At 42.7% G+C, this 53,619-nt stretch overlaps 1 protein-coding gene across 1 annotated transcript; it reads right to left on the bottom strand.

The window, feature by feature from the left end:
• Positions 1-7,593: 7,593 nt before the first annotated feature.
• Positions 7,594-37,278, bottom strand: ppm1e (protein phosphatase, Mg2+/Mn2+ dependent, 1E). The gene is made up of 4 exons (XM_034165577.1): positions 37,273-37,278; positions 31,009-31,152; positions 9,439-9,532; positions 7,594-8,743 (listed from the first exon to the last, which is right to left on the bottom strand). Exons 1-4 carry the CDS (start codon positions 37,276-37,278, stop codon positions 7,812-7,814), a joined length of 1,176 nt encoding a protein of 391 aa, XP_034021468.1. The 3' UTR covers positions 7,594-7,811.
• Between the last annotated feature and the right edge of the window lie 16,341 nt (positions 37,279-53,619).

Genomic DNA, 53,619 nt, shown 5'->3' with positions numbered 1-53,619 from the left:
CATCAACACCCAAATGATCAGCTCCGCCACACACCCTTCATCAACACACAAATGATCAGCTCCGCCACACACCCTTCGTCAACACACAAATGATCAGCTCCGCCACACACCCTTCATCAACACCCAAATGATCAGCTCCGCCACACACCCTTCATCAACACACAAATGATCAGCTCCGCCACACACCCTTCATCAACACCCAAATGATCAGCTCCCCCACACACCCTTCGTCAACACCCAAATGATCAGCTCCCCCACACACCCTTCATCAACACCTAAATGATCAACTCTGCCACACACCCTTCATCAACACCTAAATGATCAGCTCTGCCACACACCCTTCATCAACACCTAAATGATCAGCTCCCCCACACACCCTTCATCAACACCCAAATGATCAGCTCTGCCACACACCCTAAGTCAACACACAAATGATCAGCTCCGCCACACACCCTAAGTCAACACACAAATGATCAGCTCCCCCACACACCCTTCATCAACACCCAAATGATCAGCTCCGCCACACACCCTTCATCAACACCTAAATGATCAGCTCCGCCACACACCCTTCATCAACACCCAAATGATCAGCTCTGCCACACACCCTTCATCAACACCCAAATGATCAGCTCTGCCACACACCCTAAGTCAACACACAAATGATCAGCTCCCCCACACACCCTTCATCAACACCCAAATGATCAGCTCTGCCACACACCCTTCATCAACACCTAAATGATCAGCTCCGCCACACACCCTTCATCAACACCCAAATGATCAGCTCTGCCACACACCCTTCATCAACACCCAAATGATCAGCTCTGCCACACACCCTTCATCAACACCCAAATGATCAGCTCTGCCACACACCCTTCATCAACACCTAAATGATCAGCTCCGCCACACACCCTTCAACACCCAAATGATCAGCTTTACCACATGTGTGATTTTGGTCCATTCTTCCACAGAAACAGTCTTCAGATCTTGAAGGTTCCTGGACCTTTTCTATGAACTCTGACCTTTAGTTCTTTCCATAGATTTCCTGTTGGATTCCAGTCAGCTGAGAGTTTCCTCGTCGGTGTGTTTGAGATCATGGTCCTGCTGAAATGTCCACCTTCGTTTCATCTTCATCATCCTAGTAGATTTTCATCAAGAATGTCTCAAGACAGTTTTCCATCTTTCATTCTGATTCTTCAGCTATATGACATTTGTCAGTGCTGGATGCTGAAAAACAGCCCGACACCGTGATGTTCCACCTCCAAACGTCTCTGCTGCTCTGGTGTTTCTGGGCTGATTTACGGTGTGTAATATGACATCCAAAGAGTTCATTTCTGGTCTCAGCTGTCCAGACTATATTCTGCACGTTTGTCTAAATGTTGTGCAGCAAACGTTAAAGGAGCTCAACATGCTTTTTCTTCATCGGTGGAGTCTTGTGTGGTGAGCGTGCACACAGGCCGTGGAGGTTGAGGGCATTACTTATTGCTCTCCACAAGTAGTTCTTGGCTGTTGGACAACTCTTCTGATAATTATTTTCACTTCTGTGTCAGTAATCTTGTGATGAGCATGTGGTCATGGCCAGTTTGTGGTGAAATGATTTTCTTTCCACTTTCAGATTATGGCCCAACAGTTGGAACATTCAGAAGTTTAGAAATCCTTCTGTAACCAGTGCCATTGGTATATTTTGCAACAAGGTTGTTTGATTTTACCCATCATGAGATGTTTCTTGTGTGACACCTTGGTAATGAGATAGCTTTTATAGGCCACCAGTTGGGACTGAACCAGTTGATATTAATTTGCACTGACAAGGGGCAGGACAGCTTTCTAATTACAGATATATTTCAGCTGGTGTCTTGGCTTTCCATTTTTTTTCTTCCATTTTTTCCATTTTTCTGCATCTCCCCGTCTTCAGGTGTTCGATAGTTTTTTTTCCTGTGTCATTTAATATTATTACACATAATTTTTGTACTTATTTGTTTTGGCTTCTATGGATGTGTGGATTATTTGGTTTGTTACTGTCGCTTGGTGAAAAATTTATGCCAATAGCACCTTAAAAATATATTTACTGTCCATGCGTAACAATTTACTTTCCATCCGTGTATTTATTTTTAATTATGCTCTAATCCCAAATTTTTCAAGATTAAGTGAAATGGTTGTCTTTTTGTTATGATGATGATGATGATGATGTGCTAAATACTTTCTTTTCTTTTTTTTACCTGCTGTTTATTGGTTCAGATTTCAGGAAGGCTCTTATTGCAGGTGGCCAAATGAAATAGTTCTCTTGTGTACAAGCATTTCATTCTTGTGTTTTTGTGCAAGACTCTTGGAAGTGCACAGAACTGTGGCCTAGCACCACACATTTGTTCAAATTTCCAAATGTTTTGTGTACTTTTTTTTTAATTATGCTCTAATCCCAAATTTTATTGTAATTGTATCCCTAACTCAGAAATACTAGGCAGACTGGTTCAGAGTCTTTTCCCAGTCCTGAAAGAGCTTATAGAAATGGTGGTCAGATACTTACTGCATGTAACAGAATTCGTCCACCTGTCCACCAGCCATAGGAGTCTCCTGGGAAGCTGACCAATAATATTGATGGACTGATTACCTGAGGCCAAAATATGTCCATCAGGTATTGTGAAGACTTTCCTTCTATCCGTCCATCTGTCTGTCTGTCCGTCTGTGCTCAGCACAAGTCCACTCCTGTTACTGCCAGAGTCTTCAAATTCACAAGGAGCATTCTTGGGACACAGACCTTGTTGGACAAGTTCAAAGATGGCTATGCTTAACCTATTTTACGGGGTCAAAAGGTCACATTCTGTTTTCTAATTTTCCGTTCATTGGTCGGAGGGTATTTCAGTATTACGTTATTTTTTTCATTCCTGTTATGGCTTTTGTGCTCGAGTTGTGACCTTTGTGTTTGCTGTCATGTTGACCTCTCTGGGCCACCGCAGAGGCTCTGTTCCACTGACGTTGTGTCTAACTGAGATGCGTCAGTAAAAACACAGATGGACGTGGCTGTGGGAGCTGCCATCCTTTAACTGCAGTCTGTCCATTCAGCCTTTTTACCAGCCTGGTTGTTCTTGTGACTCTGCATGTGTCCAGCACAGATTTAAAAAGGCGTCTGAGTGCAAACAGCAGCCGTTCCAGTCCGCAGGACATTAACATTATAGCCTTATGACATAATAAATGGCTTCCTTAGAAATTAACTGCTTTAAATTCAAGCAGAAATCTGTTTAAAAGAAAGGATACTAAGACCTCCTCAGAGGTCCAGAGTAGGAAACGCTGCCCTCTGCAGGCTGTTCACTGCTGGACTGAGTGGGTGTGCAAAAAATGATTTCATCCACAGAATTGTTACATATGTATCAGATTACTTTTTTTCTCCTCTGTCAGACCAAAGGAATACTGGTCATCAGCGATGATGGAAATCCTGGAACAGAAGACTGACTTCTACAAAAGGAACCAGTGAAACATTCTATGTCCAGAGGTCTTCTACCTGAGCCCAGGACACTGAACTATGGACTGACTTCTATAAAGAGAAACAATAAAACATTCTATATCCTCTGTCTGAGTCATGGACATGGAAATGGAACCGTGGACTGACCTCTACAATCTGGATCAATAAAACAAAGTATTGGTAAAACAGAACCACAGACTGAGAGGTGAGTCTGATCCCAGCAGTCCCAAGCCCGAGCACATGGTCAGCATAACAAATGCACCAACCTGGTGAGAATGTGGAGACGACCCCAACTCCTCTAAGAAGAGCATAAATAAATGTGCCGTGTTACTGTGGGTTTACCAGGTGTTATTACCTATAAGACAGACACAGTACTGCAGAGTGCCAAAGGAAAAGGAGACACAGAAACAGGCGGACACAGGCACCGATAACACAGTGCCACCGTGCCGACCACTAATATTAGTGCTGGGATTGTTACAGGTTAGTGAGTTAGCTCTGGTTATTGGTTAGCAGTAAGGATGGAGGAGCTGAAGCAGCTGAGGGAAAACACACCCTCCTATCATCCAGCTCGGTGCTAAAGGAGCCTCAGTGGAGCTCACAGCTGGAGATGACATCATTATGAAATCAGAAGCCATGTTTGCCTGTAACGTCAGTCACGTCACCGATGATATGAAAGGTACTAAAAGTTCTGGCTGTCACCTCTGCCCACGCATCATTTCTGCATCTCGCTACTTGAACCACTTTAAAACAGACCCGGAGTTGATTTGAACAAGAATCCAACGTTTGACTTTAAAGATGAATTTGACCAAACCCAAAAGCTCTGTGCACATTTACATGTTCTCCTCTTTTTTTTTTTTGTTCAGTGTAGCTCATATGTTTTATGAGTACTAAAAGACAAACAACAGTGGAAACAGCTTCTATACACAGTAATAGTGTCAAACTTTATGAACACAGCTTCATTTACGGCGTGTAAGAGCGCTGTGTCTTAAAGGTTCATTCAGGCTTCATGTCAAACAAATCTTTCTATTTGTCCACTGTGTCTCTGTTTTTTCTGGGGACATGAAGTCTTTGTAGCAGTCTTTGAATTGTTTTAGGGCAAGTAAAATTACTGGACCAGATCAGTCTTCATAAAGGGTCTTGCTGGTTTTGTCCAAGGACTCCAGCCTCCTGCTACAACCCACCAGCTTTACCTTTGTCTCAGTGATGGACTGGTTGGAGAAATGGTTCTTTGGGCCGCCCACTTGGATTTGGCCCCTGTTGCTCAGTATTTATTTCTGCTCCAGCACCTGCTGTAGTTCTATATCTGACCTCACATTTAAATGTAGAAGGTGTGGGGCTCTGCAGAGGTTCTGTGATGGGAAGCCATTTTTAAATGAACACTGCCATCCAGTGGGCAAAAAACCCACAAGAACCTGCAAAATTCTTCTTGAGGCCTCATTTTGTTGTCAGTATCCAATACTTGTTACTGCGTGCTGTCATTTTTATAAATTTTTCAAGATTAAGTGAAATGTTTGTCTTTTTGTTATCCTGAATGTTGATGTCGGGGCTCACTACTGCATCCCTCACGGTTAGAGTCAGGGTTAGAGTTAGAGTCAGGGTTAGGGTCAGAGTTAGGGTTAGGGTTAGCGTTAGAGCTGGAGTTAGGTTTTGGAACAACATGTCTTCCTGTATTGAAACATACAGGATGTGCACGGGCACAGTTAGGGTTAGAGTCAGGGTTAGAGTTAGGGTCAGGGTTAGAGTTAGGGTTAGGGTTAGAGTCAGGGTTAGGGTTAGAGTTAGGGTTAGAGTCAGGGTTAGAGTTAGGGTCAGGGTTAGAGTTAGAGTTAGAGTCAGGGTTAGGGTTAGAGTTAGGGTTAGGGTTAGAGTTAGAGCTGGAGTTAGTCAGGGTTAGGGTTAGAGTCAGCATTAAAGTTAGAGCTGGAGTTAGGGTCAGGATTTGAGTTAGGGACAGGGATAGCGTTAGAGTTAGGGTTAGGGTTAGAATTATGGTTAGGGCTAGGGTTAGGGTTAGGGTTAGGGTTTGAGTTAGGGTCAGGGTTAGAGTTAAGGTAAGAGTCCAGGTTAGAGTTAGTGTTAGAGTTAGGGTTTGAGTCAGTGTTAGAGTTAGGGTCAGGGTTAGAGTTAGGGTCAGAGTTAGAGTTAAGGTAAGAGTCCGGGTTAGAGTTAGTGTTAGAGTTAGGGTTTGAGTCAGTGTTAGAGTTAGGGTCAGGGTTAGAGTTAGGGACAGGGATAGCGTTAGAGTTAGGGTTAGGGTTAGAATTATGGTTAGGGCCAGGGTTTGAGTTAGGGTCAGGGTTAGAGTTAAGGTAAGAGTCCGGGTTAGAGTTAGTGTTAGAGTTAGGGTTTGAGTCAGTGTTAGAGTTAGGGTCAGGGTTAGAGTTAGGGTCAGAGTTAGAGTTAAGGTAAGAGTCCGGGTTAGAGTTAGTGTTATAGTTAGGGTTTGAGTCAGTGTTAGAGTTAGGGTCAGGGTTAGAGTTAGGGTCAGGGTTAGAGTTAAGGTAAGAGTCCGGGTTAGAGTTAGTGTTAGGGTTTGAGTCAGTGTTAGAGTTAGGGTCAGGGTTAGAGTTAGGGTCAGAGTTAGCGTTGGGGTTAGAGTTAGGGTTAGAGTCAGGGTCAGAGTTAGGAATAGGGTTATAGAGGGTTAGGGTCAGGGTTAGGGTGTGGGTCTGGGTTAAAGTCAGGGTGAAGGCCAGGGTTAGAGTCTGGGTTAGGGTCAGAATTAGGCTCAGGGTTAGCCTTCCAGCATGCAGAAACTCATTCTTTCGGTCAGTACAAAAGGTTCCTGAGTGTTGGTGAGGACTGGAACTTCGATCAAGCACTAACGTTTCTGACTCTACTGCTTGTGTCCACTGGTCAAACTCATGTTCTTTTTTTCCCCGTCACTGTTGAAATAAAGCAGGAACTCACTGTGGGCTTCAGGGGAGCGATCCCCCAGTGTGTGGCAGACCCCCATGGTCTCAGACAGACTGTGCAACCACTGTCCAATGAGCAGTGAAGGTCATGCTCAGAAGAAGCCACCAGATGAATGGAAATTAAAGCACAGTTTGTTTTTTTACTTCCTTGTACTATAGCTCAGAATGTGCACTGGTGCTGCTGCACGATAACCCAGCAACCTTTAAAGAAGACATGATGATATGCACAAAACCTCTTAACTCAGCACACCAAAACTGTTACCTGATCTTGATGACTGGGGTCTGCTGCTTTCTTCATGAAGGGGTGCAGAGCAACACTGGCTTCCACGGCCACTGGATGTACATTTGTCCATAGGCCTTGATGTCTGCCTGTGCTGTTCTTCATTCATTTTCTGTACCCACTTATTAAAATTAAGGGTTGCGGTGGACCTGGAGCCTATCCCCATGGTCAGTGATGTGAGAGGCAGGTTTCCACTGGACAGGATGCCGAATCCTTACTGACAAACATATTCCCACTCACATTCCAGTTACAACCAAAGGGAGACTGTGTGTTTGGAGTGGTCGCTCTATTTATGCACTGCCTTTGTGTCTGTGGACTCTTTTGGAGCTTTTAAGGAGAAGCTTGAGACCCACCTGTACAGGAATGCTGTTGTGTTGTTGCTTTTTTAATCTTACTGTGAAGCCCTTTGTGATTGTTTATTGAAAGGTGCTACATGAATAAACTTTACTTACTATCTAACCAACTAACCTGCATGTCTTTGGATGTGGGAGGAAGCCTGATCACTTGGAGGGAATTCACGTGTGAACATGCAAACAAAGGCCCAGGGGGAATCGATTCCAGGACCTTTTTGCTGTGAGGCAACAGTGTTAACCACTAATCCACTGTGCCACACCACTGTACTGTGTCTGGTTCTCAGATTGCATTCCTAATGTTTGCATGGTGACTGAGTCAGGATGACCAGGAGCTCCAGTACTGATACTTTCTGACAGCGTAACACCATAAGGATGATTATTTTATTTGGCTCTGAGTCATGAGCTGAGAGTTCTTTGCAAATGATGCTCATCTGTTTGTGATGCTGCTTTAACAATGGATATCCTTGTGCAACTTTTGAAATTTGTTTTCCATTTAGCCTGAATGCACCTAAATCTGGTTTTCCAGCTGGTTTCACAGTAAATGATCAACATCGAGGGCTTCCTTTTATGCAGATTCCAGCATTAGGGGGCTCCGGGCGTGTTTAAGGGGCTAGCTTACATTTGAAATAATTTATTAGGACACAAAGCACTGCTTTTCCTACAGAGATTCAAAAGCTACATAACAGCAGTGGGGACATAAAATACACAACCTGACAGAATGACGCGACGAAGGCAGAGGTGGGTCAGTGTACCGACTGTTAAGGAGAAGGGTTTCATACACGCAGCTGATGATGTCGCTGTGGGTGATTGCTTCAGATCGTGGCATCATGGAGAAGTTGAGGTACTGCGACTCCCGGCCTCCATTTGTATGGTTGCTGTTTGCAGGGAAGTAAGTGGCCTCTAGGCAAGAGACCTAGCAACTCTCTGGATCTGCCTGGCCACCTCCGACGCCACTGGCGATTACCGTACCCAACCATGCGGTTTTGCCTCTTTGATGGCCCTGTCAGCACAGCTGCCTGGGGCCACAGTGGGTCCATGGAGCTCAGAAGGCTGGACTCTTGAAAAGGGATACAGGACCTGGACTTAAGGGGGCCTTGTTGCTGAAAGAAGGAATAGCCTGTGAAGAGGCTGGAGCTAAAGCTAAAGCAGGGCTGCAATGGGCCTCGCGTCAGGGAAAGATGGCCTTCCGGTGATGGTCCCATGAGGCTGAGGCTAGTTCTGTCTGTGAATGAGTCTGTGCGATCTTCATATCCAAGGTCAGCTGGAGCCGAGCACTGCTGCAAGGGCCACCTGCTACGACCCTTTTCTCCAATGTCCACGGTGCGGCCTCCCTCACTGCCATTGCGCTCTACCCTCAGCGTCTCCTCTTCCTCATTGTCCACCTCTTCCTGTTCCTCGTCGTCCAGCTCTGGTCCCACCTCCTCCTCTCCCTCCACTACACTCTCTTCCTCCTCCTCAGTGCTAGTGGCTGGTGGGGAGCGTGGGTCCCGCAAGAAGACCACTATGACGGTGATATTATCACTAGAGCCTGCATCGCGGGCTGATGCCACTAGTTTGTGGGCTACCATGGAGGTATCTCCAGCATTCTCCTGGAGGTGGTCAGTGACGACTCGTACCGCTTCATCTGGACTTACTGTGTCCCAAAAGCCATCACAGGCTAGGATCAGGTAGTCTTCTGAGCCATCCAGTGGAAAGACATTGTGGTCTGCATCACCACAGATGTAGGGCTTGTGTTCAGAGTCACCTGCCAACACAGGCGGCAAGGTTAGTCCCATCGGGGGGGGGGGGGGGGGGGGGTGCCTGGACAAAAACCATCAACAGCACGTACACTGAAAACTATCAAACACCAAAAACGGCTTCTAAATACACACATACGTCTCTTTTCCACATGAGTACGTAGCTGTGACATACATTTACACACTCATCTTGATGGGACCATCCATCCATGATGTCCATCGTATGTATGAAGCTCCCCCCCACGACTCAGGAATTTGTCTCAAATGTTTTGAAAAATGCATCTTTTCTGTAGATTTCAGAGCGACTGTATGAAATGTGTACCAGGAAGCTACCTTTGGAGCACGACCACATTTTGGGAAGCCAACAACTGAGCTTCCATTAAAAAGAAAATAGTTCAGTAACTTGAACACACTGGGAATATTACTTATGTTTTGCAGCTGAATTTGTCACCTTTTGTTTTTCTTTTGTATGTTCCAAGCAACTGGATGAGGATAAACAGACTAACGCGCGCCTCCTGACTGCAGGGGTCACCATCATCAAACAGTTCTTTGTGATGAACACGAGATGGCAGCTCACATGTATTATTGCTCTTCACAGGGAGCAAACTCTCAGTGCCAATCATGGATGGATGAAGTCCAATAACAAACATTTGATCAAAATTCTTTTTCTGTACCCACAATACTGTCTCGAAGAAAAGTGTACCTATGGCTCTGGATACAGACAGACTGCCGTTAACCCTCCACGTGCCGAACCAGATCACACAGCCTCCCAAAGCCTCAATCCTCAGCTTCTCGTCCTGCAGACACACGGAGCACATTGATTAGTTACCAACAACTGGAAATGTCCAAAACCACAGTTAGTCGTGTGTCTTCAGCAGCTGCATGTTGGCAAAACGTTCCCAGCAGAGTCAGCAGGAAGCAAAATGTCCTCCCCGCTCAAAAAGCTATAACCTACCACCAACTTAAAAGAGCCTATTTTGAAGATGAAGGAATGTGATCGTGGTTAACTTTGACCAGTCCCTGCCCACCCGCCTGTGCAATGTCCCACAGACACGCACGTGTCTGCCACCTACTGGAACAAAGGAGGCTCCTGTCACCTTTTGAATGCTGGCTACATCACATTAGCGTTGAGCTGTCTCTGTCCACACTTCTCCCAGCTGCTCTCAGTGCTCCCCCTCCCCTGTGCACTCACCTCACACTCCAGTTATTACCATGCCCCTCCTCCCACTAACCTGCTTCCACTCCCCTCCCTCCACCACTCCATCATCCTCAATGCCTCCCATCACGATCACTACAGAGGAGGTGAGACGAGCTGCCTGTGTCCAGGAAAGGCTGCGGGTCCTGATGGCCTCAGACCCAGAGTGCTGAAAGGACGTGCTGTCCAGCTGTGTGGGATTTTCCTGCACATCTTCAACCTGAGCCTGAGCCAGATGGTTGTTCCTGAGTGGCAGAAAAGCTCATGTCTGGTCCCTGTGCCCAAGAAGAAGAACCCCAACACACTTAATGACTACAGACCTGTGGCCTAACATCACACATCATGGGGAGTGGAGGATGCCTTCATCTTCATGCTCCACAGAGCTCACTCTCACCTGGAGGAGGCAGGCAGCACTTTGAGAGTCATGATGTTTGACTTCTCCAGTGTGTTCAACATCTTCCGGCCTGACCTGCTAAACGATAAGCTACATGACATGAAGGTGGAGGCTCCACTGGTGGACTGGATTATCAACTACCTCACAGGCCACCCACACTATGTGAAGCTTTGAGACATTACATCCAACAACATCAGGAGCAGCACGGGGACACCACCTGTCTCCTTCCTGTTCACACTCTATACCTCAGACTTCAGGCTCTGGTCACAGTCCTGACACCTGTAGAAGTTTTTGCACAACTCTGTCATTGTGGGCTGCATCGGCATAAACCAGGGGGCTGTGTACAGGAGTGTGGTGGACAGGTTTGTGGAGTGGTGTGGACTCAACCACCTGCAGCTCAACGTATCTAAGACAAAGGAGCTGGTGGTGGACTTCAGGAGATGGAAAACCCGTCCGAACACGGTTACCATCAATGGAATTGAGGTAGACATTGTGGACTACTAGTACCTGGTTGTCCACATGGACAACAAACTGGACTGGACTGTAAACACAGACGCTGTGTATAAGAAAAGTCAGACTGTACTTCCTCAGGAGGCTCAGATCTTTCAACATCTGCAGAAATATGTTGCAGATGTTTTATCACTCAGTGGTGTCCAGCATCATCATCTATGCTGTAGTGTGCTGGGCAGCAGGCTGAAGGCAACTGACACAAACAAACTTAACAAGCTGATCAGAAGATCTGGCTCTGTCCTGTCTCTGCTCCAGACGTAAGACGCACTTATTTTCCCTTTCCTATGTCTAGCATACTGACATAGTATGTTTCTATGTTTTTTACCCTTTAAATTCATTTTATTAGTAATTGGAGTGTGCCACAGCCTCAACTTTACCAAAATTCTGCGATCTTTTAGTGAAGTTTAGGGCTAGTGGCCGGTAATCACCTTAGTATTTCTTGTTTTTCTTGTTGTTTAATGCCGACAAATTACACTGTATTTGTTGTCTTTCTGATGCTTGATTCTGCTTTTTTCTTTTCTCTCTGTTTGAGGTGCAGCTCCATCCAGAGATGGGTGTGGTATTTGTTCCGGAAACCATTCTGTGCACCAGCAAGATTTCCTGCATGTTCGTTTTCTGAGTTGTTCGGCAATTTATGTCTGTGTCATGGCCCAAGCAGAAGGTCACCCCTTTGAGTCTGGTCTGCTTGAGGTTTCTTCCTCAGAGGGAGTTTTTCCTTACCACTGTTGCTCTGGGGGTTGGTAAGGTTAGACCTTACTTGTGTGAAGCGCCTTGAGGCAACCTTGTTGTGATTTGGTGCTATATAAATGAAATTAAATTGAAATTGGGGGTGGAGCTTGAGTCTGTGATGGAGGTGTCAGAGAGGAAGATGCTGAGGAAACTGCTCAGCATCTGGGACAACACCTCTCACCCACTGCATGCCACACTGATGTCCTGTTAGAGTACCTTCTGCCACAGACTGAGATCACAGAGGTGCACCACAGAACGCCACAGGAGGTCTTTCCTACATATGACAATCAGACTGTATAACTCCTTCCCTTCTGCAGGATGAATACATAATGAACAGAGTTATTCAGTTACTCATATGTGCAATATTGTCATCTTGTGCAAATGTCTTTAAAAAAAAGTTCACTGTTTAATTTCACTGTTTTGGTTCTCTGGCAAAATAATTTCCTTCAGGATAAATAAAGTTGATTTTATTCGTATACATTGATGAGCTCCTTACATCGGTTATGCACACTAGCAAAGTTCCGGCTCATAGGATGGAAGATTTCGCTGAACGCATATATCCTGGAATTATAATCCTCATTTTGTCATTTACCTGATATAAGATCGTCATCATGGGGACATCTGATGGAAGAGTTTTGCCATTTCACAATCACAGTGGTCACTGATGCCAGCGATATAAAAGTAATACATTCTGACACAGTTTTTTTCTGTATCAGTATCATCAGTGGTGATGGGCAGATGAATCCAAATATAGATAATATCAATACCAACATGATTTGCATCAGTTTTTACCAAAATGGGAGCACCTTTAACTTTTGACCCCTGTACAAACTGAAATTGTATCAGGTGTGGCACAAACCAGGTGGACACAAATGCAATCTCACACGACTGCTAGAGTTCCAAAGGTTTAATAATTGCAACAGGCAGGGGGTCGGTACACAGGGAATCTAGCAGTGAGGCAAAGGTAGCAGAATGCTGAGAGACTGAGATGTAGTTCAATAAACAGGCACAGGTCAAAAAGACACAGTGTATAGGCTATCAGAGGCAAGGCAAAATCAAGGTAAAAAACGAGGCAGAGTCAGAATACAGGCAGGCAAAATGGAGCAAGGTACAAGGCTGGAAAGTGACACAAAATTAACAATCTGGCACTGAGCTGTAGGATAGTGAGGGCTTAAATAGGGAGCAGGTTAATCAAGGTGTGATGAGGTGCAGGTGTGTGGATGGCTCGGGAAGGGGTGTGGTCGGAGAAGACAAAAGTAGGAGCAAGAGAGTGCGGTGGGAAGAAAAGCAAAGCAGACTGGGGCAAAATAATCAGTGACAGAAAAAAACAACGGTGAAGAATGTGATGTGCTCAACAAACAATTATTAACGTGAACAAAACAAAAGTGGAAAACTAGGAAATAATGTGACTAGTCTAGCAGGAAACAAGAAGATCAATAATTATCAAATCAAATCAATTTTATTTATATAGCGCCAAATCACAACAAACAGTTGCCCCAAGGCGCTTTATATTGTAAGGCAAAGCCATACAATAATTACAGAAAAACCCCAACGGTCAATTATTTGTCTGACAATAAATCGTCTCCAGAAATTCCTAATCGTGACAGCCCTACTTGAGATCAGAGCGCAAAATGCTTGAGGATTTTCGAAATGCTGTGTTTTCTGTATCGATTTTCTATGAATAATAATAATAATAATGATATTTGGGTTTTGCGCAAAACCAGAGGTAATAGCATTATAATATTATTTTGGTTGGTGGTGTGCCGCAGGATTTTGTAAATATAAAAAGGGTGCCGCGGCTCAAAAAAGGTTGAAAATCACTGGCCTAAGGGAAGCATGTATAAAGTGAATAAAATTGGTCCTAGCACAGAACCTTGTGGAACTCCATAATTTACCTTAGTCTGTGAAGAAGACTCCAAATTTACATGAACAAATTGTAATCTATTAGATAAATATGATTCAAACCACCGCAGCACAGTGCCTTTAATACCTATGGTATTAAAGGCATTAAGACATTTTTTTCATTAAAAAAATCTCCTTTAACAGTGGAATATCCGGATAAAATGCTGAAACCGACTTCTTCTGAAAGTTCTCTGTTCTCTCACGACGTCCTGGATCAATAGAGCCTGAAATGTGGAGGTTTTCAGCTTGAACAGGCTGACGACGGCGGCTGAGAGCGTTGAGCGACGTCTCGCACCGTGGGAAGTCCTTAAAGCGACAGAATCACCTCAAAATCTCTCATCAGCCGTTAAAATTTTCACTGAAAACCAGCTTAATTTTTCGAACCGTGTCCACTTCGATGTGTCTCAAAGGTTTAGAAAAAATTTTGATCAAACAACGCGCCAGTCTCTCAGCAACTTCTCAGACAAAGGAATTCCGACGAGGGGCTGGACGACTCCTCCCACAAGGAGTGCTCACAGGCGAATGACATCACCGACAGGCGTGGAAAAACTCACGCATGCGCACGAGGGTTCAAGCATGTCTGATGTAAAAACATATGAATGAAATCCATATAGTTTTTGAAAAAAATAAAAAGGACTGTTACTTTATTGACAGCCCTCGTAAGCTTTAGCAAAAAGGAAAGTTTTAAGCCTAATCTTAAAAGTAGAGAGGGTGTCTGTCTCCCTGATCTGAATTGGGAGCTGGTTCCACAGGAGAGGAGCCTGAAAGCTGAAGGCTCTGCCTCCCATTCTACTCTTACAAACCCTAGGAACTACAAGTAAGCCTGCAGTCTGAGAGCGAAGCACTCTATTGGGGTTATATGGTACTATGAGGTCCCTAAGATAAGATGGGACCTGATTATTCAAAACCTTATAAGTAAGAAGAAGAATTTTAAATTCTATTCTAGAATTAACAGGAAGCCAATGAAGAGAGGCCAATATGGGTGAGATATGCTCTCTCCTTCTAGTCCCTGTCAGTACTCTAGCTGCAGCATTTTGAATTAACTGAAGGCTTTTCAGAGAACTTTTAGGACAACCTGATAATAATGAATTACAATAGTCCAGCCTAGAGGAAATAAATGCATGAATTAGTTTTTCAGCATCACTCTGAGACAAGACCTTTCTGATTTTAGAGATATTGCGTAAATGCAAAAAAGCAGTCCTACATATTTGTTTAATATGCGCTTTGAATGACATATCCTGATCAAAAATGACTCCAAGATTTCTCACAGTATTACTAGAGGTCAGGGTAATGCTATCCAGAGTAAGGATCTGGTTAGACACCATGTTTCTAAGATTTGTGGGGCCAAGTACAATAACTTCAGTTTTATCTGAGTTTAAAAGCAGGAAATTAGAGGTCATCCATGTCTTTATATCTGTAAGACAATCCTGCAGTTTAGCTAATTGATGTGTGTCCTCTGGCTTCATGGATAGATAAAGCTGGGTATCATCTGCGTAACAATGAAAATTTAAGCAATGCCGTCTAATAATACTGCCTAAGGGAAGCATGTATAAAGTGAATAAAATTGGTCCTAGCACAGAACCTTGTGGAACTCCATAATTAACCTTAGTCTGTGAAGAAGATTCCCCATTTACATGAACAAATTGTAATCTATTAGATAAATATGATTCAAACCATCGCAGCGCAGTGTCTTTAATACCTATGGCATGCTCTAATCTCTGTAATAAAATTTTATGGTCAACCGTATCAAAAGCAGCACTGAGGTCTAACAGAACAAGCACAGAGATGAGTCCACTGTCTGAGGCCATAAGAAGATCATTTGTAACCTTCACTAATGCTGTTTCTGTACTATGATGAATTCGAAAACCTGACTGAAACTCTTCAAATAGACCATTCCTCTGCAGATGATCAGTTAGCTGTTTTACAACTACCCTTTCAAGAATTTTTGAGAGAAAAGGAAGGTTGGAGATTGGCCTATAATTAGCTAAGATAGCTGGGTCAAGTGATGGCTTTTTAAGTAATGGTTTAATTACTGCCACCTTAAAAGCCTGTGGTACATAGCCAACTAATAAAGATAGATTGATCATATTTAAGATCGAAGCATTAATTGATGGTAGGGCTTCCTTGAGCAGCCTGGTAAGAATGGGGTCTAATAGACATGTTGATGGTTTGCATGAAGTAACTAATGAAAATAACTCAGAACAATCGGAGAGAAAGAGTCTAACCAAATACCAGCATTACTGAAAGCAGCCAAAGATAACAATATGTTTTTGGGATGGTTATGAGTAATTTTTCTCTAACATAGTTTTCATTAACACAACTAAATTTTTTTAGCAAAGAAAGTCATGAAGTCATTACTAGTTAAAGTTAAAGGAATACTCGACTCAGTAGAGCTCTGACTCTTTGTCAGCCTGGCTACAGTGCTGAAAAGAAACCTGGGGTTGTTCTTATTTTCTTCAATTAGTGATGAGTAGTAAGATGTCCTAGCTTTACGGAGGGCTTTTTTTTTATAGAGCAACAGACTCCTTTTCCAGGTTAAGTGAAGATCTTCTAAATTAGTGAGATGCCATTTCCTCTCCAACCTACAGGTTATCTGCTTTAAGATGCGAGTTTGTGAATTATACCACGGAGTCAGGCACTTCTGATTTAAGGCTCTCTTTTTCAGAAGAGCTACAGCATCCAAAGTTGTGCTCAATGAGGATGTAAAACTATTGACAAGATAATCTATCTCACTCACAGAGTTTAGGTAGCTACTCTGCACTGTGTTGGTATATGGCATTGGAGAACATAACAAAGAAGGAATCATATCCTTAAACCTAGTTACAGCATTTTCCGAAAGACTTCTACTGTAATGAAACTTATTCCCCACTGCTGGGTAGTCCATTAAAGTAAATGTAAATGTTATTAAGAAATGATCAGACAGAAGGGGGTTTTCAGGGAATACTGTTAAGTCTTCAATTTCCATACCATAAGTCAGAACAAGATATAAAGTATGGTTAAAGTGGTGGGTGGACTCATTTACATTTTGAGCGAAACCAATTGAGTCTAAGAATAGATTAAATGCCGTGTTGAGGCTGTCATTCTCAGCATCTGTGTGGATGTTAAAATCGCCCACTATAATTATCTTATCTGAGCTAAGCACTAAGTCAGACAAAAGGTCTGAAAATTCACAGAGAAACTCACAGTAACGAGCAGGTGGATGATAGGTAACAACAAATAACACTGGTTTTTGGGACTTCCAATTTGGATGGAAAAGACTAAGAGTCAAGCTTTCAAATGAATTAAAGCTCTGTCTGGCTTTTTGATTAATTAATAAGCTGGAGTGGAAGATTGCTGCTAATCCTCCCCCTCGGCCCGTGCTACGAGCATTCTGACAGTTAGTGTGACTCGGGGGTGTTGACTCATTTAAACTAACATATTCATCCTGCTGTAACCAGGTTTCTGTAAGGCAGAATAAATCAATATGTTGATCAATTATTATATCATTTACTAACAGGGACTTAGAAGACAGAGACCTAATGTTTAATAGACCACATTTAACTGTTTTAGTCTGTGGTGCAGTTGAAGGTGCTATATTATTTTTTCTTTTTGAATTTTTATGCTTAAATAGATTTTTACTGGTTGTTGGTGGTCTGGGAGCAGGCACCGTCTCTACGGGGATGGGGTATTGGGGGGATGGCAGGGGGAGAGAAGCTGCAGAGAGGTGTGTAAGACTACAACTCTGCTTCCTGGTCCCAACCCTGGATAGTCACGGTTTGGAGGGTTTAATAAAATTGGCCAGATTTCTAGAAATGAGAGCTGCTCCATCCAAAGTGGGATGGATGCCGTCTCTCCTAACAAGACCAGGTTTTCCCCAGAAGCTTTGCCAATTATCTATGAAGCCCACCTCACTCAGACAGCCAGCAATTCAAGGAGAACATGCGGCTAAACATGTCACTCCCGGTCCGATTGGGGAGGGGCCCAGAGACAACTACAGAGTCCGACATTGTTTTTGCAAAGTTACACACCGATTCAATGTTCATTTTAGTGACCTCCGATTGGCGTAACCGGGTGTCATTACTGCCGACCTGAATTACAATCTTACCAAATTTACGCTTAGCCTTAGCCAGCAGTTTCAAATTTCCTTCAATGTCGCCTGCTCTGGCCCCCGGAAGAAAATTGTCTATGGTTGCTGGTGTTGCTAACTTCACATTTCTCAAAACAGAGTCACCAATAACCAGAGTTTGATCCTCAGCGGGTGTGTCGCCGAGTGGGGAAAAACGGTTAGAAATGTGAACGGGTTGGTGGTGTACAGGGGGCTTCTGTTTAGAACTACGCTTCCTCCTCACAGTCACCCAGCTGGCCTGCTTTCCCGGCTGCTCGGGATCTGCTGGGCGACAGCTAAGCGATTATCATCCCAACTAGAACAGAACTGATACTGATTAAAGTATAAAAGTAAATGCAATAATTTCTGTGTAGGCTGTCAGTTGTCCAGGTGGTTTCCATAGCAAAGGTCTTGTCATAGTATATATTATATTCTGTCCTTAGATTCTGTGTTAGCTCTGTTCTCAGTTTCAAAGTCAAAGTCAGCTTTATTGTCTATTCTTCACATGTACTAGACATACAAGGAATCAAAATTTCGTTTCTCACCTTCCCTCAGTGATGACAGGACAAGACATTTCAACAATAAAGACAGTAACATGCACAAATATTTACAGTGTAGTGTCAGGTGTCCATACAGGTGCCACAACCATCCGCATGGGTCCCACAACCATCCACACGGGTCCAGACAAGTGTCACAATCGTCCACATGGGTCCAGACACATGCCACAACCGTCCACATGGGTCCAGACACATGCCACAACCGTCTGCATGGGTCCAGACACATGCCACAACCATCCACACGGGTCCAGACAGGTGTCACAACCGTCCACATGGGTCCAGACACATGCCACAACCGTCCACATGGGTCCAGACACATGCCACAACCGTCCACATGGGTCCAGACACATGCCACAACCATCCGCACGGGTCCCACAACCATCCACACAGGTCCAGACAGGTGTCACAACTGTCCGCACGGGTCCCTACAGGTGTCACAACCGTCCGCACGGGTCCACACAGGTGTCACAACCGTCCACACAGGTCCATACAGGTGTCACAACCGTTCACACAGGTCCACAAGGGTCCACACAGGTGTCACAACCGTCCACAAGGGTCCATACAGGTGTCACAACCGTTCACACAGGTCCCACAACCGTCCACACAGGTGTCACAACTGTCCACACGGGTCCACACAGGTGTCACAACCGTTCACACAGGTGTCACAACTGTCCACACGGGTCCACACAGGTGCCACAACCATCCACACAGGTCCAGGCAGGTGCCACAACTGTCCACATGGGTCCAGGCAGGTGTCACAATGGTCCACACGGGTCCAGACACATGCCACATCCGTCTGCACAGGTCCCACATCCATCCACATGGGTCAAGACAGGTGTCACAACCGTCCGCATGGGTACAGACAGGTGTCACAACTGTCCGCACGGGTCCCACATCCATCCACACGGGTCAAGACAGGTGTCTCAACCGTCCGCACGGGTCCCACAACCATCCACACGGGTACAGACAGGTGTCACAACCGTCCACCCGGGTACAGACATGTGCCACAACCGTCCACACGGGTACAGACAGGTGTCACAACCGTCCACACGGGTACAGACATGCCACAACCATCCACACGGGTACAGACAGGTGTCACAACCGTCCACAAGGGTACAGACATGTGTCACAACCGTCCACACGGGTACAGACATGTGCCACAACCGTCCACACGGGTCCAGACGTGCCACAACCGTCCATACGGGTCCAGACAGGAAAATTGGAAAGTGCAGTAGTGCAAACCATTCAGTATTTGTAGCAGCAGGAGATTTTTGTTAAGACAGTGTGCAAGTAGTGTGGTAGTGATAAAGTGAATCAGTAGAGGACATTGGTCATAGGGAACAGATTTTATATACAAATATATATATATATATATATACACACACACACACACATATATTTTTAGCTTCTTGAAAGCCTGGGTGGTGCTGGGGGAGAGAGTTCAATAATCTCACAGCCTGGTGGATGAAGCTCTTTGTGAGTCTGGTGGTGTGGGACAAGAGGCTCCTGTACCTCTTCCCGGACAGCAGAGTGCTGAACAGGTGTGTGCGGGGTGGCTTGCATCACCCACAATTGTGGCTGCTTTGCGGGTGAGGTGGGTGGTGTATATGTCTTGCAGAGAGGGGAGTGGGGCACCAATGATCCTTCCAGCTTCATTCACTATGCGCTGCAGGGCTTCCTGTTGTAGTCAGTGCAGCTTCCACCCCACACAGTGATGCAGCTGGAGAGGATGCTCTCAATGGTGCCACGGTAGAAAGTGCTCATGATGGTTGGTGGAGCACTTGCCTGCTTGAGTTTGCGCAGGAAGTTTGCCCTCATGTCCATCTGATTATGTTCTCACATCACTGCACCAGCCATTGTGTCTGTCTCTCATTTTGTTTCTGTCTGCTTTGTATTTTCATTCACTCCCGCTCTTGCACCTGCTCACGTGTCTTTGCTTTTTTCCATCACTCCACTCTGTGTTTTCCTGCCTTCACTCTCTTGCACTTACCTTTGTCTTCCCTGGTCATGCCCCTTCCAGAACCTTCACTGACACCTGTGTCTTGTTCAACTATTTACACCACCAGTTATTTAAGCCCTCACAGTCTCACAGCTCACTGCCAGATTGTTGAATATACTTCACTGTCCAGCACTCACGCCTTGTCCTGTTTTGTCTTGGTATCAGCCTGCCAGTATTTAACCTAGTTCTGTCCACGACCATGTTTTTTGCCTTTGCCTCCGAACACCACCATGCCTTGTGTTTTGACCTCAGCCTGTTTATTCGACCTAGCCTCTGCCTGCCGTCTGTCTGTACCTTTACTTCACTGCAGGACCACCTGTGTACCGAGTCCCTGTCTGTTACAATGATTAAACCTAATTCTAACTGCATCTGCTGTGAGAGTTTGCATTTGTGTCCACCCAGTTTGTGCCACGTCCTAACAGAATTATAATTACAATTATAATTATAATAGTAGGCCTATAGATAGAGGTATACAGTTGTGCTCAAAAATGTATATATCCTGGCAGAATTTTTGATTCTTTTGGCCATTTTTTTCAGAGAATATGAACGATAACAAAAACTTTTTTCCACTCATGGTTAGTGGTTGGGTGAAGCCATTTATGTCAAACAACTGTGTTTACTCTTTTTAAACAATGACGACAACAGAAACTACCCAAATGACTCTGATCAAAAGTTTACATCGCTGGGTGATTTTGGCCTGATAGCATGCACACAAGTTGGGTTTGAATTGCTGCTAAAGGTAACAACCATCCTCACCTGTGATCTGTTTACTTGTAATCAGTGTGTGTATAAAAGTGAGTTTCTGGGCTCCTGACAGACCCTTGCATCTTTCATCCAGTGCTGCACTGATGTTTCTAGGTTCTGAGTCATAGAGATGGCTGCAAAGTTTCAAGATCAATGGGATTTCAAACTTTGATGGTTGTTATTTTTGGACTTGGATATTGTAAACTGCTGGTTGCTGGCTGCTGGACTTTTTATCGTCAGGATCCTGCACCACATTGGACTGCTGCTGGTGCTTGAGGGCTACTGGCGGCGGAGTCCCCATCACTGACTTAAAAAATCTGCAGGAACATCACGGCTTGGTGGCCTGCTAGCCACTGGAAGCTCCTGATCATCGAGCCCTGATGGACTGCTAGTTGTCAGCTTCGTCTCTCTGCCATGAGGTGATGTTCTTGGATGTATGGCACAACAATGAGCCTCAGGATCTCGTCACGGTATCTCTGTGCATTCAAAATGCCGTCAATAAAATGCACCTGTGTTCTTCGTCCATAACAGACGCCTGCCCATACCATAACCCCACCGCCACCATGGGCCACTCGATCCACAACACTGACATCAGAAAACCACTCACCCCCACGACGCCACACACGCTGTCTGCCATCTGCCCTGAACAGTGTGAACCGGGATTCATCCGTGAAGAGAACACCTCTCCAACGTGCCAAACGCCAGCGAATGTGAGCATTTGCCCACTCAAGTCGGTTACGAGCTTCCCTGAGACGGTTTCTGACAGTTTGTGCAGAAATTCTTTGGTTATGCAAACCGATAGTTTCAGCAGCTGTCCGAGTGGCTGGTCTCAGACGATCTTGGAGGTGAACATGCTGGATGTGGAGGTCCTGGGCTGTTGTGGTTACACGTGGTCTGCGGTTGTGAGGCTGGTTGGATGTAGTGCCAAATTCTCTGAAACGCCTTTGGAGACGGCTTATCGTAGAGAAATGAAGATTCAATACATGAGCAACAGCTCTGGTTGACATTCCTGCTGTCAGCATGCCAATTGCACGCTCCCTCAAATCTTGCGACATCTGTGGCATTGTGCTATGTGATAAAACTGCACCTTTCAGCGTGGCCTTTTATTGTGGGCAGTCTACGGCACACCTGTGCACTAATCATGGTGTCTAATCAGCATCTTGATATGGCACACCTGTGAGGTGGGATGGATTATCTCAGCAAAGGAGAAGTGCTCACTATCACAGATTTAGAGTGGTTTGTGAACAATATTTGAGGGAAATGGTGATATTGTGTATGTGGAAAAAGTTTTAGATCTTTGAGTTCATCTCATACAAAATGGGAGCAAAACCAAAAGTGTTGCGTTTATATTTTCGTTGAGTGTACTTTGGTGCCCTCTAGTGACTCAAAGGCAGAGGACATCAAGGGTAAAGGGTAACAATTCTTGACTCTTGTTTCATTTAAACAGGGCCAAAGTGTCTTTATCTTTTTTCTCCACAAAGAAAAATCCTGCACCTGCGAGAGACGAAGAGGGCTGAATTAAACCCGTATCGAGTGACTCTTGTATGTACTCCTGCATAGCGGTGCGTTCAGGCGCAGACAGCGAATAAAACTTCCCCCGCGGGGGACTGGTTCCTGGTGACAAATCAACTGCGCAATCATACGCACAATGAGGCAGCAGTGACTTAGCTTTCGCTTTACTATACACAGGCGCCAAATCGTGATAATAAGGCGGGACCCCGGCTAGGTCCAACTGAACGGGTGCAGGCTGTGACTTGTGACTGGTTAAACACTTTCCAGGGCAAGAGGGACCCCATTCAACGATCGTACCATTAGCCCAATGGAAGTTGGGGCTGTGCTGTTGCAGCCAGGGGTGCCCTAGAATAACAGAGTGAGTCATTTTATCCAATATGAGAAAGCTGATTGTTTCTACATGGTTCTCATTGATTGTTAGACGGACTGACTGAGTACGATAAGAGATGTGCCCAAGCTCATGTCCATCCACCGCCCTGACCACCAGAGGTCGCGAGATGCAAAATAATTTAAGGCGCAGGGACTGGGTGAGAGAAAGTAACATCATTTCATTTCATTTATTTATTTAAAAGGGACAACACATATTAATCAACACAAAGTGTAAATATGTCAGATTATAGCTGTGGGCTAATTTCCATCTGTAGTCCCTGAAAGACTATAAGAATTAAACAATTTACAGTAAAAACACACAAACATCACAGGATCTTACAATACAACAGACTACATGACATAGGGGTCATCAACTACTACAACAAGACACCGACTAGACAAAAGACAGGAAACAAAAGGACACTGACATGATCTGAGCATGAAGGTTAGTTACACAAACTCAGTCAAAGGAGGGCACACAGTTAAAAACAAAACAAAAAAAACTATATGTACAATTCGATTAGAATAAGTTAATTAAAACTGCAAGTATAATTTCATACATTTATATATTTTAAAAACCATAACTTTAAAAACAATAACTTATAAAGTGCTGTAGTGCACTGCACATTCTCTACAGTTCTCCTTAGTTTCTACAATTCAGTTCATAATGCTCACATTTTTTATTTGATCTGAGCCCCTCCTTTAAGTGACTTTTGAAGGCTTTAAAGCTTGGGGCCTCTCTCACTGTAGTTGGCAAAGCGTTCCATTGGACACTGCCTTTGTAGGACACAACATTTTATGCAAAAGCTGTTTTTCGGTGGTTTACCTCAGGTGGTTTATCGGTTTATCTTTATCAGAGATAACTTTTCAGTTATCTTATTATGTTATCGAAGTTAATTTTTTGGTTATCTGTGCCCACCACTGGTTGAAGTTAAACACATTGTATTTGATTATTTTAGTTGTCATTTTAATATGATTTTTAAAGGAGAGTGTCCAGTCCAGCAACACTCCCAAATATTTGAATTCTTTAACTAACTGCAGTTCATCATCTCCGATGTACACATTGGAGCGCTATATATTGGAAGCCTTTTTTGAAAAATACATACAGTTTTCTGTATGTTTAATTTCAGACATGATCCGTTAAGCCAATTTCAATCAATTCAATCAATCAATTTTATTTATATAGCGCCAAATCACAACAAACAGTTGCCCCAAGGCGCTTTATATTGTAAGGCAAGGCCATACAATAATTATGTAAAACCCCAACGGTCAAAACGACCCCTTGTGAGCAAGCACTTGGCTACAGTGGGAAGGAAAAACTCCCTTTTAACAGGAAGAAACCTCCAGCAGAACCAGGCTCAGGGAGGGGCAGTCTTCTGCTGGGACTGGTTGGGGCTGAGGGAGAGAACCAGGAAAAAGACATGCTGTGGAGGGGAACAGAGATCGATCACTAATGATTAAATGCAGAGTGGTGCATACAGAGCAAAAAGAGAAAGAAACAGTGCATCATGGGAACCCCCCAGCAGTCTACGTCTATAGCAGCATAACTAAGGGATGGTTCAGGGACACCTGATCCAGCCCTAACTATAAGCTTTAGCAAAAAGGAAAGTTTTAAGCCTAATCTTAAAAGTAGAGAGGGTGTCTGTCTCCCTGATCTGAATTGGGAGCTGGTTCCACAGGAGAGGAGCCTGAAAGCTGAAGGCTCTGCCTCCCATTCTACTCTTACAAACCCTAGGAACTACAAGTAAGCCTGCAGTCTGAGAGCGAAGCGCTCTATTGGGGTGATATGGTACTACGAGGTCCCTAAGATAAGATGGGACCTGATTATTCAAAACCTTATAAGTAAGAAGAAGAATTTTAAATTCTATTCTAGAATTAACAGGAAGCCAATGAAGAGAGGCCAATATGGGTGAGATATGCTCTCTCCTTCTAAGACAAAACTAGGCTAGAACTGGTTTATGACTGAAGTAAAGATAACCAGGTGGCAAAACAAACAAATAAAGACAAAATCATAAACAGAAAACAAAACCCGATACAACAGCATAACTGATACAATCACAAATGAGATGAATAAAATAAACCAGAGATCAACTGATGATAAACAATGAAAACATAACCTGGCAGAACAAAGTAGAATGGAACTGAACTATGGCAAGAGAATGAAAAGTAACAAAGAAACAAAGTGACAAAGCAAAACAGCACAGAAAATAAACAAGTGACCAAAAACAACAAATAAATCAAAGCTGGAGCAGATGAACAGAAAAAGAAAGGAGACAAAAATGGGATCAAAACCCCGGATCCAGGCTGAAACCTGACACTGTTTAAGTATAATCCAGTAGTAAAATAAGTTTTACATTTAATGGGGTCATAAATGTAAACAGACAGTAAAACTGCTTGTTCAAAATATCTGACTAAATTACTTCTGGTTTGGTATCGATCATCCAGCAGAATTATACACCACAGTACAACAGTATAAAATGTTACATCTCATTCCATTTGGTAAAATCTCAGTTATTCCAGCATCTGTGTACAGATTCAGTCAGGTGTAGTGTGCAGTGCCTTCTGGAGTGGCAAAACCCAAATTAAAAATTCTTAGGAATGAACCATCATTGCACCAAAACATCAATGACAAAATGTTTTTTACTGTTGACTCAGCCTGAAACGACAGAAAACTATGATACAATCACATAAGTCAAATTGTTTACTGCAACTAAAAGAAGAGCAAATTAAAAAACAAAAACAATCTGTGCAACACAGCAAACTATACAAAGGTTCCATGTATCTACTGTCCTGGGGTGGGGGTGCAGGACACACGCCCAGTCCCACATGGCGTGGATAAGCTCGCCCAGCACGCAAGGATATGCCTGATTAAACACAGTTTCAACCTCCGTTGCTTCTTCAAGGATCAGTCGAATGTGTTGATCACACTGAAACCAGATCAGCTTCAACCTCAACATCACTCAGGATGGACAGATTCTCCTGATGGAACAGGCTCCTTTTACTCTTGCCTGGACAATAGTAAAGGTAGAAATGAGAAGTGATTAACAAAAGCAATTTAATATATATATATATATATATATATATATACATATACATACACACACACACACACACTCACAAGAATTGTAATAAATCCTACAAAAAACCCTTCAGTCTCTGTGTGATCATTCCCCACAGTTTCAGTTTTCTTGCTCACTTTGCATAAAAGTTATCTTTCAAAATTATCCTCCAACAAATCAGACCATTTGGAGCATAATTTTGAAAGAACATGACATTTATGCAAAGTGACCAAGATTAACGGAAACTGTGGGGAAGGTCCAGCAAGGGTTTTGTTTTCTTTGTTTGGGGTTGGCGGGGGGGGGGGGGGGGGGGGGGGCTGTATTTGAACACCCTGCGATTTTGCAAGTTCTCCCACTTAGAAGTCATGGAGGGGTCTGAAATTTTCATCTTAGGTTCATGTCCACTGTGAGAGACATAATATAAAAAAAAAAAATCCAGAAATCACAATGTATGATTTTTTTAAATGATTTATTTGTATGTTACTGCTGCAAATAAGTATTTGAACACCTGTGAAAATCAATGTTAATATTTGGTACAGTAGCCTTTGTTTGCAATTACAGAGGTCAAACGTTTCCTGTAGTTTTTCATCAGGTTTTCACACACTGCAGCAGGGATTTTGGTCTACTCCTCCATACAGATCTTCTCTAGATCTTTCAGGTTTGGAGTTTCAGCTCCCTCCAAAGATTTTCTATTGAGTTCAGGTCTGGAGACTGGCCAGGCCACTCCAGGATCTTGAAATGCTTCTTACGGAGCCCCTCCTTAGTTGCCCTGGCTGTGTGTTTGGGGTCATTGTCATGCTGGAAGACCCAGCCATGACCCATCTTCAATGCTCTTACTGAGGGAAGGAGGTTGTTTGCCAAAATCTCACAATACATGACCCCATCCATCCTCCCTTCAATACGGTGTAGTCGTCCTGTCCCCTTTGCAGAAGAGCACCCCCAGAGTATGATGTTTCCACCCCCATGCTTCACGGTTGGGATGGTTTTCTTGGGGTTGTTCTCATCCTCTAAACATGGTAAGTGGAGTTGATTCCAAAAGGCTCTATTCTGGTCTCATCTGATCACATGACCTTCTCCCATGCCTCCTCTGGATCATCCAGATGGTTACTGGTGAACTTCAAACAGGCCTGGACATGTGCTGGCTTGAGCAGGGGGACCTTGCTGCCCTGCAGGATTTTAAACCATGACAGAATCATGTGTTACTAATGTAATCTTCGAGACTGTGGTCCCAGCTCTCTTCAGGTCATTGCCCAGGTCCTCCTGTGTAGTTCTGAGCTTTCTCAGAATCATCCTTACCCCACAAAGTGAGATCTTGCATGGAATCCCAGACTGAGGGAGACTGACAGTCATCTTGTGTTTCTTCCACTTTCTAATAAATAATCATAACAGTTGTTGTCTTCTACCAAGCTGTTTGCCTGTTGTCCTGTAGTCCATCCCAGCCTTGTGCAGGTCTACAGTTTTGTCCCTGGTGTCCTTAGACAGCTCTTTGGTCTTGGCTATGGTGGACAGGTTGGAGTGTGATTGATTGAGTGTGTGAACAGGTGTCTTTTATACAGGTAACAAGTTCAAACAGGTGCAATTAATACAGGTAAAGAGTGCAGAATAAGAGGGCTTCTTAAAGAAAAATTAACAGGTCTGTGAGAGACAGAATTCTTGCTGGTTGGTAGGTGATCAAATACTTATTTATGCAATAAAATGCAAATTAATTATTTAAAAATCACACGATGTGATTTTCTGGATTTTTTGTTAGATTCTGTCTCTCACAGTTGAAGTGAACCTACGATAAAATTACAGACCTCAACATTCTTTGTAGATGGGAAAACCTGCAAAACTGACAAGGGGTCAAATACTTATTTTCCCCACTGTACACACACACACACACACACACACACACATATATATATATATATATATATATATATATATTGCATTTTGGAAATACATTTTGGAGCTAAAAGTTACGTGATGTGAGACACGTTATTCTTACCAGTGATGAATTTCCAAGCTTTCTGCTTGGGACTCTGACGAGGGCGGTCGCATCGCCTCCACTCTCAGTTCTCTCCATTCTCTGCTTTAACCTTCAAGTCCCTACTTCACGAGACTGTGAATTCCTCACATTATATTGGATTCTGGATCTATTGCACTACTATTGGATTAACCATGGAATTGATCAGCTGGTCTCTGAACGCTATTGACACCATTTTTTTCTACAAGAAGGTCAGGACCGGGGGATCCTACCTGCCCAGATGGAACATATCCGGCGGGCTATGTCCTCGACTCCTGGAGTTCCTGGTGTGTTGCATGCTTGGTACCTTTCTCCGTTGAGGATGTTGAGGATTTATTCATTTTTGGTGTTATGGTAGCAGGGCTGGTACTTTCTGGCTTATGTGCTGCCCTGATCTACTGGAAAACTGGCAAAACAGCATCAAGAACCACGGCCCCTCGCTTGTCTGTCATGATTAATGAGGTTGGCAAGGCAGTGCATTCTCAGACTGCGATGACTCTTGAACTCAGACGCAAATTGGATGACACCTTGTAGCAGATGCGTGCCTTGCAGTTGAAGCTGAATGTTTCGGAGGCTGGTGAATATTCTTAATTCATAATTGGGAATATTCTTAATTCATAATTGGGAATATTCTTAATTCATAATTGGGAATATTCTTAATTCATAATTGGGATTTGGTTGTTCTAGTGAAACTGTTAAAAAGTGTTTTTCACTGCTCAAACCATAACATTACAGGCTTATCAAGCCTGAAGGTCAAATTGCCCAACTGTTTTCCTCCAGAGGAATTTGTTTCGGTCTGGGGATCATTTGGCTGTTTCTCATCTCATCTCACAAAGACAAACTGCTTTTCACAGGACTGAAGCATGCTCAATATCTCTGTTTGTTAAAGTGGGCTTCCCACCAACGGGATAAGTAACGTTAAACAGAGCTTTCAAGCAGACTACAAAGTCAATCAATCAATCAATCAATTTTTTTATATAGCGCCAAATCACAACAAACAGTTGCCCCAAGGCGCTTTATATTGTAAGGCAAAGCCATACAATAATTATGTAAAACCCCAACGGTCAAAACGACCCCCTGTGAGCAAGCACTTGGCTACAGTGGGAAGGAAAAACTCCCTTTTAACAGGAAGAAACCTCCAGCAGAACCAGGCTCAGGGAGGGGCAGTCTTCTGCTGGGACTGGTTGGGGCTGAGGGAGAGAACCAGGAAAAAGACATGCTGTGGAGGGGAGCAGAGATCAATCACTAATGATTAAATGCAGAGTGGTGCATACAGAGCAAAAAGAGAAAGAAACACTCAGTGCATCATGGGAACCCCCCAGCAGTCTAAGTCTATAGCGGCATAACTAAGGGATGGTTCAGGGTCACCTGATCCAGCCCTAACTATAAGCTTTAGCAAAAAGGAAAGTTTTAAGCCTAATCTTAAAAGTAGAGAGGGTGTCTGTCTCCCTGATCTGAATTGGGAGCTGGTTCCACAGGAGAGGAGCCTGAAAGCTGAAGGCTCTGCCTCCCATTCTACTCTTACAAACCCTAGGAACTACAAGTAAGCCTGCAGTCTGAGAGCGAAGCGCTCTATTGGGGTGATATGGTACTACGAGGTCCCTAAGATAAGATGGGACCTGATTATTCAAAACCTTATAAGTAAGAAGAAGAATTTTAAATTCTATTCTAGAATTATCAGGAAGCCAATGAAGAGAGGCCAATATGGGTGAGATATGCTCTCTCCTTCTAGTCCCCGTCAGTACTCTAGCTGCAGCATTTTGAATTAACTGAAGGCTTTTTAGGGAACTTTTAGGACAACCTGATAATAATGAATTACAATAGTCCAGCCTAGAGGAAATAAATGCATGAATTAGTTTTTCAGCATCACTCTGAGACAAGACCTTTCTGATTTTAGAAATATTGCATAAATGCAAAAAAGCAGTCCTACATATTTGTTTAATATGCGCTTTGAATGACATATCCTGATCAAAAATGACTCCAAGATTTCTCACAGTATTACTAGAGGTCAGGGTAATGCCATCCAGAGTAAGGATCTGGTTAGACACCATGTTTCTAAGATTTGTGGGGCCAAGTACAATAACTTCAGTTTTATCTGAGTTTAAAAGCAGGAAATTAGAGGTCATCCATGTCTTTATGTCTGTAAGACAATCCTGCAGTTTAGCTAATTGGTGTGTGTCCTCTGGCTTCATGGATAGATAAAGCTGGGTATCATCTGCGTAACAATGAAAATTTAAGCAATACCGTCTAATAATACTGCCTAAGGGAAGCATGTATAAAGTGAATAAAATTGGTCCTAGCACAGAACCTTGTGGAACTCCATAATTAACTTTAGTCTGTGAAGAAGATTCCCCATTTACATGAACAAATTGTAATCTATTAGACAAATATGATTCAAACCACCGCAGCGCAGTGCCTTTAATACCTATGGCATGCTCTAATCTCTGTAATAAAATTTTATGGTCACAAAAGTCAAAAGATGGTAAGTCACAAAATACTTACCATCTGTCTCTTCCAACAAAGCCGTGAACAAGTCGCGGTCATCCTGCCTCCGGTTGCTCGCCGGCCGGTGTCTGTAAACAGCGTTCCTTTGGTCGAACCGTTTCCAGCCATTACGGTCTGACCTACTCTGGTCGTTGTGGTCCTGTAATAATGTTTAAGCTTTTTCAGCTCTGCGTTGCTGTGATGTCCGGTACCCGTGAGCGGCCAAAGACTGGGAGATTTTCTCATTTCAGATCGCTTCATCCACCTCTCTGTATTCTGTCCTCCGCCACCAAACACAGAAACTCACCATGAAACAAAAGAAAATCACACACGCTGAGTGAGTATTTAAAAATGGCGGGTTTGACTCTTGTGTCAGACGGTCATGACTCGTCCAGTGACGACATTCTCTGACCAATCAGTTGCCGGCAGCCTGTTGACGTCACATTTTAGTATTGGCTCGGCTCGCTTGGAAGCTGGTCTTGGAAGCAGGAAATTTCAGGTCCTAACTGAATGGAAAAGCAAAAAAAGTGTGGAGTCGAGCCGAGTAGTGCTACATTGGTGTAGTGGAAAATGGCCTTAATATTTGTCTAAAAGCGGAACGTGGGAGTTTCCATTCTGTGGACAAATCCCAGAATAGAGCTCTAGGACGTATGTTGTGGACAACACTGAATGACGTGGTTTTATCTGAAACTAAATCAGTTTGTGCGTGTGAGGGAATTCACTGTCTTACCTCTCTGTCTGGTTTGTGAGGTTTCATCAGCTCCACAACTTCTCCTCTCCTGACGAGAATGACCTGGGAGTCTCCGAGCCAGGCCACGTACAGAGTGCGGCCTCGCAGGAACGTCACCACGCCGGTGGTGCCACAGCGTAGGTTCTGACAAACACATTAAGACAAACTTACTAAGAGCAAAAGCAACCTTTCTGCACAGGGCTGAGGAACAGCCTGCAGCAGCTTTGACACACACGTTTCAGATCTGATGTTCCTTTAGTCCAGGGCAGCCCAGATCTGTTCCTGGAGGGGATCCGCCCTGAAGGTTGACTCGGCAGCCTGTCCGACTCACACCTGTGGTTATTTAACTCTGGTGTTTCCAGCTCCTCAGAGGAGAGTGAAACAACACGTAGTGCAGGTGTCCTCCAGCATCACATTCAGGCAGTCCTGCTTTATAAACAGTGGCGGCTGGCCCATAGGGGGCGCTCGGGCACTGCCCTCCCAGTAGTGGAGGCGAAAACTTATAAAATAAATTTTAAAAAGTATCAGTGTCACTTTTACTTAATATGTGCCTACATGTAAACTGAATTATTAAAACAACATTTCCACCAACTAACGCTCATTCAACAGTGAATTTACAACACCAGTTCCAATGAAGTTGGGATGTTGTGTAAAATGTAAATAAAAACAGAATGCAATGATTTTCAAATCCTCTTCAACCTATATTCAACTGAATACACCACAAAGACAAGATATTTAATGTTCAAACTGAATGATAAAAATGATAAATGCATGCAGAACACATTGCGCGTGCTCTCCCTTCGCTCACTGCCTCCAGGGGTACAGATGCAGGACCCGCAAAGAATCCAAGTCATGGCCACGGAGCTCTGCGGCTGCGGTTACCGAGCCACGAAAAGGAGTTACGTTCTAAAAATAACCCGCGATAGGCGAAATCTGCGAAGTAGTCAGCGTTATTTTTTACAATTATTATAGATGTTTTAAGGCTATAAAACCCATCACGACACACTTTATACACTTTTCTCAAACAGGCATTAACATTTTCTCACTTTTCTCTCCTGTGTAAACACTCAAAGTTCAAACCTTAGTAGAAAAAAAATAGAATGTTTTCCTATAAATAATTATGATGGCTTTTAGAACTAACAAATTTAATTTTAACAATCAACCTACAAGGTTGGACACATAAGAAATTACTAATAGTGATTCACCAGTATTTCACAGTTCCTCTGACCGCACCTCTTCGTCGTGGCGCCGCTCTGCTGTCCGGATTGGCTGATTACTCGCATGGTATGAAAAATATTACCGTCTGCAAAAAGGGTGTATTGCTATTTATTCTTTAGTGTTTTATCCAATCATACTGGTGTATCATTTATAGGTATATGATAATGTCTTAAATGATTTTTGCTTACTTCTGCACACTCTCACGTGTTTTGACTGTCCGGTTCTTCTCTGTGTCCCATGTTCGGGTTGTCTCATTTCAACAGGTTTAACCCTTACATTTTCATGGTCCTTCGGAGCTGGATGCCAGCAAACCTGGGGATCATCACCCCATGAAGGAGGACTCCGTGGAAGGCCGCAGCGGGGAACATCTCCCGTTAAAGACCTTTTCTGGGGCGGACTCCTCCCTGACGGGCCGGCACTCGTCGGGGTGAAGGCATTCGAATTTCAGCGACAGAGATTGACCACGGGTGAGAACCATTTTTCTTGGTAACAAGCTTGGTGTGTGGCTGGGGGGCACCACATAGAAAAACCCCATAATGTCTTTAGACTTGTCTTTTTGACTGTAAGGTCTTCACACTTGTCACTTAGATGCCCAAAAGTGGAAAACTGAGATGCATAACAGATGTGATGCTGAAAATAAAGCCAAACAAAAGAAAAAGGGAAAAGAAGTATTTTACAACAGAAGAGAATTAGATAATGAAACTTCACGGGGTATAAATTCAACTCCCCCTCCAAATCCTCCAGTGAACCATAATCCTGATTTAGGAGAAATGGCTTCGGGGCCCTCGGCACCACCACCTCCTCCCCCCGACTACTACCAAGTAGCAGAAACAGCCAGACCACCACCTCCTCTCCTAGCAGATGGGGAGGGGGACAGTTTAGCTGGAATGAGCTTGAGAAGTGGCACTACGTTACCACCAACATTAATGCCACACGTAGTGAAACAAAAAACAAAACTCCAAAATCCTCCACCAGCTCAGCAGGACCTGGATCCAATGATACAAGTGGCCAACCCTAATGTGGCTGTGGGACACCCTCAGCACATTTTGGCATGTAGAAAAGGTGGCACAATCTAAAAGAAACCTAAATCTGCAGGAGCAGTCATAATGATGTATGAGGATGAAGTGTATTTGCAGGAAGGGGCAGAGGTCAAAGTTGCGGCACAGCCAAAGCCGTGGGCGTGGGCTGAATAGAGAACTGATATGTTGGAAGTGTTGGAGGAATGGACACTTTGTGTGTGACTGTACTCACCCGCAAAGATATGGAGAGCCGAATGAGTCAGCGTGACTAACCACCAGAGAAGGTGAGGAAAGCCACAAGCAAGCTGGTGAGAAGGATACTGAGTAGTTGCTGAGGTACACCACACGGATGATGATGTTCTAGATTGCGATAATTTGACTGAGGTTTTAATGAGTGATGATGACAGACCCTCAGTGATGTTGTTAATTAATGGGCATTCAGTGGAGTTCCTGTGTGATTCAGGAGCATGCAGGACAGTTTGCAAAGAGACTGACATGGAACTGAGACAAAGCAAAAACATCATATATGTGAGATCAGCTACTGGATTGTTGTCCCCAATACCACTCTCTTTGCCTACCCTGATCAAAGATCCACAAGGGCGAACATGTAGGATCTCAGTGTTAATCTACCCGCATTGTCCCACTATTCTTTTGGAAAGAGATGCTATGGACTGCTTTGGGATTAAGCATCGTCTCCACTCCGAGAGGTCAAATGGTGGTGAAAAAACAGAAAGAGCTGATGCAGGGCAATATCTTTGTGGTAGACGGAGAAGGCCAACCTTATTACTTCTGGGCACTGGCTCTAAAAAGTGGTCTGCCCTATTACTCCCCGGAAGCCTTGCTTGCAAAGGCAGCACAGCTCTCTCCCAAAAAGACAGAGACAATGGACCCAGGTGCGTTGCACATAACCATGTGGTACAAAAGATCACCTGGATTTGACCAATTTTATGATGACGCCTTGTCCAAACTATCTCCTGTCCAAGTGAACTTGGCCAATATGTATATTGATTCTGAAGGACGGGCAGGACAAGATGTGGATCTGAATTCACAATTGGAAAATCTGTACAGAGGATTCTCAGTTCCTCATGTGTCTCTGATGAAGACATGAGAAAACCTGGAAAGATGTTGGAGTTTTTGTAACAAAATGTCAAAAGTCCTATGACTGGGAAAGGCAGGAGAAAGGTGTGCATTACAGTCAACAGATGAGTGCATACCGCTACAAAATGAATTGGAAAGTTACGGTGCGCGCTTCTCTTCATATGCATGAGCAAAACCAAATGGAGTGATCCTTCATCCTTCTATCTGAGGAGGATGAGAAGAATTGATATGTATACCTGAAGTGCTGTGGTCACAAGGACCTGCGGATGTGGGTCTCATTAAAGGCACCAAACCTGTACAAATACAACCAAAATCTGAATACAGACCATGCATGAGACAGTATCCATTAAAAATGGATACAAAGGAAAGCGTTAGACCTGTAATTGCGGATCTGTTGAAAGTAGAAGTGCTGATCAAGTGTTCAGATTCTCCATGTAATACGCCTATATTCCCAGTGAAGAAGGCACCACCTTCTGTGGGATGTGCTGTGTAAACAGCACCCTGTGTGCCGGATCCACACACATTGTTAAATGCACTCAAACCAACCGCTAAATATTTTACTGTTGTGGACATCAGTAAAGCCTTCTTCTCAATTCCAATCCATGAAGACAGTCAGTTTTGGTTTGCATTCACATATGAGGGAAAGCGGTACACATATACTAGATTACTTCAAGGTTACCGTGAAAGTCCTACCATATTTTCTCAAGCACTGTCCAGCAATTTGGAGAAATTTATTCCACCTAATGACAGTCAGATATTGTTCAAAGATTCAAAGAAGATTCAAAGATTCAAAGAAATTTATTGTCATATGCACAGTACAGAAGAACATCTTCCCTGCACAATGAAATGTGGCTACTGCATTTAACCCAATCCTATTTGCCAGTAGGAGCAGAAGTCACCATTAGGCACCCGGGGACCAGCTCCAGATGTACATCCCTGCCTTGGTCAACAGCAGGGCTGAGCAAACCAACACCGACCCATAACAAACAACACACACACACAACACACAACACATAGGCCGGCACGGTACATAAAACATATATATGAAAGCAAAACACGAGGGAAAAGGAGAAGAAAAAAAACCCTCATAGCTGCTGCATTACACAGCGGCAATGAGGAAAAAAATCACCATCAGCACAGAAAAACAATAATCACAGAGACAAAAACAAGGACACAGGACGACAACCGAGATTTGAAAGGACCAGTTTATCAGAACACTCCGGAGGCAGCCTGTTCGGCGCCGTCAACGGCCTTGTCCGACAATCCTGGAGGGGGGAGGGAACAGCCCTGCGCAGTCTGAGCAGTCCTGGACAGTTCTAACACAGTTAACGTCAGAGCTGGAGAAGCTGAGGGGAGGGGGGAAGACCAGGGAGCGAGGCTTAAGTGTTGATCTTCTGAGGAGGTTTTTATCACAGCGACCTTGAAGTGCAGCTGTATTTGGGGAAACCAAATGAATAGCCAGATTAGCAGACGCCTGAAAGATTCCACAGTTCTGAGAACAGAGTGGCTCTCAATGCATCTGAATGTAGAATGTGGTCTTCACAGACGGTCATAGCGGGTTTCCAGGGCTGCAATCTTGCTCGAGATGTTTTCCAACGCGCGGTTAACCCCCGCCGACTGCGCAGCCACTGCCTTCCCAATCGAATCAATCATATAGGGCAGCCGGGAAGGACCAATCAAAGCTGCTTCCACTTTCTTGATTTTCCGGTAAACCAGCAGAGTGCCCGCACCACACATCAGAAAGCCGGTCACCACCAAGCCGAATATGTACACATCTTCGACGTCCTCCACAGAAAGCATGTAAAGGCACATGACCTGCCATCTCCTCCACGAGTCCATCACGTAACCCATCACATGCGTCCCAGCAGGGCAGGTCGGGTCCTCCGCTCCCGAATGTCTTGTAGAAAAAATAGTGTCAATTGCGTTCAGAGACCACTTTAACAGATCCATTTTTGTCGTTTCCAGAAGAGCAAAGCTGCAGCCTCACAGACAACACGCCACAGAAGCAGGAAAGATAAGGAGGGAGGGAGAAGAGAAAAGTGCGTCCGTCTCGGTCGAGTGCAAGCTGGCAAAAAAAAATCTCATACCAGAGAGGTTGGATGCTTGTAGCTTGGCATCTCATACCAGAGAAGCATGAAGGCAGGATTCATTGCTATTATAGACCTTTTTGCCAGAAAATGGTTATAAAGCTAGTAAAAACAAACTTCAGTTCTGTCGAGAACAGGTCAAATATCTTGGGCACAATCAGGGCTGAACTGGGGAAATTTTTCAGGCCAGGCATTTTTAACCAAGACCATGCCACCACCATCGAAGGGGAAAAAAAATTAAGCCTGCTGTGTTTTTTTTTGGTCCCTGGATACAAAGGTTGAACTTTTGAAACTGCAATACACAAAAAGGCCACAAGATGGAGACAGTTGTCTATCTCACTACAAGCTACAAGTAACATCAAGGATTTCTTTTATTACCAATTTGTGTTGCTAATCAACTTAGAGTATGACTCTCAATTTAAAGTAAAATGTTAGGTATGTGAAATTATGCCAGGACTTGGGAAAATACATTTTAGACAGGGACGCTGTTATACCACGCCACCGCACCGCAGACTGTGCAAAACAGCATACTTCGTATGACCGACGCACGACCGTCACACAAATAGAATAAAGAATAAAGAAACAACCTGGCGGCGACAGCATGGTAGCTAGCCATGCACACCATTTGCACAGGTTACATTGCTAGGCTAGGTTACGTGACTGGCAGAGTTAGCACGAGCGAAAATAATATCCAACCTTAATTCATATCTGAGTGACCCAGTTAGACAGCACTTTACTTCGGACCAGAAGATCAGAATGTCTCTCTCCCACACAGATGTCTGATTTATGAACAAGTTAGGTTGCTGTTCATCAATTAATAGCTGAAGTTAACCTTCACTTACCGTCATGGCTGTAGTGGTCCCTGCCTCACTTTATAGTCACCCTTTCTTGACTTCAATGAAAATAAATACTTGTTTTATAAAAAGTAAAATAAAGACCTCTTTCTTGACCTCATATTTAACTGTTGACAGCACTGTAACAGTAAAACATGTAATTTCTAACCTACATTGTTAATAAATGTAACTATTAAATTCTTTGTAACATTTTTCTAACATTAAAATTTTCTCTAAACATTTTACTTGTCGAAATTATTATTATTATTTTAAGTAGTATTAGTAGTTGTAGTAAAAAAGGCTTCAAAACTGTACCTTTAATCTAGGGGTGTTGTAGGGGGGGGGCACATCCCTCCCCCACGCCCCCATTCCATCTGGATTCGCCCCTGCTTTGGCGTTTGAGCTCAAAGAATGGATAACATTTATTTATGCAAAAAACATGACCAGATTTACAGGTCAGAAAGTTTTATTGTGTTTTCACATCATGTGGTCCTCAGAAAGAGAGTTTAGGTGCATTTGAGTGGAAAATAGTTAGTTGTTGACGCGTTGTGGAGGATCAGCTGTTTTAACGTGCAGACATGGAGCGGCTCAGCTCAGCTCTAAATAAAAGAGGAAAAAAGCATAAAAATGTCTTTGTAAAGCTCAGTGCAGGTGTGCTGTTGTCACTGCGCTTTAAGAGGTGAGGACGAGTTGTAGCTGCTACAAAAAAAAAAACAACAAAAAAACAATGCAGATGAAAAGCTCACAGCTCGTTTTACTTCGTTAAAAAAAAAATCTGCAGGCCAGTAGGCCATCAGGCCAGCGGGCAAATGCCCGGTGTGCAATACTATCAGTCCAGCGGTGGGCACAATCTTAGTGCAGGAGGGAGATCAATTTTAACAGATTCAAATGCCAAAACCGATCGCAAAAAGACAAATGATGTCGTTTCTAGGTTTAACAAATTATTGCAGACAATGGATACCAAACTACGCTGAAATAGTTAAACCTCTAAGTGCTATGATGTATGGGGAAAATTTGGCCGTGTCTGCAAACATTACGTGGATGCATGAAGCGGAACAATCATTTTGTGACCTTAAAAGGACATTATCTTCCAGTACTACACTGGCGCTCCCAGATTACGAGAAGTTGTTCATCCAAATGGTGGATTGCAAAAGGTGCCTTTATGACGTCAGTTCTCACCCAACAACAGGGTGACAAACTGAGACCTGTGGCTTATTACTCCACTTATTTGGACCCAGTGGCTTGTGCCCTGCCTGCCTGTGTTAGAGCCGTAGTAGCAGCCTCGCTGGCAGTCCAAACTTCTGCTGGAGTAGTTCTGTTCCATCCGTTGACCTTAAGAGCGCTGCACGCAGTGTCTGCTCTCCTATTACAAACTAATATCACCTTTTTATCACCGGCTAGCAGTGGTGGGCACAGATAATCAAAAAATTTACTTTGATAACAGATAATCAGATAACTGAAAAGTTATCTTTGGTAAAGGTAAAATGATAAACTACCAAAAAATGTATTGGAAGTTACAGATAACCAATAACCAATAAATTCCAGTACTGGCTCTGGTACACTTGCAACTACTAACAAGCTGATTTTGAGTTTTAACACCACGATCGCTTCTGGAAGCATCAAAGGCGACAACAGACCCAAACAATGAGTCAGCACTTCTGTCTTTGAGCGTCCTGCCCCCTTCTGGAAGCTCCTGTTTACTACATGGCTTCCAACACAGAAGCAACTGAGAGGAGCCACAAAGCTCAACTCTCTACTTAATCACAACGCTGCCGTCAGACGGAGGTCTTGGAAAATAAAGCAATGCTGAGTTATGGTTTGGTGTATAAATAAAATGAATACTGATAGAATAACTCCATTAATGTCAATTCTGTCATTTGTGCAAAGTTAAAATATAACATATATCTTTTAATGTTGAATAATGCACTAATTCTGAAGTTTTGTAACAAACGCAGACAGATGGCATTCTGGGTAAAATGTGCCATCACTACACTGATTGGTTGATTCATTCTATGTAAACCAACACATTAATGTGAGGTGTGCCGTGTCTTGGTGTTTACAGATAAATGTGCTTTTGTAAAATATGCCGTTTTTTATTTGTAAAAAAAAAAAAAAGGCATTTTCAAAAAACAAAAGCCAAGTTGTAATTAGATAACCGTCTGATATAACCACTATCAAAATAAATAGAACACTGCCATGATCTACTGGTGCCAGACGTTCAGTACTTAAGCTGAGTTTACACTGTGCCAGTTTTGGCCCTTTTTCAGCTGATTTTTCATTCGTGCGAGAATTTTTTGGATCGCACAGAGTTTCAGGTTAATCGCACATCCTGCATCGTTTAGTATACATGGAGTAACGAGCTGCATTTAACATCTCACGACCACCTCCTGATCGCCGATTGTATGTTCAGATGAAAATCAAACCTGTTTGATATTCTGGTCGGCCGTTGTGAGGGTATCCCGCTGCTGAAGCGCTACAAGCATCCAACCTCTCGCACTGTGCCTGTGCAAACACCGCAGACCTGTCTTGTAATGTTTTTTTTAAACTTTGATGTCTCTCATCGAGAGCTTTTGTAAATTAAGTTTGAAAAAAAAAGCTTCTGTTTACGTTTTGCTTCTGGAAACACGAGTCCGACGTGTGGTTTTTGAACATACGTGTGTGAGAACATAAATCGTGCGCTCTGAACTTTTTACACCGTGCGGTTCTGTGGTACAGTTTGAGTTGGAACCGAGTACAGTAATTGAAAATATCAGCCCAGCATCAGGGCGAATACTGCCATGAGCACTAATGGCCAGTAGATGGCAGTAGAGACCTTGAAAACTTGCCAAAACAAAATTCCAGATAATCCATGACTGCTATATTTAAGATGTATGGAATTTAATAAACCAAAACACAATAACAACGTCTATAAACCCAGAGAATATATTCGCAAGAGTTTTAGGCACTAGAGTTTAATGCTGTTGTCCGTCTGATGAGAGTGCCTCAAATGCATTTCTCATGTCGTGAATGTACTGAGATTACCCTATCCTACCCACAATGCACCTGGGCACAGCATGTCCACAGTAAAACCTTAAAAATTAGCACATTACTTTAAAAGTAAAACATATATCTGATATTTTCACTTTATAAAACTTCAGACGTGATGTTAATTTAAATAACTTGTCCAAAATTAGTTTGGTTAAAATGTGAACCATAAGTTAAAAATGTATGCCTCTGGATGACTTGGGTGATATTGGCCGCGTATCAGTATGGGGTTAAAAGAAATTTGTTTTTTTGTGTGTGTGTGACCAGTTCTCCTTTGTCTGCAGAGGATAGAGCAGTTTCTTCTAGAAACAACTGTGTTCTGTTTGCAGAGGGTAGGACTACACATCTGCAACCATTTTAAATTTTATAAGTGTTTGTAGCTGTTCAGCTTTGTTTACCACGTTAACAGTCTAAAAATTATCGGACAAAAATTTATCGGAAGATAATTAGTCCAATAATGGTTTTCTAAATTATCTGAAAAGATAATCCAATAATGAAAACATTATCTTCGATGGTTATCAGATTATCGGAACTGTGCCCACCACTGCCATCTAGGCACTTATCGTGTATGGCTACTCTGCTGTCTCAGTCACATTTGACCTTGGAAAGGTGTACAGCTTTGAATCCAGCCACCTTGCTTCCCACCATTGAGGATGGAACCAAACATGACTGCTTAGCAGAAGTAGAAGAAGTTCATAAACCAAGACCAGATTTAAAAGACATTCCAATTTCTGATTCTATTTTTCTTTTTCTTTTTGGTTCGTGTAAGAAAACTTTAGATGGAACAAATGCATCTGGCTATGCTGTTGTGACAGCTACAACAGTTTTAAAGGCTGAAAGGCTGCCTAATCACTTATCAGCACAGGCTGCGGAATTAATTGCACTCACAGAAGCATGTAAAGTGATGAAAGATAAATGTGTCACGATATACAATGATAGCCAGTATGCATTTTCTACAGTTCATGTTTTCGCACAACATTGGAAAAATAGAGGAATGATTTCCTCATCAGGAAAACCAGTCTTACATAAAGATCTGCTGTTAGCTTTGCTGGACACAGTGCAACTCCCAGAAGCTGTGGCCATCTGCAAATGTGCAGCACACAACCAATCAGGACCCCGTTTCCTGTGGAAATTGTGTTGCAGATGAAACCGCTAAATCTGCAGCACAAGGGAAGGTGATAGTTCTGCTTTCTGCAACTGACAGCATAGATCTGCAAATCCTTAAAGACATGCAACATAATGCATCAGCATCAGAAAAGGCTCTTTTGGAGCATCACAATGTCTACCAAAACAAAGATGACATTTATGCCTGACCCTCGAGCAAACCAGTCCTGCCACACAGTCTTTTTAAGTGGGCTCCTATTATGAGTCATGGACCTTGTCATGTCTCAACAGGAGGGATGATTGGACTGGTAAATGAACATTTTTCAACATTCAGGTTTCAGGCATACAAAAAAAACTGCTGCAGAGCATGTTTAATTTGTGTGAAACACAACTCACAGGGAAATGAGAGGCCAAGATGAGGGAAACAATGCATAGTGATAATGGCTCACATTTTCTAAATAAAATCATTCATTACTCAACAAATCACTTGAAAATAAATGCAAAGACACACTGTGCCTACCATCCACAAAGTTCAGGTTTAGTAGAAAGAACAAATGGCACAGTTAAAAACAGACTAAAAAATGCACGTAAGAAACAGGAAAAAACTTGATTTATTGCTTAGATTTAGTGAAATTGTACATGAATATAACGCCCAGTTTAGAAACTGGTCTTACTCCATTTGAAATTCTGTAGGACAGGCCCTACAGGTTACCAGACTTACAAGCAATAACAGGGCCTGATAGTGAAGATGAGGGATTAGTTGAATATATGAGACGAGTGTTGACCCACAAAGATGTAATACACGCTAACAAGATGCCAGATTCTCCTGTTTCTGCGCAGGAGGCTGAGAATCCTATCCAGGTTGGTGATTGGGTCCTGATAAAAGCCATAAAGGGAAAGAGTTGGTCCTCGCGGAGGTGGGAGGGGCCATTCCAAGTTCTCCTGACCACACCAACTGCAGAGAAGATTACAGAAAGATCATCCTGGGTCCACCTGTCTCACTGCAAAAAACAAAGATACCTGACGGATCCAGACAAGCCAGAGAACAAAGACAAAGATAAAGACGAACCAGACGAGAAATCCAAGCCTATCCAGGGTCTTGATGCAGACTAGTTGATTCAAGGAGAGAAGCAGACGAGAAATAAGTTAAAACTGAGGAGAATCCTATCAACACAAGCCAGGATGAGAAGTAGAAGAAATACAAGCTTGAAATAGTAGAGCAAAGAAGTAGATGTGACCAGGAAGAGAAGCAGATGAGATAAAGAACAGGAAGAGTACATTTTTAGCTGGCGTACAATTGCAGCATATATACACATACATAAGCCTCATTTGCCCCAAAAGGCCCAGAACTGCTGAACTGAAATCCTGAACTGTCACCAAAGAAAGAAGACATCTACTCCCCAAGAACTGTTGTGAGAGAGAGAAAAAAAGAGGGGGAATATCAAAAAGACTGTTCCAGCTATGGAGAGATTTGCCGCCAGAGCGGGGTGTAAAGCTTACACTTTGCTGATAATATTGATGACTATTGCTATAATTGTGGCATCTGCTGTTTGGTGGTACGAGGAAACAAAGTGATAACTTAGACCAGAAGTGAGTAGGCCCACGATTGAGTTTTGAGTGGATGTTTCATACTCCATGTAATCCATATCAGATGAACATGTGGTATAGGTATGCTACGTTTTTGGTTAACGAGGTGAATTTGAGCAATTGTTATGTGTGCTCTTTGATGCCTGTTTCTGCAGCCCACCCGTGCATAAAACCACTGCTGTTTCTCAGTGTTAGTCTTTTATTTCCACATATGTTAATGTCAGCTATAAATCCCGCGATACTTAACAACATATGGGCTCCTACATAACCAAGGCACCAAAAAATATATCATTTGAAAAGTTTTTACCTGGAGAAGGATCACTTGATGCACCCTTGCACACTAATCTTTTCCTTGATCCCAGAGCTCGTCTCACCTGTTATGCAAATAACCAGCTCTTGTTGTCTGGTCCAATCACCAATTTAGGAAAGATAGCTAAGCCGCTGTGTAGGATCATTTTAGGGCTGTGTACTCGCCTGTCAGATGGGAGCTTCAACAATACCCAGGCTCCCTATGGAGGTAAATGCACAGATTATTTCCAAGCAACAGACCCGATGGGAACCTATGCTCAGGTGAGCATGTACTGGCTATGTTCATAGCCCTCCCAACGGGATGGACAGGCAGATGTGCCCCGGTAACCACCTCTCGGCATTTCTACACTGTAGTCGTTCACCTCTTGACCAGTCATCACTCTAAGCGTGACTTGACCGCCCATGATTCCATATGGGGAACGGATGTGCCTCTGGATGTAAAACTGTGGTCCATGGACCAAAAGGCCGTCACTCCCCTGGTTAGGAGTGGGCAAGGTGATGCTACGGGTGGAAACTCTAAATTATCAATTTAGCTACTTTGTTTGTTTGTTTTTTTTTTTGTTTTTTTTTTCAATATTTTATCAGTTTTGAAATTTACAGAGAACAAAAGAAAACTGACATAAACACAAATCCCTCCCTCCCTCCCCTGCTCACTTGAGGAAAAAGGAAAAAAAAAATCAAACAATGAGTAGTACATAAATAATTATTAAATAATAAATATTATGCTCCAAAGAAAAAACACTGCTCTAATTTTGAAACAAAAAAAAGACATGACATATCTTTAGTAGGACCAACTTATTTGCAGAGTTGTACCTATGTAATCTAAGTAAGGTCGCCAGATTTTAAGAAAGGTTTTGTATGACTTTCTCAAACTGTTATTTTTCTAACGACACACAGTTGTTCAATTCAGCATACCATCTTGTTAGGGACAGGGGGGAATCACACTTCCATGTAACAGTAATACATTTTCTAGCCACTGCCAAAGCTATTTCTATAAATTTAGTTTGGAATTTGTTTAATGGTTCTTTAATTTTGGCAAAATTTCCAATTAAAGTTCTGGATCCATCGGAATTGAAATTTTGGTCATATTAGACAAGGTGTTGCACAAGTCGAGCCAGAAATGTCTGATTTTAACACATGACCAAGTACAATGTACAAAGGAGCCAATTTCTGGTGTACATCGAAAACATACATCAGAAAGTTCTGTCTTAGACCTGTGGATTTTTTCTGGAGTCAGGTACAACTGGTGGAGAAAGTTATATTGGATAAGTCTATACCGTGAATTTGTTGTGGCTAACGTGCTGTCCTGACATAGATTAGACCACAGGTCCTCTGCAATTGTAATGTTTAAGTCTGATTCCCACCTTATTTTAGATTTATACAATGCTGGTTTAGGACATTCTTTTATCACCACAGAGTACACTTTAGAGATGACACACCATTATATAACAGTTTTTCCAGCTCCGTAAGGTTAGGTAGTGCCATATGTTTACCCAAAGTGCTGACAAGGAATGACCGTAATTGAAGATAGCAAAAAAAAAAAGTTTTGTCTGACAGGTTGTATTTGTCTTTCAGTTAGTGAAAAGCCATCAAAGTTCCTTTCTCAAAGCAGTCCTCCAGGATATGTATTCCATTTTGATACCAGGTGTCCAGCATCTTGTTGTTTACAATCAATGGAATGAGATGATTTTGTTTCAGGGGTGACTTTTCTGTATCTGGTGGCTGTTTAATCTGCGCAGTTAGATTGATCTAGTTATCTAGATTACGATTTGTTTCCCAGTGTAATCTTTACGTGCCTTAACTAAAGCACTCCTTCTGCTGAATCACCTCTAAATTATTTACACATTATTCACTTTGCGTGTTTTTAGGAATCCGCTAGCTTAGCGTAGCTACTAGCTCTTAGCCAATTTAGCATGGCGGCTTCTCCTGTCTCTCCCGCACTTTTCTGCTCTGGGTGTGAAATGTTTAGTTATTCCTCGGCCTCCTTTAGCAGTAATGGTACTTGTAATAAGTGTAGCTTATTCGTAGCTTTGGAGGCCAGGCTGGGCGAATTGGAGACTCGGCTCCGCACCGTGGAAAATTCTACAGCTAGCCAGGCCCCTGTAGTCGGTGCGGACCAAGGTAGCTTAGCCGCCGTTAGTTCCCCCCTGGCAGATCCCGAGCAGCCGGGAAAGCAGGCTGACTGGGTGACTGTGAGGAGGAAGCGTAGCCCTAAACAGAAGCCCCGTGTACACCGCCAACCCGTTCACATTTCTAACCGTTTTTCCCCACTCGACGACACACCCGCCGAGGATCAAACTCTGGTTATTGGCGACTCTGTTTTGAGAAATGTGAAGTTAGCGACACCAGCAACCATAGTCAATTGTCTTCCGGGGGCCAGAGCAGGCGACATTGAAGGAAATTTGAAACTGCTGGTTAAGGCTAAGCGTAAATTTGGTAAGATTGTAATTCACGTCGGCAGTAATGACACCCGGTTACGCCAATCGGAGGTCACTAAAATTAACATTAAATCGGTGTGTAACTTTGCAAAAACAATGTCGGACTCTGTACTTTTCTCTGGGCCCCTCCCCAATCAGACCGGGAGTGACATGTTTAGCCGCATGTTCTCCTTGAATTGCTGGCTGTCTGAGTGGTGTCCAAAAAATGAGGTGGGCTTCATAGATAATTGGCAAAGCTTCTGGGGAAAACCTGGTCTTGTTAGGAGAGACGGCATCCATCCCACTTTGGATGGAGCAGCTCTCATTTCTAGAAATCTGGCTAATTTTCTTAAATCCTCCAAACCGTGACTATCCAGGGTTGGGACCAGGAAGCAGAGTTGTAGTCTTACACACCTCTCTGCAGCTTCACTCCCCCTGCCATCCCCTCATTACCCCATCCCCGTAGAGACGGTGCCTGCTCCCAGACTACCAATAACCAGCAAAAATCTATTTAAGCATAAAAATTCAAAAAGAAAAATAATATAGCACCTTCAACTGCACCACAGACTAAAACAGTTAAATGTGGTCTATTAAACATTAGGTCTCTCTCTTCTAAGTCCCTGTTGGTAAATGATATAATAATTGATCAACATATTGATTTATTCTGCCTAACAGAAACCTGGTTACAGCAGGATGAATATGTTAGTTTAAATGAGTCAACACCCCCGAGTCACACTAACTGTCAGAATGCTCGTAGCACGGGCCGAGGCGGAGGATTAGCAGCAATCTTCCATTCCAGCTTATTAATTAATCAAAAACCCAGACAGAGCTTTAATTCATTTGAAAGCTTGTCTCTTAGTCTTGTCCATCCAAATTGGAAGTCCCAAAAACCAGTTTTATTTGTTATTATCTATCGTCCACCTGGTCGTTACTGTGAGTTTCTCTGTAAATTTTCAGACCTTTTGTCTGACTTAGTGCTTAGCTCAGATAAGATAATTATAGTGGGCGATTTTAACATCCACACAGATGCTGAGAATGACAGCCTCAACACTGCATTTAATCTATTATTAGACTCTATTGGCTTTGCTCAAAAAGTAAATGAGTCCACCCACCACTTTAATCATATCTTAGATCTTGTTCTGACTTATGGTATGGAAATAGAAGATTTAACAGTATTCCCTGAAAACTCCCTTCTGTCTGATCATTTTTTAATAACCTTTACATTTACTCTGATGGACTACCCAGCAGTAGGGAATAAGTTTCATTACACTAGAAGTCTTTCAGAAAGCGCTGTAACTAGGTTTAAGGATATGATTCCTTCTTTATGTTCTCTAATGCCATATAACAACACAGTGCAGAATAGCTACCTAAACTCTGTAAGGGAGATAGAGTATCTCGTCAATAGTTTTACATCCTCATTGAAGACAGCTTTGGATGCTGTAGCTCCTCTGAAAAAGAGAGCTTTAAATCAGAAGTGCCTGACTCCGTGGTATAACTCTCAAACTCGTAGCTTAAAGCAGATAACCCGTAAGTTGGAGAGGAAATGGCGTCTCACTAATTTAGAAGATCTTCACTTAGCCTGGAAAAAGAGTCTGTTGCTCTATAAAAAAGCCCTCCGTAAAGCTAGGACATCTTTCTACTCATCACTAATTGAAGAAAATAAGAACAACCCCAGGTTTCTTTTCAGCACTGTAGCCAGGCTGACAAAGAGTCAGAGCTCTATTGAGCTGAGTATTCCATTAACTTTAACTAGTAATGAGTTCATGACTTTCTTTGCTAACAAAATTTTAACTATTAGAGAAAAAAATTAATCATAACCATCCCAAAGACGTATCGTTATCTTTGGCTGCTTTCAGTGATGCCGGTATTTGGTTAGACTCTTTCTCTCCGATTGTTCTGTCTGAGTTATTTTCATTAGTTACTTCATCCAAACCATCAACATGTTTATTAGACCCCATTCCTACCAGGCTGCTCAAGGAAGCCCTACCATTATTTAATGCTTCGATCTTAAATATGATCAATCTATCTTTGTTAGTTGGCTATGTACCACAGGCTTTTAAGGTGGCAGTAATTAAACCATTACTTAAAAAGCCATCACTTGACCCAGCTATCTTAGCTAATTATAGGCCAATCTCCAACCTTCCTTTTCTCTCAAAAATTCTTGAAAGGGTAGTTGTAAAACAGCTAACTGATCATCTGCAGAGGAATGGTCTATTTGAAGAGTTTCAGTCAGGTTTTAGAATTCATCATAGTACAGAAACAGCATTAGTGAAGGTTACAAATGATCTTCTTATGGCCTCGGACAGTGGACTCATCTCTGTGCTTGTTCTGTTAGACCTCAGTGCTGCTTTTGATACTGTTGACCATAAAATTTTATTACAGAGATTAGAGCATGCCATAGGTATTAAAGGCACTGCGCTGCGGTGGTTTGAATCATATTTGTCTAATAGATTACAATTTGTTCATGTAAATGGGGAATCTTCTTCACAGACTAAAGTTAATTATGGAGTTCCACAAGGTTCTGTGCTAGGACCAATTTTATTCACTTTATATATGCTTCCCTTAGGCAGTATTATTAGACGGTATTGCTTAAATTTTCATTGTTACGCAGATGATACCCAGCTTTATCTATCCATGAAGCCAGACGACACACACCAATTAGCTAAACTGCAGGATTGTCTTACAGACATAAAGACATGGATGACCTCTAATTTCCTGCTTTTAAACTCAGATAAAACTGAAGTTATTGTACTTGGCCCCACAAATCTTAGAAACATGGTGTCTAACCAGATCCTTACTCTGGATGGCATTACCCTGACCTCTAGTAATACTGTGAGAAATCTTGGAGTCATTTTTGATCAGGATATGTCATTCAAAGCGCATATTAAACAAATATGTAGGACTGCTTTTTTGCATTTACGCAATATCTCTAAAATCAGAAAGGTCTTGTCTCAGAGTGATGCTGAAAAACTAATTCATGCATTTATTTCCTCTAGGCTGGACTATTGTAATTCATTATTATCAGGTTGTCCTAAAAGTTCCCTAAAAAGCCTTCAGTTAATTCAAAATGCTGCAGCTAGAGTGCTGACGGGGACTAGAAGGAGAGAGCATATCTCACCCATATTGGCCTCTCTTCATTGGCTTCCTGTTAATTCTAGAATAGAATTTAAAATTCTTCTTCTTACTTATAAGGTTTTGAATAATCAGGTCCCATCTTATCTTAGGGACCTCGTAGTACCATATCACCCCAATAGAGCGCTTCGCTCTCAGACTGCAGGCTTACTTGTAGTTCCTAGGGTTTGTAAGAGTAGAATGGGAGGCAGAGCCTTCAGCTTTCAGGCTCCTCTCCTGTGGAACCAGCTCCCAATTCAGATCAGGGAGACAGACACCCTCTCTACTTTTAAGATTAGGCTTAAAACTTTCCTTTTTGCTAAAGCTTATAGTTAGGGCTGGATCAGGTGACCCTGAACCATCCCTTAGTTATGCTGCTATAGACGTAGACTGCTGGGGGGTTCCCATGATGCACTGTTTCTTTCTCTTTTTGCTCTGTATGCACCACTCTGCATTTAATCATTAGTGATCGATCTCTGCTCCCCTCCACAGCATGTCTTTTTCCTGGTTCTCTCCCTCAGCCCCAACCAGTCCCAGCAGAAGACTGCCCCTCCCTGAGCCTGGTTCTGCTGGAGGTTTCTTCCTGTTAAAAGGGAGTTTTTCCTTCCCACTGTAGCCAAGTGCTTGCTCACAGGGGGTCGTTTTGACCGTTGGGGTTTTACATCATTATTGTATGGCCTTGCCTTACAATATAAAGCGCCTTGGGGCAACTGTTTGTTGTGATTTGGCGCTATATAAAAAAAAAATTGATTGATTGATTGATTGACTTTGGGGACAGTCCAGTTTTTTAATACATATACAATACATCTATGTATGTCATACCATAATTTAATGAGATGTAACAGAATTGGGTTATCACTTACTTTAGACAGAGTTTTTAAATCATACTTATAAACAAAATCACAGTAAGAATCATCTTTCAAAGACTGAAACGCAATTTGCACCCAAGAAGGAACAGTTTTGCCTTCAAATAAGGAAAAAATAAGTCACATTTGAGCGGCAAAGTAATATTTTGTAAAATTAGGTAGTTGAAGCCCTTCTGACTTATAATCCCAAGATAACATTTCTAAAGACCTCCTAGCCCCTTTACCATTCCATATGAACTGTCTCACAGCTTTGTTAAGAGATTTAAAGAAAGCTTGTGGTAAAGGTATGGGGAGTGATTGAAAGAGATACTGCATCCTTGGTAGGATGTTCATTTTAATGCAGTTAATTCTTCCCATCAAGGTAATGGGTAAGCTAGATCATCTGTGCAGGTCTTCTTCAAATTTTTAATAAGTGGGGCATAATTCAATTTATAGAGATTTTTAAGGTTGTCATCCAGAGTTATGCCCAAGTATCTTATGCTTGAGGTCCATTTAAATGCGGAAATTAATTTACATGCCGAGTAATCAGATGTTGTAAGTGGAATAATTTCACTTTTATCATAATTTACCTTATAGCCCGAAACAGTTCCATATGAATCAAGTAAATGTTGTGGCCGAATAAGGGATTGGGATGAGTCTGTTATATACAGCATAATATCATCAGCTAATAAGTTAATTTTGTGGACTGTCCGACCAACCACAAAGCCCTTTATGGCAGGATCCTGTCTGATTGCCTGTGCCAGAGGTTCAATTGCAAGTAGGAACAAACTTGGAGATAAACTGCAACCCTGGCGGGACGATCTATTCAAGGGAAATGCCGAGGATATCTGCCCATTAACTGTAATTTGTGCTTTTGGTTTATAATAGAGTGTTCTTACCCAATCAATATGTATGTATGTATAGGTATGGCCACTCCAGCCTGTCAAAGGCTTTCTCCACGTCCAACGCCACAGCCACAGTTTGTTCAGATTTAGATTTAGCAAGGTGAATTTTGTTGAACAATCTACACAGGTTATTAGCTGATGTGCATTTCTGGATAAAGCCACTTTGATCTGGATTAATTATTTTTGGAAGAATATTACTAAGTCTGTTCGCTAACAATTTGGAAATCAATTTATAATCTGTAGTGAAATCGACCTGTAAGAGGCACATTTCACTGGATCTTTATTTTTTCTGGTGTATAACTGTATTATGGCTGGATTCGGGCAATGTATATGTGTTTTGGCTGATAAATTAGTTACGTCCATAATCAAAGAAATGAGCTGGTCTTTAAATTCTTTATAAAATTCAGGAGGGAATCCATCCTCTCCTGGTGCTTTGTTAGACTGCAGTGAACACAAGGTTTTGTTGATTTCTGCTTGAAGGGGAGCTCCAAATTATTTCGGTCTTTTTCATCAATTTTCGAGCGTTCAATTGTAGATAAAAATTGTCAATGTATGTCATATCATCTGGAAGTTCTGACTTATATAATTTGGAACAAAACATTTTAAATGTCTTGTTTATCTCAGTTGGATTATATGAGATTGTTCCCATTTCAGTTTCAATAGCATTAATTGTCCTTCTGCTTTCCTCTGCCTTCAGTTGCCATGACAAAATTTTATGTGCCTTCTCTCTCAATTCATAATATCTTTGTTTAGTTTTTAAAATAGCTCTTTCAATTTTGTAGGTATTTAATGTGTTATATTGAAGTTTTTTTTCTGGACTAACAGTTGGTAGGTGTCATCTGAACCATTTCTTTGAAATTCTTTTTCCAACTGTGAAATGTCTTTTTCATGATTTTCAGTGTCTTCTGTATATTTGTTTTTTAGGCCTTTGGTATAGGAAATAATTTGTCCCTTTAGGTAGGCTTTTAGTGTGCCCCACAGAATAAAGCAATTTGGAGAGGAGGCACTGTTTGTTTCACAGAAAAACTTGATTTGATCTCTTACAAATGTACAAAAGTCAGTTCTCTGAAGAAGGGTGGGGTTTAGGCACCACCTATAGGTATTTCTTGGTACAGCCGGGAACAGGATGGACAGAGTTAATGGTGAGTGATCAGACATAATTCTGGATAAATATTTGGAATCCAGTACTCTGTGGAATAATTGTGAGGACATCAGAAATAAATCAATTCTAGAATGGGAGGCATGGCAGGATGAACAAAAGGAATAATCACACATTTGAGGGTGCGTCCGTCTCCAAATATCCATTAGGTTTAAATCTTTCATAAATGTTTGAGTGGTAATAGCTGCTTTCGATCTGGTAATAGTTTTAGATGATTTGTCCAAAGCAGTGTCTAAACAAAAGTTGAAGTCACCCCCTATTAGTACAGTGTGTTGTCCACCTGCAACCTTTAGAAAAATATCTTGCATAAATGTTGCATCATCATAATTCAGAGTGTATAAATTGAGGAGGGACCATTTTTCTGAAAATATTTTAGTTAGTCAGAACATAGCGCCCTGATGGATCAATAGTAGTGTCAATAATTTCCAAAGGTATATTCTTGTTTACCAAAATAGCCACTCCTCTTGCTTTTGAGTTAAACGATGAAGATATCACCTGTCCAACCCATGTTTAATTTTTTGTGTTCTTGGGGGGTGAGTTTCTTGGATGAAAGCTATGTCTATTTTTAGCTTTTTCAGATATGCCAAAATCCTTTTTCTTTTAATTGGCCCGTTTAAACCATTAACATTAAAACTAACAAACTTCAATATTCTGTCCATTCAAATGTGCTGGTATATAGGCTTTTATAGCAGATGAACATAAGATCTAAACACAGTGAGTTAGTGGAGCATTGTATATAGAAAACAAAACAAACAGATAATGTCCCCAAAACAAAAACAGTCAGCACCAAACCCTGTAGCACCATCCCTGAACGTATGGCACAAATCTCCTCATCTGGAATGGTCTTATTCGTCAACAACTTCTACTTTACCAGTTGCCCTCTGGGGGCTCTCCACACAGATAATGTCAATTTACAAAACTTAAACATAAACACTCTCAACTTGGTAACGTGATGATATGTCCTGATGCCTTGGTGATCGTAAAACTGTGTATAATAAGTTATTAACATACTCAAGAGCAGCTTGGTGGATAGCGGAAACAAAGTAGAATTTGACTCTCCATCTTATTCCAGTGTGTCTACAAACACACCTGCCTCCTTCGGTGTTTTGAAGTATTTCCACTTTCCATCCGGGAGCTTTATCCTCAGTGTCGCAGGATGCAGTAGAGAATGCCCATAGACCGTAATTTCTTCTTCACCTGGTCGTATTCCTTTCATCTCTTCACCAGGCTGGTGTTGAGGTCAGGGAAGAACATCACCGGCTCATCCTCAAATAAGATTGGACCTTTGTCTTCTTTGGTTAGCTTGGAGGCGATGCGCAGTATATTCTCTCGGTCCTGGTAGTTCAGCAGGCGTATCAGTATAGCCCTTGGCTTCTTGTCTCCAGATGGTCTGGGTGCGAGGGTCCGGTGTGCCCGCTCTATGTTCAGAGGCTCAGTGAAGTGTTCACAGCCCAGGAGATTTGGCAGCCAGTCGGTAAAGAATGACACTGGGTTGTTTCCCTCACACCCCTCACGTAAATTCACAATGCGAATGTTGTTGCACCTGCTGAAATTTTCTAGCGACTCTGCTTTCTCCAACAAAAGCATATTATCTTTGGTTAGCTTTTGCACCTCCGCCCTCATTTCAGCTAACTTGTCCTCCACTGTTCCGATGCGGTCGTCTGCCTCGGTGACGCGGGACGAGAGACCGTCAAGCAAGCCCTTCAGTCCCACTATGGACTCGATCTCTGCTATTCTTATGTCCATCTTATTGGAAAGGGCTTGGTTCCCAGTTTGTATCTCCTGTAGTACAAGCACTGTGTCCACCGATGCTTGTATAGCATGGGGCTGCACCATAATGCTAGCCTTTCTATGTGTTTTTTCTTCTTCACACGGCAGAGATTGCACATCTGTCA

Source organism: Thalassophryne amazonica, unplaced genomic scaffold (assembly GCF_902500255.1).
Source record: "Thalassophryne amazonica unplaced genomic scaffold, fThaAma1.1, whole genome shotgun sequence".
Taxonomy (NCBI): domain Eukaryota; kingdom Metazoa; phylum Chordata; class Actinopteri; order Batrachoidiformes; family Batrachoididae; genus Thalassophryne; species Thalassophryne amazonica.
Note: the sequence above shows the minus strand (reverse complement) of the source record. Positions and strands in the feature narration are given on the sequence as shown.

Coding starts and splice junctions, on each gene's coding strand:
- ppm1e (XM_034165577.1), bottom strand. Junction 9,533..31,008: donor CTCACAAACCAGACAGAGAG/GTAAGACAGTGA, acceptor GTGTGTCTGCAG/GACGAGAAGCTGAGGATTGA. Junction 8,744..9,438: donor GTCTGTATCCAGAGCCATAG/GTACACTTTTCT, acceptor CTGTGTTGGCAG/GTGACTCTGAACACAAGCCC.